This window comes from Xenopus tropicalis, chromosome 5, assembly GCF_000004195.4.
Source record: "Xenopus tropicalis strain Nigerian chromosome 5, UCB_Xtro_10.0, whole genome shotgun sequence".
NCBI classification, from domain to species: domain Eukaryota; kingdom Metazoa; phylum Chordata; class Amphibia; order Anura; family Pipidae; genus Xenopus; species Xenopus tropicalis.
This window is the reverse complement of record NC_030681.2, coordinates 121,119,602-121,191,690: the sequence shown is the minus strand read 5'-3', so window position 1 is coordinate 121,191,690 and position 72,089 is coordinate 121,119,602. Positions and strand designations below refer to the sequence as shown.

Sequence of the window (72,089 nt, the reverse complement as noted above, 5' to 3'; positions counted from 1 at the left end):
CAGGCCTGTGCTGTAATCTCTCAAAATATTCACACTATGGCACCATACTGAAAGCCGATTACCAGGAAACCAGACTGTGTGGATCACTAGCCCCTAAAATGGTGGCCAAAATATTTATACATCTGATCTTGAATACTATAAAGTGCTTAAAAATATCAGTATAATTCACCCTTTAATACACCTACTTTTATATTTTATAATTCTTTTACACATTATATCTGAATTTAATACAGCATATATATACAATACTATATTCTTGTGCAGTATATACAGGTATGGGATTTGTTACCTGGAAACCCATTATCCAGAAAGCTCTGAATTACATGATAGCCATCTCCCATAAGACTCCATTTCAAAATTATTTTTTTTAATGATTTCTGTTTTCTCTATAATAATAAAACAATGCCCAACTAAGATATAATTAACCCTTATTGAAAGCAAAACAATTCTATTGGGTCTTTTTCATGTTTTAATGATTTTTAGGAGACTTAAGATATGATCCAAATTACAGCAAGACCCCTTATCCATAAAATCCCAGGTCCTGAGTGTTCTGGATAACAGGCCCCATACCTGTATATGCTTTCATCACCATTGCCACCTCTGTGCAATTGGCAGTTGGTATCTACAGTAGTCCCTTGCCATGTTCATGCTTTTTATTAGAATATCTTACAGCTGTAGTCTAACCATTTTCTAATGGGCATAATCCCTGTTATGCCCAGCTTTGCCTAGCTCCAGTTCAGTCTGCTTGACTTGTTAATATCCAACAAATCTGTGTAAAATTAATGGTGAAGTTATCAAGGTGTGTTGATTTTACACCTTCCAAACACCAGAATTGACACCGTTATTTTACGCCCCTTCAGACTTTGGGGCACATTTACTAATCCACGAATCCGAATCCGAATGGGAAAAATTCAGATTGGAAACGAACATTTTGCGACTTCTTCGTATTTTTTGCGATTTTTTTTGTCGCCGTTACGACTTTTTCGTAAATTGTTACGACGTTTTTGTAGCCATTACGATTTGCTCGTATATTGTCGCGAGGACTCAATGGCACTCTGCAGCTCCAACCTGGCCCAAGGAAAGTCACGATACTGAAGCTTGAATGAATCCGAAACTTTCGTACTCGGCGCGACGGCTACGAAAAAGTTGTGACAATTCGTGCAAGTCGTAATGCTACGAAAAAGTTGCGACAATTTACGAAAAAGTTGTAACGGCTACGAAAAAGTCGCGGCAATTTAAGAAAAAAACGCAAAATACTGATCATTACGAAAAAATGCATTCGGACGCTTTTCAGACGTTCGTGGATTAGTAAATGTACCCCTTTGTGTAAGTAAGTTTCGGTAGAAGTTGATCTAACAAAAAATGCAGAAAAATTACATCATTTTTACATGGTGAAGCCTGGCAATGTGGGGCAAATTTTGTCTCTGTTTTTTACACTGCATAATAGATCTGCCCCCGCGTGTATGCTAATGTAGACTACTATTGATCTTTCCTGACCAGTCTGACCTTGCATTTACTGTTCCTGTTTTTTGTTTTAATCAAATGACAGTGCAGTTCTTTCTTTTCTACATTAGAACCCATATTTTGCCAGTCTTTCCCAGCACAGACGTCCTGTTTTCTCCAAACAAGAGTCACACCTGAAGGTATGTAAAAACTGACGAGCTCAGACCAAACTGTTGAAAAGTTGAAGTTATAGGTAGAAAAGTAAACCAAGAAGGTGGGTGTCAACTCATACAGGTGTCAACTGGACCACACTGCTGACAATCATTAATATTTTGTTGGCACAAATCATTAAGGCTTTGGAATGTCTGTTCCAAAAGGACTGAGTGAGGCCCATATGGGTGCACAGGACATCACAGGAAGTGACATCACAAGTGCCAAGTGCCTTGGGTGCCTATATATAGATATAGTCTAAATATAGTGTAAATAAGCCCTAATGCCTTAGGTAATGTCCTGGAGACCAAGAATGGTGACTCCTAATGTGGCTTGATGAAATGTCCCCTTGAGCCTGGTTTAAATTGAATACAACTAAATAAATAAACAAGAGTTGGAAATGTTACAGACGCGAACTCTACTTTTTGCTTCTAAAATGCCATTTTTTCTTTATAATCTTTATAATGTGCAGCTCAGACATGAGTTAATAAAGGCAACTACACACTTCCACGCTAGTAGTGAAAAACTCTTGCCTGAAGAGAAGTAGCAAATTGTTTGCTAAGAGAATGCTGTGCTGTATGTGTTGATACAATCTGACTGGTAATATGTGCTAATCTATTCTAAGGAAAAGTAAAAGCTTCTCATGGGAAAATGTGCATAGGTTTAGTTTAGATCAGAGTGCAGGTGGCTGTACAAAGCAGTTGCTGAAGGGCTTTGTGTTTGTACAGTTGCTTCTGGGGTATGGAATTGATTGGTTATATAACTATTAAAACAAACAACCAGCCTTTTATCTTTTGTGGCTATTGGTTTTTTGTTTTGGTTTTTTTTTTGAGATGTTTAAAAGTGGTTTTAATTAGCGTTGATTTATTCATTGTTTTACTCCTTTCTCACCCACAAAACATTCTCAGATGCTCTGAATGTACAGCCTGCATGTGTACTTGTGCGGAAGGGAAAAGCACATGAGCCTGCAAATGCCTCCCCCAGAATATACACTTTATAACATTCAGTTACACCAGTTCTAATTCACATATAGCCTTGGCATTCATTTGTGTTGTAAATGTTTTTCTGTTGTACAGCATTATGTTGGCAGTTACAAATGCAACAGGTAGAAAGTATTATTGTACATATAGGGAGGATAGTCACACTGGAATGTCCTCATACACTGAAATAGTGTCTGTTACTGTGCCCAGCTTTCCTCAGGCACTGGAGGGCACATTCTGTGGGGTATAATGGAATACTGGGAGACAGGGAGGGTAGAAGAGAAGCCCAGACCTAGCACCCTGGTTTCTTTTCATCAGTTAATCCTACTATACCTAGAGGGTTGTACAGCAGCTTGGTTACTCATGGTTGGAACAAGCATTAGGCACATTAATAGTTACAAAATGTGATTCATTTAGTGCTCCAGATAAAAAATCCTGATGATTGTTGTGCTGAGCCTAACACACACATCAGGCTTATGGTATGGCCCTTGGAGGCCCAAGAAATTCCTATACATAAAATCTGCAGGAGATATTACCAGCCCCTGAGCTTCTTGGTATTTGCTCCATCTTGCACCCAAGGAATAGTATGAACGTAAGTGGTGTGAAAGTAAATACCCATGTCATTCCCACTAACTGTCCTGTTCATAGCCACACAATTTGTACTTTATTCACTTCCCATCACAAATTTGTGCATGACCGGAGCCTAATGCAAACACATGTTTCATATTGAGGTGGATGCAATTTTATATACAGTATATATAATGATGGGAAAGGAAATTGAATTGTGTCCAAACCCAGGCTAATTAATAAATCAGCCACTTAACACTGTACACTGAAAAATTTGCAAAATGGTGACATATCTCCAAAATTTTGCCAAAATGGAGAAATCCTAATAATGATATTGTTGGTTGTATCCATGTTTTTCCAAGATAAAAAAAAAAACATTTTTTGGGGAGTAAAAAAAAGGTACAGTACAATTCTATTCACATGGCAAAGAAATGTAAACATGACCGGAGCTGTAGCAGGCGAAAAAAAAACTATGCTTGTCCCAACTACTCACATTTTTATCACCGTTGTTTCTTTTCAGCTTTATATCTTTGGTATTCCTTTTATTTTTCAGTTAATCTGCAACACAAATATGAACTAAATGTTTAAAGTCTTCTGGTTATGCCTTCATAAAAAAGATGCAAAATGTGCCGGATATATATATATATATAGACACTCAGACAGACATAAGGGTTTATTTATAGTTAGAAGGTGGTGCTCTGTTTGCTTTATCTGTGCAGCAGTCTGCAGGTTGCACTTACTGTGGTGTACAAGATGCAGCAGTTTAGTAGAGTAGTGACTTGTACCTAAAACTTGCCTTGACCAGGTGGTAAATACAGGACTTAGGGTTTCCACCTTTTGAGTAGGAGAAGTCTGGCCAGGGTCGGGATGGTGATGTTTCAGGGGCAGCAATCAGTGACTAGCTGATCACTGTATCACTGTATGTCAAAGTTCTGTCCAGAACCATAACAGAACTTATTTTCCTTATTGCACCCAGAGGTGCTTGCTGTGGTGCCAGCTGAATCACACACAATTGATAGGCATGTAAAAGTTGTGCCCTCAACCCTTTCACCTAGTTGCACACAACTTACTAGTTACTGCAAATTTGAACCTCTGATTTGCAGTTAGAATTCTGGGAAGGATAGTTGCATTGTGGGTAAAAAAAAAACCCCATGGTAAATGACCCCAGATTTTTTTAACACTTTAATAAAGGAACTCTAAAGAGTATAGTCATGAACGAATATTTTAAAAAAAAATCTGAGATAGCAAGTTATTTTTTTTTTCAATTTTTCAAACAATAAGAAACCATGATCAGATTTAGGGAGAGTGGTAATTGCAAAGTTCCTTTTAGCGTGGGTATGAGTAATTTTATATTTGCTTCCTACACTGCTAGATATACAGTATAACAAAATGCTGAGACTGAATCAAAGCAAAATAACACAGCTGCGAAAGACAGAATCACATAATGTGAATGCAGCTTTCAGCCGAGACATTTTTGAAAAGGTTATTTTCTTAGCACAGCTTGGAGACAATAGCATGCTTTAAATAGTCAAGCCTTATAATGTGCTATAATAGTTATTTAACAAAGATGATTGGTGCCAGTGGCTTTTAGCGTGTGCCTATATGTTATTCATGCAAAGGCATTTAACCTGTCATTAAGGAAACTTTGTCACATAGAAGTCCATTTTTCAGAACCAATTACTAAAGTAATTCTAACTGTGCCATCAGTGGAACTAGAAGCAAAAGTGGCCAAAAAGTGATAAATGCTCCCCGCCATTCATAACTGGTAAAAGAAACATTTATGTGTACTCTTAGGTGGATTTAATGGCAATTCCGGGCAGAAATAGCAAAAAAGCAAAAAAATAATGTCCATTAATTCCTCCCTTTCTGCTGTAGGGTCACCATCAAATAAAGTATCGTTAAGCCATGCAGAAATTGCTCTGACAATGTCATCAAACCATTAAAGAGAGCGTACAGAGAAGCATTTACCTGAGGACTTTAATGTTGCATGAGCTGAGACAGCTATGGCACTAGTTTTCAGGCAGTTGTATGTAGAGAAAAACCTTGGATAGTTAAACAGATATTCACACGTATGTCATGGAAAGGATTTAGCATCCTATTCAGGATGAGCATCAAACACAGAGGGGACAAGAATAGTTGCATCAATAAAGAAATCAGGGGACATTTACAAAGTTCAGTGCAAAACGGGACACAAATCACCATATTCTTTAAATATTTGTGCCCTGCTGTGAACTTTTCTGTATTGCCTATGTGTGCCGATTAATACAGTGGTGCTTTACATTTGCCAGTTCTGTATTCATGAGATCCTGAAGGGGGCAGCAGTTGTGCAGACCTTTCTCTTGTCCCCCAAGTACTGTGGTTTACACTAGAATTGGCAATAGATACAGTGTGCCATTAGACTGGGCACAAAAGCACTTTTTAAATTGGCACAAAGGGGGGGATTTTTGCACCCCTTAGTGCTCTAATACCTGTGTCCGTGGTCATAGTAAATTACTCTTAATGCGCCCTGGGAATGAAACTGGCACAATGGCAGGCAGTAAGTACAGGGACAAATGCAGACTGTACCCTAAATGACATGGGAGGGGTTGGGAGAGGTAGGGGCACCTACAAAAAATACAAATTGTTGGTGAACTTTGTATAGAATACTTGTGAAATAAGCTTTAGCTCTTAGTTGTTGCTCTGTGCTGCAACCAAATACAATTATAGAAATACAAAAAATAAGAAAAGCTTCAGCAGGTTTGCTGCAAAACATGTGTTGTGGGTAGTGGTAACATGACATGGATTGGGTCAATACCCTTTAGCAAGTGTACATAACCTACATTCCACCCCCATCCCCTCATCAATATAACACTGCTAGACATAGACAGTGTTGTATTTATGAGGCACTCGCAGGTCTCTGCACTCGATTTTGGGGAAATTCAGAAAAGGTTGGGATACACATGTACTTAAAAACATGGCAGTTTGTGTCCAATTTTTGTAATTTACACCAGTACAACCCTAATTTGTCCAGGCTTGTTATTATGTTGTGAAATAAATGTTCCTTCTCCCTGTTTTATTACAAACCTATTTTACATTCATTGGTGTCTAACTTGGACCTTCTTTTTCACCTTGAGCTACACCAGAGATAATTATGCTGGCTATAAGCATATTGCCAAAATCAGAGCCTATAACCGCTATTGTAGCTCAAGAAAAACACCATCGTAATGATTGCCTGTAGGGAAAGTACAATGATCAAAAGAGCTGCAGGCTAATATGTCCCAAAATATGCTGCTTACAAAGGCATAGCAACAGCTGACTCATACAGTACATGTGACCAATCTTTTAGTGATGACAAATAAACTATATTCTGTTAGTAAACTCACTGGGGGATCTTTCCTGCATCTCCATGGCAAGCAAACTGATATACTGCAGTGTTTTAAAGCTCAGACTTAATGTTGTGTTTACATGCTGGCATGGTGCATACCATAGCCATGGATATATTTATCTCAGAAATAAAATAGGAAATGTAGGAAAATGCAAACTCATACAGGAGATAGATAGTACAGAAGAAAACATAACCCCTTCTTAAAACTGGATATACACATCCACCTCTTTTGGTGCAGTTGCCAAACGTGTAGCTCTTTGGACACCCAAGTGGTGAGGAGAATCAGGACAATCTAATTTTTGACCCACTCTCCAATGAATGGATCACATGGGTGTGTGCAGGAACTGACAGGATATGAGGGCACATTTTGGGCCCATACAAATGCCCATGCATAGCTTGCCAGTTTGTTAGCTTCAAGGTTGCCAGATTACCTTGAAAATTGTAGTTTCAATGGACAAATAAATAGTTGATCTGGAATACTCTGGAACAAGGTTGTTCAAGTGCAATTCAGACTGGAAATCGATTTTGCAGAAAAAAATTGTGCATTTTCACACTGAGTCTCAGGACTCATCAATGCTTCAATTAAAAGAACTAGTTGTATGTACCATGAGTGGCAAAAACTTTGTAAAAAGAACACAGTGACAATATAGGGATGATTTATTAATGTTCAAGTTCTTGCCACAATTAATATTTTTGTTGCACTAAAACTCTTGTTTTTTTTTTAATTAGGTTTTCCAAAACCCGAATGCTCAATAATTATTAAACACTTAAATTTAAAACTTCACCATCTAAAAGCTTGTGGGCTCATGTAGAAGTCAATGGAAGTTGGAAGCAATTTTTTCAATTTGAGTTTTTTCATTTTTTAAAACATTTTACCCACTAAAAGTGATGAGTGGAATACAAATTTGCTTCTTATTTCACAGCTTAATTCAATCAAATGTTTCATATGAGTTTTTTTTTAATAAATAACCACACATTCGAGTTTCGAAAGTTTTAGAGTTTATTGAACTGGAAAAAAAATCGGAAAAATTCACAAATTGGAATTTTGATTAATAGGCCTCCCCTTGTTACTTCAAACCTGTGATTTATTTACAGCAGGGTTTTCCACAAACGGGCATGTTTAATTTTACACAATATAGGAAAATAATCAAAGTAAAGTTCATTCTTTTGTTACCAGAATTGACTAGTCTACTGGCAACCTAAATACCTCAGGAATGCTTCAACCACTTTTATGGCAACTTAATTTCATATATTTTACTTCCAGTCTTTAGGAGGTTTAGGAGTTTGTTCTTTACTTTGTTCTCCCAAAGCTGCATGCATTCAACCCCTCACACCCTGGTTCCTACTTCCTGTACAGAGAGTTTGCTTAAAGCCCCTTCCCCTATCCACAGGCGGATAGCATCTGTACTGACTTTTTCATCCTGAGTGAACACAGCCTGTACCTATTTTCCTATCTGCTGTGTCTCATAGAGCATTCTGGGAGAGACATACTTAGGGTTTTTCCAGCAACTGTGTCACACATGGTTATGTACCGTGAAACAGACATAATGGAAATATTTGCAGTTGCACACCTCTACATAATCCTGTGATGTGCAGATGTACAGGTATGGGAAACCCGATTCCCGACAGCTCCGAATTATGGAAAGCCCGTCTCCCATAGACTCCATTTTAATCAAATAATTCAGAATTTTAAAACTGATTTCCTTTTTCTCTGTAATAATAAAACAGTACCTTGTAACTGATCCCAACTAAGATATAAATCATCCTTATTGGAGGCAAAACAATCCTATTGGGTTTAATTAATGTTTTTTTGATTTTTTAGTAGACTTAGGGGCACATTTACTAACCCACGAACGGGCCGAATGCGTCCGATTGCGTTTTTTTCGTAATGATCGGTAATTTTGCGATTTTTTTCGGCGTCTTTACGATTTTTGCGTAAAAACGCGAGTTTTTCGGCGTCTTTACGATTTTTGCGTAAAAACGCGAGTTTTTCGGCGTCTTTACGATTTTTGCGTAAAAACGCAAGTTTTTCATAGCCATTACGAAAGTTGCGCAAAGTCGCGATTTTTCCGTAGCATTAAAACTTGCGCGAAACGTCGCGCCATTTAAGTTTTAACGCTACGAAAAAGGAGCGACTTTTCGCGCAAGTGTTAACGCTAAGAAAAAATCGTGACTTTGCGCAACTTTCGTAATGGCTACGAAAAACTCGTGTTTTTACGCAAAAATCGTAAAGACGCCGAAAAACTCGCGTTTTTACGCAAAAATCGTAAAGACGCCCAAAAAATCGCAAAAAATACGAAAAAGTCGCAAAATTTTCATTTCCAATCGGAATTTTTCCAATTCGGATTCGAAATCGTGTCTTAGTAAATCAGCCCCTTAAGGTATGGAGATCCAAATAACGGAAAGACACCTTATCCGGAATACCCTTGGTCCCAAGCACCTATACCTGTATAAGAAACACATACTGATATGTAATTTCACTACTAATCATGGTTGTTTTTTCTTCTTAGTTTAACTTACTAAACATCCCCATAACAGTACAACAGACAGCTATAATATTCCCCACTTACAAAATAGCATAATCATAGTCAAATACCTTATGAAAAATCCAAACCCATAAAAAGTAGAATGCAAAATCTTAATGGACATTTTTACAAGAACTAGGTTTGTGCTTTTTTCATTTGTTCCCTCTCTATTTCCTCTTTATCGATTGCTAAGAGTGAATAATTATGGGCTGGCTGCCACGGTGCATACACTGATATAAAAATGTTCAGCTCCTTTTCTTACACTTACAAGTTCATTGTAATTACACAGAACATTTGCATTGCGTGTCTGCTCTATAATCAGAATGGAAATGTTCTCAAGGTTACATAAATAGGGAATTTTTTAGAATGTTCTAGTAACCTGTGCTCTCCAACATAGTGTAACCTGTGCCCTCCATCAACAAGACAAGTGATCGACTGGTATAGTTTGTTCCCATGCCAGGTGGGGTGTGTTTAAAATTATTTTCCACTATTAGATAAATAGAGGAAACTATGTATGGGCAAAATAGGCATGCCCTTATTCTGCCAAGGAGGGGTTAGCAGACACAAAATGGTATACACTGAAGCTGCCATGATCAAATTAGTAAATAAATAAAATGGTCAATGTCAGCATAGTAAAATGCACTAAATATGGTGGGCAATGAAGGGGTTCTTCACCTAGAAATTACAGGGAACACAAGTTCCATAAATTGTCAGGAGAACATAATATGGATGGGGAGGAATGGCTTTGACAGTCTAAGGAGTTGGGGAAAGTGGTAGTGGGCCAAATCAGGTTGATCCAAATATTCAGCTTCAACTTCCAGGTTGACAATAGGATTACATGAGGGGCCTGTGCAGACCCAGCCCGTTGGGTTCCTTTACTGACCAGACTACATAGTCAATATCTAAATGACCCCTACTTAAAGATAATTCTGGAATTGTATCATTCTGGCCCATACATGGGCAAATTATTTGCTGTCGAGAATCACCAATATCTGCCCATGTAGACCAGCCAAGGATTACCCTAGAATTTTCCTTTAAGCTTAGATTTTTTGTAGTAGCCTAGACCTACGGTAAACCTATGGCAGTGACTCTTAGCCCCTAATCCCAGCAATACTCAACATCCTAATTGTGCTCTGCATAAACATTTAAAGTTGGAGTGATGCTGATTGGCTAAATTTATGAGCTACCATATAATATTATTACACATGCCTTTAAAACATTTCATTGTAAATGCTTGCAATAGAGTAATAAAATTACTTTTTAGTTATACCATAGAGTCACAGAGTATTTAATCTTAACAACCTCATAAAGGCAAATCTCTCAACATTTCTCCAGAATTTATATGGAGTTATATAACTCTCTGCTTCTGTTGTCATGTGGAAATTAAACTTTGGTGTAATTTAGAAGCAGCCGAAATAAATAAATCAAGTTTGAGTGAGGTGCTAGAAGCCACAGAAAGCAGTAGTCAGCCTTTTAAACCCTAGCAACCATGCACGGACATTTACATAAATAATTCTATGAGTGTACATTACATATATATTTTGTCTTCTAATTATATCTGTATTGCATCTTTAACTTACTTAATAAAATGTAACAAGATCCATTTAAACAGAAGATTCTTTATATTTCCAGTGTGATTCTGCAAATGATTTAATAGACAATTTCAGTAGAAGTAACTTTCTGTTCTTAAAAAGGAAAAAAAGGCAAAAAGAAAAAGTGCCAGTCAACTTATTTCAAGCCAAGAGGCAGGAATATATTTACCCCGTACTGAATAAACATGAACAACTCTCAGTTTCTGACAAGTCAGTTGCAAGTTACTCTATGAAATCCTGGCACCTGTTCAAGCTGCTGTTCTAACTTTTCCATGTAGTAAAGGAACACGATCCCTACATTGTTATATTGCTCTTTCCAATGGAGTCCCAATGGAGTGACTGGGCATATATTTGCAGATAGTCCACTTTTTAAACCTTATTTATTGCAATAGGAGGATGCATTGTGAATTTCCCCAATTGGGACCTTGATCATGCTCTTTCAAGGGCATTTTAAGAGCACATGGGGGGTTCTAGTTGCCACTACTTGTAGATGCTATTAAAAGTTGCTACCAGCACCCCTATGGATCTCCGAGTACCTCTGATACTCATTCAAAAATGTACCAGTGCTAGGGAATCTCATAAAATGTGTTATAGACCCCAAAGGCAGGCTGCAGGTCCTTAGACTTAGACACTCTTTCCCCTGTAATGAGTACTACAGGACTGCTACAGGCTAAAGAACTGTGCAGACGCAGATAGACACACTAACTCTGTGACAGGCAGAGCTAAAATGTTAGGGGAGACAGTGGGGGAAATGTTAATCAGGACACACAACACAGCAGTTCGGAAGGTCTAGCCGGGTCATACACAGAGATCAGAGACACACAGCACCAAGGGATTACACTAAGCGGATGGCCAGGAAACGAGTCAAACCATACATGGGAGTCAACAACAACTCGGTACTAAAGGATTAGGAATTTGCAAGGTCAGTCAGGCAGATTTCACAACAATACTTTCTAACTAAGCAGAAATGCTCAACTCTATCTCTCAACAGACCCTGCTTGCTCAGACAACTAGATAAGCAGGATCTATAGAAAGGTTTCTCCTGTTAATGATTGGGGGAAAGACGCAGGTAGCTTTAGCCCCTAATACTGCTGGAACCACACCTGGCAGGCAGTTTGTTTTTGAGTGGTGAGCGCCTCCCCAGGGAAAATCTCTATGCCTTCTTTTTTAATCGATGAGGAGTGTTGGCAATAGGTAAGGATTCCTGGACTCCAGCTATCTACCCCTATCAAAAAAGACGTTTGCAGGTGCTATAAGGGCTATGACATCTTTGTCAATTTGATCCCTGCTACTATTCAAGTGAGTAGCATTCCTTACACTAGGATTGTTCTCACATTATGATTAACTACACTCAGGAAGAACTTTTATACTGTCTGGTCAATACACCAATGGGTTTTCTAATACTTCCCAAAACTAGAAATGCATTAAAGAAATGCTCTGTGTATACTGATGTAGATATAATCCCCAGGTTCTGATTTGGGCATGGAATCGAGTGCTGTCCTGGACCCACAGAAAGGGGTTTGCCCTTTTGGGGTAAACTATAGACTGATATCAGTATCAGCTAAAAAATGAAATGCTGAATTTTGGGCCCTTACACAGAGGCATACGGTTCGATGACACCAACTGTATTCAGTTGTTTTCCTATATCGTGGTACGCACATAAAAGTCACAATGGGGGATCACAGGTACGAACGCCTATGTGTAAAGGGGATGTACATAAAAGCAACACAGTTGATGTTGTGAGCTTGTTAAATGTAATATTGTTCATCATTATATTTGGTTTCTGTGCTTACTGCAAAGCTCATGCCAGAAACAACTGTTTCTATAAGGTCAAACCCAGCTGAGTGCTGGTTTGCATTTTTCTACAGAACATTCTTTTGTTGTTGGTTACTAAGTTATGAACAAGTTGCCACCTTGTGGCAAAGAGGCACAAAGGCATATTATCTTCTTCCCAATGAATGTTATGTTGAGTGGATAATTGGAACAAATGTATACTTATCTCATTTACCAACAGGAAAAATGTTTACAGAAAAGCTGTAGCTCTGCTGCACTGGGGCCCTTGGGTTCAACTCCAGCCCGGGAACTATCTGCCAGTATGTACTCCCTCTGTCTGTGTGGGTTTTCTGCCTGAATCCAAATACATACAGGAAGATTAATTGACTCATGATAAAAATGGTCCTGAAGGATGTGATAGGGACTTTAGATTATAAGATGGCTCAGTGAATGACTGAGGTATAGTCTCTGTAAAGTGCTGCAAAAATGTGTCAGCCCTATATAAATACTGGAAATAAAAAAAATATATAAAATGGTACTTTTCAGTAGCAGTGCTATGCACTATCACCCATTGGAATTCCTCCTCCTCCCTGATCGTGAGAAGGAAATGATTTGTGGAATTATTTTCCAGATACAATTTGTTCCAGTGCGGAACACAGATTGTTAAATGCTTTCGGTAATGTTTTATGGAGCTATCATTGCTATCATTACTACTTGATAGTGTAAACTTGAAAAATCAGCCCAATAAATTGGTTTCTGATAAAATTGTCTGTGTCTGTGTGCATGGGAGGGAACTTCATTGTAAGCATCACTGGGAAAGAGATGGATCCGAATGAGGAGAAATATCTGTAAAGGGCTGTACAATCAGTTCTACATAAAAATATAGGAATACATAGGCATAACTTCTGGTTCAGTACTCAAATGAAGCATAGATAGGGCAGGCACACTAGGGTGACTACATTATATTACTATGTGCAACATTACACACTGTTGTTAGGCAGCAGTATCCCTTTAAATGAAATGAATCCTCAAAACATTATTTAATCCCTGTATGCTTTGATAATCTGAGTATTCCCATTAATTTGACTCCAGTGTAGCCAAGTATTTGCAGCCCCTAGTTCCCCAGATACTTAGTTAGGGCCCTTACACAGGGCTGTTATATCTTGTGCCCCCGTGGGGTTGGTTTTTAATGTGTTCCCATACGGAGCCCCTACATTTGTGCCACCATAGGCCTTTGTGGCCTCTCCACAAATCTGGGCCTGTATCCAAGTCTTTTGCATATTTTTATGGCAAATGCTGTGAGATATACATGATGCAAGCTTGATCTCTTGGTGGGCATTTTCCTCTGTAAGGTACTCCTTGCAACGCTTTAGGGTATTTACATGTGAAGTACACTAAGGGGGCATGTACTAATGTTCATATTTTATTTTTTCCACGATTCATGTTTTTTCCATGGAAAACACGATTATTTAGCCATTTATTATGCATCAAAACTGCGACAAACCCAAATGAAAAATAGGAAAAAAATGGCAGATGTTCTGTTTCCAGTGGTATTAGAGAGTTTCTTAATTTTTTCGACGCTCCATTCACTGAAAAACATGAAAAATTTGCAGTTTTTTAATTTTTTTAGTTCATGCTTTTCCAAATCGGATCTTTTAATAAATGACTAAACATTCGTGGTTGTAGTGGAAATGAATTTAGTTGTGGTTTCAAAATACTCTAAAACCACAAAAATGAGTATGTTGGGGCCTCCCTGACTTGCCGGAATTGCCATACTATGCATGCGTGCAACCCAAACCTACACAAGGACTAGATATATAAAGACTATATATATATATGGAAAATATAACCATGCTCCTCAGCCAAGTACCCTGAAAAGGTGAGATTTTTATAGAATGGGCACAACAGCCCTTGGCAGGAGGGTAGATAGCATTTGGGCTCACTGGGCACAAATCGGCACTACCCTATGAGTTAACTCTTGTTATTAACAGAAAAAGAGATTTAACACACAAACAAACATACACACATATAGTTTTTATTTATGCTTTTAAACATTTAACATAGTACAGATAGAAAGTAAATAATAAAGTTACAATGTCATGTAGCGATCATCATCAATAAGTTTACACCAAAGCAAATACCTGCAGATATATAAAGCAAATAACAAAAAAAAGATGGGGTATTATAGTGCACGGTAAGGGTTGAGAATTGGGTCCTAAACGCATGCGGAGTTGCAAGTAACTACATATCCTGACATCCTGTTTTGTGTTTAATTTGAATGACTGTGGGAAATGTGTTTTGCAATAGGATTATAGAGCAGTGGAATGCAACGTGTCATGTAATAAGAAGATCTTTCCTACCTGGCAGCTGTCATATACCTTTTTTATATAAATGCTCAGCAAAATATATAAGCACAAGTTATGGTATTCAGTGAGCCTTACCTAACTCTACATATTTGTGGTTATTTATGTTAGCAGAATGTCACCTTACCAGGATTTTTTTTTTTTAAGTCACCTTGCATTAACCCCTTCCTTGCCAATCACTTGCAATAACAGGACCATCACCTGCCATCAGTAATTTGCACCTGAATCCTAACTTTGCTGCACTAGTGAAATGCATAGAATCCTAGATGCAGTGGACCAAGGGTTCAAAGGTAAAACCGGGGTGGGGCTGGCAGAGCTGAGATTCAACCTGCTCACTTCAGATTAAGGGTGGCATCGATGTGTGAATGGAACCAGTCATACTGGTTATTCTAAGAAGAACTTGCTGGTAAATGTGTAACACCCTCTTGTTCTGCCCCTGATCTGCCCCTGATCTGCCCCAATCCCTTTTAAACCTAACTCCTGATTGTTCAGAATTTGACTCATTATCTGCCCCTTTAAGTCACAGACCTGCTACTTTATGTCATAGACCCACCATATTGGTTCATTGGCCAGTCTCTTTTCATCATTGGTCCATCCCATCCCATTGGCCTGCCCTGTCCCATCATTCTCTTCTAATAGCTTTCTTTACATGCACCCTCTAGTGGCAGAATGTGCAGTCTATTAATAATATGGGTTGGGTTAACAAAAAAACAGAGTAGTAATACTTTTCCTTGAACAACATTTACAAACTCTAACCTGAAATAGTGGAAATTGAAATGACAGAATGCTAGAGTGTCTGCTTCACTTCACCTAATAGTAACGTATAAAATAAATATCTTATTGGTAAAGCATAAGGTTACCTGGCTGTTGGAAAATCTGGGGCGCTTGTAGAAAATCCAGTGAGTAGGGCTGCACTGATTGCCCTTGATTAAAATCCAATCAGCCTGCAATCAGTCCAGCCCAGCACCCTGCATTTATTATAAGTGCCCCTGATTTTTCAAGTGATCTGCCATAGTGTTGCTGTCTTTATAAGGATAATCAGCGACATTTGGTGCACACGGAACATTATTCCTATTAATAACAGTGTATACTGTGTAAAAGATACCTCTGTTTGTGACACTGTGCTTTTTTTTACTGCATTCAATTCGGCACAACTTATTCTAGAAGCAGTTCAATTTAGAATATTCTAGAATTAGAACTTATTTTTTATTGTTTATTTATAGGTGAAACCCCTCTGTAAATCCCACTTCTTTGGAGAGTTGTAAATACAGAAAGAATACAAGTTTTAGTTATTGTTTGAACTTTATTGCCACGAAGGAAAGAATGGCGGGTAGAATAATGCATTTGAGCTTTGAAAGTGAAGGTAGTTGTGCTTATCCAGACTGCAATCTGCCTGACCAACATTTTATTGCTAAAGCAACACTGCCACATGGTGGAGAAATTAGGTATTTTTTACCATCAAAACCATTTGAATAATTACAAAACAACAGAATAATAAAAAATATAAGTGAAACAAACAATAGAAAATAACCCCTTAGAGTTGATATTAGCTAAATGTTATAGGATTAGGACAAAATCCAGTTAGCTGTCACCTTCTTGCGTTTTTAGACAGACATTCCCTTTACCTGCACTGAATTCAGTGCCCCCTACAGCCATACTGATGCCCTTCCTATTCAGCTTAGGGCTTCTAGCAAGTGCACGTAAGCAGAGTGGCCCTTTCTAGCAATAGCAATGGCCAAATTGGGGCACCAAAGCATTTGACAGAGATAAAGAGAGTTGCACCAGTTTTGGGTTCAGAGTAGGTATTGTTAACATTTACTAAATACCCAAACAGAAGGAATCTTGTAGCATCCAAGTGCTGGGGGCCATAGAAGTCATTCACTATTTAAATAAAAGGAAGGCACAAAATACATGCCCCTTTGTAACACTTTGCACAATGCCATCTTTAAACGTGGCAATAGGAGTATAAACACCGGAGTACAGCAGGGGAACATCTAATAGCTAAGGATATATTGTATTTATAGTAAGGCACTATAACCACATTCTTACTCTCATTATACATGGACATGTGATGATTACACAATAATCCTAAGAACATACATATTGCTAGAGCAGAAAAACACATTTCTGGTTAAACAATTGAAAATGTAGTCTCCTAGGGACTTATTTATAAAGCCGTGCTAATAAAATGTGATTAGATACACTGCACATTGCTGAATGCAGGCATCACCATTTAAATGTGTTTATTAAGCTGTGTATTCATTTCAGGGGATCATGCAGCTCTGTATGAAATTCCGGTGTTAAAAACAGCGGGCACTTGGAAAATGCTGTATAATAATTAGGGTTCTCCATTGCCACCGTATACGCAGTTTTTTTTTTACTGTGGCCTCCTTGCCACCTGAGGCAAGGATCTCAGTTATCCTAACCTTTTGGCTAAACAGGCACTTATTAGATAATGTTGTTGGACTATGAGCAGTAAAATATTGTGTGATTTGCCCATCCAAACGCACGCTGAACTGGCTTTGTTCTGTTTGCCCCAGGGCATGTGTAGAAAGGATTTTCCTTCTGCACAGACCTAACTGATAAGATGGCAGGATAATGTGTGAGATTTGGTGCCCCAAGGTGCCATACATACCCAGATAGCATGGCCCAAACCTGAGCTGTATAACCACACTAATATTGTACCCAAGAGTTGGGAAATATCCCTTTCTTAGAAAGCTGCACTGTAATATTATATCACTGCATCACTATGATTAGTGCTTATGCCAATGTAGAGTACATGCAGTATATTAATTTTGTATAGTTCCACTGCCTTGTCCTTACCTGGTTAATGGGAGAATTTGCAAGTGAGAAAAGCTTCAGTAGCCCTGTTGCTCATTGCCAATTCAGTGTTAATAACAATTGTGGAAACCCTTTAAAACCCCTTAGTGATGGCTAATGTGGTTTCCTTTCAGACATTAGTATGTCCCCCATAGTGCAGTTTATTCAGCCCCTTATTATTAAAGGTATCAGCTGGTGCTCCATACAGAGAGATATTTCCTCTTCTTTTTTTTGCAACACCATGAAAAACTCTTCAGTCTATTGTGCACTCTCGCCGCTCCCCCCCACCCATGTAGGTGCAGACGGAAGCCATTGTCTAAATATTCCTGCTAGAACAAAGCATCTGAACACATTCATTTCCTCAACATGGTAAAGGGGCAGGGGCAATGTGTTAGCACTGCTTAGTCCTACCTGCATTTCTCCTGGCAGCACATATTTATGGTTGATCCCTTATTACATTTGTTTCTAAATAGTCTCCCTATTTATTGCACTCTGCCCCCCCCCCTCCAGTTCATTTAGTTGAACAGAAATCTCACACCTGCACTTTCAATTGCTGTCTACCAATCTTCCACATAGAATGACAAGCTTGCTCCCTATCACCATTGGTGACATGATTTCTAAATGATAATTATAGCTATAATTAATTATTAATTGGAACAAACAAGAATTATCATGGCCAAGGCAACTAAAGAATTTCAGGCAAAAATGCATTTCATCCTCATGTTGATGGCTCCTATTCAAATGGAACAAGCCCAAGATGTATACGGCTTAAGATATTGTCCTTGCCCCCACTGTCTGGTGGGTTCATTTGTCATACAGTGAGCATTTATATGCATTCAGAGAAAACAGGTTGGTCTGGTTTGTGAACCATATATACAATATTTTAGGATAATGAAAGCCCCTTTTGTAAAGATAAAACATGGTGCAGTTTAACCTTGTTTAAAATCAAAATAATTATTGATATAAAGACATGTGGAATTAGAAATTAAAAAAAGCTAAAATAGAAAAATCTACCTTCTAAATGCATTAATTACTCACTAACCAAATAATGTTTCATAGTATTTAATGTTTATTCAATGGCACTCTGCAGCTCCAACCCGGCCCAAGGAAAGTCTCCCATAGGGCTCAATGGCACTCTGCAGCTCCAACCTGGCCCAAGGAAAGTCTCCCATAGGGCTCAATGGCACTCTGCAGCTCCAACCCGGCCCAAGGAAAGTCTCCCATAGGGCTCAATGGCACTCTGCAGCTCCAACCTGGCCCAAGGAAAGTCTCCCATAGGGCTCAATGGCACTCTGCAGCTCCAACCTGGCCCAAGGAAAGTCTCCCATAGGGCTCAATGGCACTCTGCAGCTCCAACCCGGCCCAAGGAAAGTCTCCCATAGGGCTCAATGGCACTCTGCAGCTCCAACCTGGCCCAAGGAAAGTCTCCCATAGGGCTCAATGGCACTCTGCAGCTCCAACCCGGCCCAAGGAAAGTCTCCCATAGGGCTCAATGGCACTCTGCAGCTCCAACCCGGCCCAAGGAAAGTCTCCCATAGGGCTCAATGGCACTCTGCAGCTCCAACCTGGCACAAAGAAAGTCTCCCATAGGGCTCAATGGCACTCTGCAGCTCCAACCCGGCCCAAGGAAAGTCTCCCATAGGGCTCAATGGCACTCTGCAGCTCCAACCCGGCCCAAGGAAAGTCTCCCATAGGGCTCAATGGCACTCTGCAGCTCCAACCTGGCCCAAGGAAAGTCTCCCATAGGGCTCAATGGCACTCTGCAGCTCCAACCCGGCCCAAGGAAAGCCTCCCATAGGGCTCAATGGCACTCTGCAGCTCCAACCTGGCCCAAGGAAAGTCTCCCATAGGGCTCAATGGCACTCTGCAGCTCCAGCATGGCCCAAGTAAAGTCTTCCATAGGACTCAATAGCACTCTGCAGCTCCAGCCTGGCCAAAAGATAGTAACGATAAGCTTGAATGAATTCCGAAACTTTTGTTATCGCTGCGCAAAGTACAAAAAGTACAACTTTTTGGTGGAATAATGAATGTATCACAAACTGTAACAATAATGAATGTTATCGTTACTAGTACAAACTGTTCATTTTTTGTTATCGCGCCCATTGCACTTTAATGAATGGGCCCCGTAGTTGGCCAAATAATTCTCATATGGCATATTTAAATGAACATGGAAGGGAGGGCTACATCCATTCCCTCAGGCTTTCAGTTGGACAGCCCTGCTCCAGAGGATGTTTCCCAGCACTCTAGATTCTCATGGTGGTGGAGTTTACACCACTCCAGCCAATGCTTGGTGTTGCGCATGGTAATATTAGATTTGTTTGCCTTTAAACATTCATAAAAACATCATGCTCCCTCCAAAAAAAATTTCTTGTACTAATATTACTTCCAGAGGCAGCTGTTATGCCAAACCTGAGTTATGCTAGTGCTATATAGGAGTTATGTAATATATAAAACTAACTTTGCCCAGGTGCAATAATCCATAGCAACCAACCAGTATTTAGCATTTACTGGCCACCTTTTCAAAAGAAAACATCGTATTGGCTGCTATGGGTTTCTGCACCTTTTGTTACATATAGGGGTTAGAGAGTTTCTTAAGATGATGAGCGGATGAACTAAATTAGGTGCTAAGATGCACGAGTTCAGATCACAGCATAGTATAACATTCAATCACATCTTAGCTTTCATTTTCTAACTTTTAATTAGATAAAAATTTTTACTGATTGGTTACTCACAACTGTGTTAGTAAATCATCCTTTGGGTCTTAAAAACTAGATCCTGTTTATGGACACTGTATTAAGTTTAACTGGTTTATTGCTTAACAATCACAAAAAACACAGAGATTTGAACCCAACATGCCTATAATTCTTCTGAATCACGTATCTAGCTTTTGGCCACAGATGGTATTTTCCCACATAGTATACAATTTGGGCAATGATTCCTCCTTCCCAATTATAGATGCAGCATGTGTTATTTTTATTATGAATGTGGCGAGGCCTGGGTCACACAGAGTTAGAACTGAAATAGTACATTACAAACACCATCATTTCCAATCAGCCAAGATCTGGCTTGGGCCAGCAGGAAGCATGCAACTGGATCCCTTGCACTGTGTGAATTAGGAATACCTTTCTCTCCATCTGTAGGCTTCCCCTAAGCATATTTAGAACACATGAAAAAACCTACTAGACCCAAGTGACATTTGACCTGCATAGATTCAAGGACACATTTCACTATCCCTCTGTAATGAACTAGGACTGACCCTATTGATGACACAGTAGTTATACAGATTCTACACATGCTTGGAATACACAGCAATCCTCTCTCCTGGCTCCACTTCTATATTTCTAATAATTGCTAGAGGCTGGGGCAGCTGCTCATCATGTGCTGAAGTCTGTGTCTGTCTGGAAGAAGGATTTGTATTGGCACACTTTCTAGCCTGTACACGTTTTAGACTTCAGCATGACATTTATCACAGGCCTCAATGACACCTTCACTATAGAAGAAGTCAAAATTTCTCTTTCTAAAAATACAGCACTTTGATTAAAGAGTGGAAATAAAGTCTAGAGTACACGTAAATGCAGATAAGTAAGTTGGTAGAATAAGGGTTATACTAGCTCTGGGGGCTAGCAGGGTCCAGTTGGAACAACTAAAACAAGGGCCCCCAACCTATGGGTTAACCAAGGGCTGTAATTGGTTATTTGGTAGCCTCATATGGACTGGCAGCCTACAGGAGGCTCTGTTTGGCAGTACATGTGGTCTTTATGCATCCAAAACTTGCCTACATTTAGAAATTCAAAAATAAACACCTACTTTGAGTCCACTGGGAGCAACATCAAAGGGGGTGGTGAGCAACATGTTGCTCATGAGCCACTTGGGGATCAATGACCTAAAGGGTCACTGGTAATGGGTGAGCTGATGCTGAAAGAATGGAAGTAGATGGATGCATAGGCCCCCCTGGCAGTTGTAGGTAAATCATGACTTCTGTTGTTACTGTCTGTGTTCTTTTTAACAGTTTGACTGTACTTTGCAAAGGGCAGGATCTATCCATCCAGTAATGCACTATATTAATGGGTATAGGATGTAGGTGAGACATTCTGCCCCCCCATAATTCCACCTTTGGCAAACAGTAGGGACAAGACAGGGCTGTTAATTGTCTTTATCACAGTTAGTCTAAATATACATAAGGGAGAATACAATTTGTCTCTCATGAGTCCAGATTATGCTGCACATAAATGCTGAAAGGCCTCTAACTTATAGCTACCTTTAATGCAATATACAGTAGACCTTATGAACGGGTGTACTCAAAAATCATGATTACCACTGTTACATTGGCCCCTATAACAACATGGGGTGCCACTCCTACATACACTTTTCATTTGTATTGTATCATGAATACGTTTATATACAGAGAGGGCACTGTGCCCTGTTTCTAGCTATTCTTTATTTCTTCCTTATTTCACTCCACCATGAAAAACAAGAGGTAAGGGAAAATGGAAAGTAGGACTTTCAGATTTGTTTGTTTTCTGCTCTTTAATGTCACCCGTTAAACCGCTGACAAAAGGCTGATGGTCCAATGATTGATTTTACAGCCCAAGGTTATTTAGGCTCTGCGGTTCTGCATATGGCTCATAGAATAATAGCAGTTCATTTTTAAAGTACTATTTTGCTATAAGCCCCTTTGTATGAATGGGTTTAATTTACTGTGTAATTACTGTATACATTTAAACATTAAATCCTGCAAATGAAGAGTGTGAAAACACGGAATCAGTTCAGAGGGCTTGTCTCCCATATCACTATTACTGATAATACACTAGCATCAGTGCATGCAGATAGAGTCGGGACAGCTCCTCTCTTGGCACAGATCTCTGCTGATTGTCTTCTGCCCTGATTCCTGAAATCCATATGTTTATTTGATGTTCCTAGGAATATGAATAGTTTTCCGATTCCTGTTTTGGCTGCCGTCATATAACACCAGCAATATAAAACTCCCCCAGCTTAGGCAATTAGTATAAATCTCTGTAACCTTTATTGGAAAAGACTCGCCATGTTATTGTTATCTAAGAAAATGCTTGTGCTAATTAATCTTCCGATACAAGGCTTTTACATGGGCTTTCAAAACCAAATATTACTGCGCATTGAAACTCATCCATGTAATCAAGCAAATTAATCATTGTGGTCTTAAATAATTCAAAGGGAAACGAAATTCATATCCTATGGAAAAGGAAGTTATTAAATTATTTTGTGAGAAACATTGCTTTGAAAATACTTTGATGTGATACTGTAGAGCTTCAAAGCCAACATTTTTGAAAAGCTGAAATTCTTTGTATATACACTCAGAGAATTATAGCTTTAAAAGTATCTTTACACCAGCTACTAACAACGAGAGGATCCAGCAAACTGACCTCAGAGAAAATGTTTGATTTAAATGCCAGCTGTGGCTTAGATCCCGTCTTTGTATATTCTACTTTTATATTTTATTTCTTCCCAGTGTGTGGAGATACTCTTCATTGTTAACTGCCGAGTGTGCCGCTGTTCAAAAAAACAGATAAGTAACTAAAATAACGAAGCGGTTTGTGTAATATTAACAAGTGCAACTAAGTTTATATGCATAGCACTAAAAACTGTAAGGGTGGTTCTACCCCTTCAAGCTCACTCTGAACGTGTCCTTTTCCCTTCAGGCCCTGTTCATTTCGCCTCTTTTCATCCACTGTAGCTACTGTAATACAGAATGGAACAAATTGTAATTACAGGTTAAGCTGTCCCAGCTGTAGAGATGCTGGAAATTTAGTAGCCTAATATTAGAGTTATTAATAACAATATGGAGTTAATACTCCATTAATACACAAATGTCAAACTTCCAAAGGTTTTCCCATGTTTTTATAAACTGCTGCTTTCTAAATGCCAATTTAACACCAACATATACTGTATATGAACCCCTTATACACAAATTTGGAGTGAAGCCTTTTGAATCTGAATTTCTTTTTATGGCAGTTAAAAGAGAAGGAAAAGTAAAATTACTAGGGGTGTTAAAATGTTAGGCACCCCTCAGTTATTGCATTCGCTTACCTGTTAGGAGAAAACCGCACCACCCTGGGGTAGCTGCAAACGAGTGATCCTCTTCCTCCAGTCTTCTTTATTCACGATCCTGGAGTCGGCTTTTTCACTTTGCACAGTGACTGCACCCTTCCTTCTCTTTCCTTCCTTTAGTCACTTCTTTGTGGGGTATATGTTGTTTTAAGTTGTATGATTTCTCACATTGACATTTACTTTACACAGATCTGATTGTCACATTGCACAGATCAGGGTCAGACTGCGCTGGCAGGATACTGAGAAAAAACGCAGTGGGCATTGGCTGACCCAGACATGAGCACCGCCACTAACTTAGCCTTTCCCCCTCACCCCCTAGGAACGTGACGCAAGCTAAAGAATGCGGCGAGGTGTGTAATATGGCAAGGGTAGTGGAGGGGTGGAGGGTAGAGTAGGCCTGTGTGCTGGGAAGTTTCCAACTGCGGTGAGGGCCCACGAGGTGGCAGCCCCAGTGATCCGGGACATCCCAGTCCAACACTGGTACAGCTTCTAGGGAGAAGGATAGATTGTATTAAGTAAATGTTGTTTATAGTTCATTTACCAGGTGGCGCTGTTAAGCAGTGAAAGTCCTCATAATAGGCTACAAGGGAGAGAAAGCAGGGTACCACTTCCACTTTGGTCAGTAGGAGAAACAAGTGACTGATGCCAGGGAGCCTGAGATCTGACACCTCAGAAAGGTACCAAACAGAAAAGTTAGTTAGGATAAATAGTGACAGGCTAGATTTGTGGAGCTAGCTGTAGTCGCTGAAAGTTAGTGACAGGTTAGTGAGATGAGCAGCCTCCAACAAGGAGTTCAGAAAGGGACCAGTGCCCAGAAAGGGACCCAGCAGAGAGGCTAGGATAAGTAGCCTCAAACGCAAGGCTGACCTATGTGCTGAAAGTCTGTGAGAAGATACCGTGTCCCTGAAAGGAAGAAAGGAGCTGGGAAGTAGGCACCAGGCTAGGGCCTTGTGGACTGGGATACCTTATGCTGGTCATATTGTTTGTTTGGGAATTTGTGTGACAGTGTTTGCAAATAAGAGTTAATCTGTAACACTGTGTAAACATTTTCAATACTAAAGTGTACTATAAGTTCTCCTGGTGTGTGATGGTGGTGCAAGTACTAGCTGGCCATGTGATTTATGAAGTTATATGGCAGTACAGGTATCGGACCCCTTATCCGGAAACCCGTTATCCAGAAAGTTCCAAATTACGGAAATCCCATCTCCCATAGACTCCATTTTAATCAAATAATTCAGAATTTTAAAACTAATTTCCTTTTTCTCTGTAGTAATAAAACAGTACCTTGTAATTGATCCCAACTAAGATATAATTAATCCTTATTGAATGCAAAACAATCCTATTAGGGTTAATTAATGTTTTATTGATTTTTTAGAAGACTTAAGGTAAGGAGATCCAAATTACGGAAAGACCCCCTTATCCGGAATACCCTTGGTCCCGAGCATTCTGGATAACGGGTCCTATACCTGTACATTGCAAATAATAATTATGAAAATCTGTAAGATGAGGACATATTATTTCAATTAGCTACAGGTAATACATATGTGAAAAGCAGAGGCAGATTTGACCTTCCACATCTGTATTACAAAACTATTATTATATATATAGGTGCCTCCATGACACCTGCAGTTATCCAAACAGTTCCAAGGCTAAGGGTCTGTCTATCAGAGTCAACTCTGATAGACAGTAATCTGCTTTCAGTATAACCCCTATAAATGCTGAGTGACAGTCATAATCCCCTTTATTCCATCTGTGGCTTCCTGGCACTTAGAAATGAGACTTTTTTAGAGTAATATAACAAAAGGTGCTACACAACTTTGCCCCTTTATTTAAATTACCTGTAATGTTAGTTAAAAGGTAAATAACAATAAGTCAGATCCAACTTATACAGCCAGCCTTGGCTTGGAACTGCTCAGGTCACTTACTGCAGCAACCAAAAATATAATTGACCGCAATAACAACGTCATTATTTTTCTAGTCTGGCCCACTAAAAACATGCAATATATACAAATTGCAAGATGTACTTGAATAGTAACGTCTATATCATAATCATACAAAAATGTGGATTTTAAAATAAACGACCTCTTTGAAACTTGAATTCAAAAGGTTGCCCTTGGAATGAAATTCAGCAAGGGGTTCGGCTAAAGCAGCAAGGACCCAAGCATTTCCATTTAGTGATAATGGAAAGAGATAAATATTTATAACGAACCTGAGTTATAGGAATGATTTCACTCATACCCGTCGTACGATCGTGATTTGCTTGATGGGATGCACAACAAAAGCTGTTAGAATAAGAACGGAGAATAAAGCTTGCTCGCTAATAAAAACATGACAGGCAATATGAAAGCCTATGATGATCTTGAAAGATTTAATCGACTTTAGGGTGCTAGAATAGCTCAACATTTCATATCTTTTTTTCTTTGTGAATTAAAAAGAAAACTGCAGGTTCCAAACCATTAGACGGCACTGATAGAAAAGACGGTATTTAGAAAATCATTCTGACAGTTAAGACGTTTGTTAAAAGTAGCAAATCATATAGTAGCAAGCAGCACAGCTATGAGAAAGCACTTCCACTATGGGCCATGCCTGTGCCCCAGTGCAAGGAACAACAGTGAATAATGCTATAAAGTACATGGGAGATTGTAAATTTCGTTGACGTGCTATGAATCTGCGGCACGCGACTAATTAGTGTTGTACGTGCGATACAGAAAGAATACATATTATGAAGTCTGTACTATGAAGTCAGTTATATGCTGTGGGTTAACTGCCTACATAACCTATTAGGGTGATCAGGGTTGGACTGGGGGGTGAAGGGCCCACCGGGGCTCCTGTCCCAGGGGCCCTGCAGGTGCCCCCAGCCAGGCGCGTCCTCTAACCCGCCCTCGCAGGGGCCCCCCTAACCCCCCTCGCAGGGCCCCCCACCCGACGTCCTCCTCCGAGCGCGTAAATTTGATGCGTCGGCATGCCGCCCCGCCACACCAAAATATTAAAGTTTATTGCGCATACGGAGCAATGGGGACCTCTCCCCCACTGCTCCGTATGCGATTGAAAAGGGCCGCGCATGCGCAATCGCGAGTTCGCGCATGCGCGGGGAGCGTTCGCCGTTCGCGCATGCGCAGGGGGGCGCGACAGAGAGGGGGCGGCCTCGGGGCGCCCGGCCAACAAATCCGGCCCTGGTCGGGAGGGAAAGCACCGGCAAGAGTCGGGTCCTAGTCCGACCCTGAGGGTGATGGTCCATGGTGAGATTAGTCACCCGTACTTAATCTTGGCTACCGTGGGTGACTAATACCCCCCTAAATGCCTTTCCACCTGCAATACAGTGAATTGCCGGTGGAAAGGCAGACACGTCTTTCTTTTCACACAAAGTTTATTCTTGCAGGCAACTTCTTGCAACTGGAAAATGAAGCAATGTGTATGCCTTTCCACGAGTGATTCACCTTATTGCTGGTTGGAAGGCCTTTCAGGAAGATTGGTCACCTGCAGAAGACAAGATTTAACCTCGGACTGATGAAACCTATTACATTGCCACGCCAAGATTATCCTAAACCTCTGCTGTCTGAGGGAAATAATTTTTCTGGCCTATATGATGGAGGGCTAATAATGGAAGCCAGTGTTAACCCCCCCTGCTTTTAAAGCGCACTCACTTCAAACATGTTATCACAAGAATTTTAAGTCCATACCCACATTAATGGTGGTAGCACACCAAAAAAACAAATGGTTGGTGCTCACTGCAGTGATATCACCCATCACTGAGCCAGACTTTAGTGCATGCCCACAAGGTAGACCCGCAGGCCGCCAGTTGGACAGCACTGTCCAACCATGAGATTTGGAGAATACATTGCCTTGTCTATTAAGGTCATCAACAACCTACAAAATAAATAGGCAGTCACTGAAGCCTTAGTGTTGGTACCGTATATTAAAGGCTAAATGCACTTTATAACCTGTCTGCCCAACATCTTATTGCCACATGAAGGGTATTAATATGATGGTGGTCTTCCCTCTGCAGCTTTGAGTCTTTACTCAACTGGGAAGGCTTTCCGTCAGATTTTGCAATATTATTGGTGAGATTTTTTCCATTCAGCCACAATAGCAGTGATGGGGTTGGGGATCAGGCCTGGCTTGCCATGGGCATTCAGCTGAATTGGGATCATGGCTCTATGCATGTCAATCTCATTCCCCCAGTGCAAAGGCATTCTGTATGGACCTTTCTTTGGAGATTGGGGGGCATTGCCATGCTGCAATAGGAAAGAACTATTGGAATCACTGAATTGTCAAAAACATCACTGTATTCTGTAGCCTTAAAGCTTGCTTTCAATGAAACTATCGGACTTATTCCAACCCCAGACTATTATTCCACCTCCAGCATATTCTACTATTGGCATTATGCATTTAGGTAGTGTTCTCCTGGCCTCAGCCAAAACCAGAATGTTCTGTCAGACTGCTTGACGTTGAAATGCCATATGTAAGGTAGATGTGTATATGCGTGAAAGCTGCCATATTGATTTGCCCTTCTGCACAGTAAACTATGATATGTATGTATGTATGACCTCTAAGGATGAAGTTCTGCTGTGGTCTATAAACAATACCACAGTCAAGGCACAAATATGAATGCTTCAGATGAATATAGATGAACCAATTGCAAGCCAAAATGGGATCAGCACATTCAACAAAAGTGCAATTCATTGGTATGGTATTAATAAAGCTCAATTGAAATAAAGAATTCAGTACCAAGGACAGTGGCTGCGAGTTTTAATGATCAGTCAGAAAAATATGAAAGCTGATTTCTAGACATAATCCCAATTAAATTTTATTGTTGTTTATCATTCTTAATAACTATACTTCTGACATAATCAATACACAAAATCCTAGTTTACCTTTCTTTTTTTTTCCTTTTTGTGCTTTATTTTTCAGTAAACAAGTTCTCCACTCAGCACCTTCTAACAGGAAGAAAAAGAGAGAAATGTAACTCCTGCCCTTGGAAGCTGCTTCATTATTTATGAGCGAATAACAGGGTAGAGAAGAGCATAAACAAAATACTGTAGCAGAATCGCACTGTTCGGGCACAGATCTGATTTCCTTGAAGGAATTTGTTCTTGTTTAGGTACACGAAGCACGATGTATTTACCCGGGAACATTATTTTCTGTAATATTATTTTCTTTCTAATTGATTATCTTATTCTGTTATCTGTAGTCACAATACAGGCGAGTGTGCAACATGAGACAAGAGTCATTTCCAACCTGTTCCCGTGGAACCTAACACCAGGTAGTAAGCCTCTGAAGTTTCTTTGCATGCTGAGCATTGCCTTACATACTGCACAAAAAAAGAAAAGCCTTCGCTTTTAACCTGACTGGCTTTGAAGAAGTGGATCAGGCAGTTTCATGGCTTTTCAAGGTAATCCAATAAACAATGACTTTTAAATGTAGGGTTCATATTTACCACTCATTCACAGGCGCAGGATGTCTCATCATCCAATAAATTGATGAGTAGATGTGAGCACTTAGCAAGCATATGAATCCATTTGAACAGATAAACATCATACACTGTTTAGTCATAGCAGTTGCTTCATTAGCAGCCTTTCCACTTGCAAGGACTGATCTCTTACCCAAGTACTGTCGGCACACTGCGGCTTGCATAATTACAGTTCTCATGTCTGTTTAATCAGGGAATAAGGTAGATGCTGGCAATGTGATGACTTGTTTGGTTTCTTGCAAGACCATTTGGATTATTTAAAGCAATGTAATAGTTGATGCTTAATGGGTCCATAGTAAAGTTACTTTGAAGTTCTCTCACCAGGAGAGAGGAAATGCTTTAGTTGAAGCTTTTGATATCTGTATTCTTAAACAGTCTGCAGCATGCAAAGCCTTATAATTTGTGCAATAGGAACCAATGCTTTTTAAGCTAGTGATGCACATAAAGGGAAAGTACTGCTCATCATCAAACGCAGGGTTACCTTGGTTATCGAAAATGTTTGCATCTTTCCTTGAACGTCAGCAATGATGTACATTCCAATTTTGCAGTGTGAATATTCCCATTGTTTAAAAACATAGATACCAGAATGTTATACTGAAAACTGCAAGCAGCACCTTATATACTGTCTATTTAGAGATTTAAGGGTAACTAAGTATAGCACCCAACAGGTCTTAAAAAATAAATATATATAGATATAAAGCTGATCTGATCTGGTCATTTGATGGGATCATTACAGAAATGTGACCCCATGCTTTTCTGTGTTTGTGATGACATCCCTGAGCCACTACAAGATTATCTATTTCCTTGAAACATTTGTATACTATTATTATTCCTTATTAATTCATTCTACCCCCTGCAAAGTAGTTTTCTTACTCCTGTAGCATAATGATATATAACCAGTAGTTTGAAAAACTATAATTTTGGTCCCTTTCAATACAGTACAGGTATAGGAGCTGTTATCCGGAAACCCGTTATCAAGAAAGTCACGAATTACAGGAGGGTCATCTTCCACAAACATTGTTATAAGCAAATAATTCTAATATTTAAAAGTGATTTCCTTTTTCTCTGTAATAATAAAACAGTACCTTGTACTTGATCCCAGCTAAGATATAATTAATCCTTATTGGAGGCAAAACAATCCTCTTGGGTTTCCTTAATGTTTAAATGATTTTTAGCAGACTTGAGGTCTTGTGATATAAATTATGGAAAGACCCCCTATCTAGAAAACTTTCAAACAGAGCTCAGACAGAGCTGTCAAGTCAAAAGGCTGATATTAGCAGTTAAAAACTGCTAGTATATCAGAAGCAGCTAAAAATAGAAAGTGAGTGTAAAATGCTAAATTATTCAGAGAAGTACATTTACATCACTTAACTTTTTGGGGTTTAGATGTCCTTCAGTATACGCAGAAACATCATCTGACAGATACAATCTATCTGCAAAGAGAAACCACATAACCAAAGCAATGCCAGCAGATGAACATTTACAGTACAAACCCATTTATCACAGGTAGAGTTAATCATGTCCACTGACCAACATTTATTTTGTATTTTCACTAAATAAGATGCCGACCATACCCAGCAATATATGTATGTTATAGCTATTAGCTGCCAGCACAATGTAAGATAGTTGTATTTCATAGGGAAAGAGCAATAAGACACTGTGGACTGTGAAAGTGAGTGCAGATATGCACCAAATATTATTTAAAGCTTTATAAATAGTTTGATACAAGCTCAAAGGGGTCCATAAAACTTTATTCAGGGTGGTCTGGCACAGAACTAGAAAAGTGAACTGCAAGCCAAATGTTGTCATCCACATATGAGACTCTCATGATCAGTGATGAGCATAATCTGTCCTATTTTGCTTACCCGAAAAATATGCGAATCCACTGGAAAATTTGTAAAACGGTAAAAATTTGTGCAAAATGCATTGGAGGCTATTTTCCATGGTGACCTCTTCCGTGCAGCATTTAGTCTGTGGCCTTTTTTTCGTGACAAGTTATTTCATGCATAATACATTGGGTTTTAGGGGTGTTTGTTTCCTTGTTTTTCTGCAGTGACTTCTTCTGCACAGAATATATTGGGATCTATGGGTGTTTTGTCACCATGTTTTTCAAAAAGTTTACAGAGGGCAATGTTTATATTTTATAGTTTTTTGGGTGGGTCTCACAATTAAATGGTTTCAATCTGAAGAGCAATGCATATACTTGTAAGCTCTATTTCAGCTCAATAACTGCCTTCCCAGACTAGTACCAGTAGCACATGGGTTACACTGTACTCTCTCACACAGAATGGGCCTTTGCTAAGTGGAAGCAAAATAACAAGTGTTTATTGAACATCCACAGGGTTTACTTACAATTCAGCTTCTCAGAGGCCAGTGATACAGGCAATACCACATACAGAGTGTAATACAGGCTGACACTCCCCTGAGGACAGACTGGGCAGGAGTCTCAATTCACCTCGGCAATACCCCATAGTAGTGGATCCCCTCAGGGAATTCTCTATCCTGATTCCCTATCCACTGGGACCCCTACACTACAGGCAAAAACTACCAGTACCGCTCTTCCTTCTGGGCTTTTTCTGGGCCTGTGCCGAGGCTCACAGCAACATCCACCATGTTCCCCATATTTCTCCCATTCAGATGATCAGAAGCCAAACAGGAAGAAAAAACGCTGAGCTCTGTAAAGAAAGTTCCCATAATGCCTCACTCCTGCACCGAGACCCAGACCAAGTGTACATGCTCAGTTAGTTAGACTATAAGTCAACTTCCTGCTGATTGGCTCATATCCACATTCCTAAGGGGGGGTGAGTTCTTAGCATTCTTGAGGGAGGGGGGGAGCAGGAGAGGGGAGAGAGCAGAGAGCTGCATGTCTCTGGCAGAGGAAAATAGACACAACAAATCTTTTGACAGGGAACTCAGTGCAGCATTACTGTGAGTGCTTATGGCTGTATTTACATAGACCTTTCTGATAAAGCTTACTTAGTTTTTACCTTTCTTTCTCCTTTAACTCAAGAGTGGATAAACCCACAACTGGACATGTAGTAGCATATAATACAAACATATCGTACAAAACATGACATTCCAGTTCATATAAAGGTACAACAGCAGTAGAGGGAAATGCACATTTAGTGATGATCCATGTTTGTTCATACACATCAAGCATTTTTTACCCTAAACTCACAATCAGTTTGCAAAATTAAGTAAAGGTCCTACAGGAAGTACATCAAAGCCAAATTGTATGATGTATAAAACATTCCCTTTTTTATTCTCTAGCTCAAACAGATAAAGATCTTCAGAATTATCTACCTGGCACACCACAACAGACAGAGAAAGTGGAATACTCTGCAACATGTAAAGCAAATCCTTCTGAAAGCTATATGACCAAAGCTCGCTTCTTGGTTCCACCTGGCCTTGAACATTTAAGCAAGGTAAATTTCATCCATTATACTTATTTAAGAGAAGAGAACGATAGCTATTTGAAGACTGGTATTTAGTAATGGGATACAGTACTTAATATGCATTATGGAATTATTAAGAGCTGAATTATAGTTAATATGGCAGCGGGTAGCACTTCTGTCTTGCAGTGCTGGGGTCCTGATTTTAATTCCAACCCCTTGGATGTTGCTCCCAGAGCAGGTGATTATTTTTGAATTCCTGAATTGGAGGCAAGTTTTGGTTCCATGAAAACCAGTTGTACTGCCAAACCGAGCCTCCTGTAGGCTACCAGTCTACATAGGAGCTACCAAATAGCCAATCACAGCCCTTATTTGGCACCCTCATGAACATTTTTCACGCTTGTGTGACTCACAGGTAAAAAAGGTTGGAGATCCCTGGTCTACACACTGCAAACAGGACATTTTGCTATTGTTAAAATTGAATAGATTTGAATGAATAGAATTGATAAAATTGTCAAAATGTGATTTCCTGTGCTGTGAAAGAAACTGCCTAAGCATGTTTTTATTCTTATGTCTACAACAGTTTGTTCGGTATAAATGTTGTAGATTATAAGCATGAGGTTTCAGCCTGGGTGCCCCGAAGGTTCAGCACCTCCTTCTGTTTCATCTTTACCACTTGGAAATGTAATGAGCAAGTTAATTTTTGGCACCATTGCTATGCTAATGGAGTATAACTCTGCAAGCATTGAACTGGGGTGTCTGGGCCCCCTGTCCCCACTGTAAGCTGACACTGCAACCCAATAATAGTTTCTGTCAAAGAGTGGGTCTGATACAACGGGACCCACCATGATTTTTCTTGGTATCACTCCAGCCCAGTCCAACCCTGAATTCTGCACCTCTTCCCTTGAACTCACTTATTTATGCAGTGGCTTAACAGGCATAAGACTGCTGAATGTTTTTATGATTTTTACTTGCTCAGGGCCTCCAAAATTTGGCATAAACACTGAACAAAATCCCATTGTCTAAGCAGTAGATCTATGGGTTCCAAGGAAATAGAAGAGAATAAACATAACCTCAGTATGCTGCTAAAAGCAATAACCTGTGCCCCACCTCTCACAACTCTGGTCTTGCCCTCTCCCAGACCTTGTGTCTCAACCCTTTCTCTTTGTAGATTGTAAGCTCTTTTGGGCAGGGCTACCTTCACCTCTTGTATCGGTTATTGATTGCTTTATATGTTACTCTGTATGTCCAATGTATGAAAAACACTTATTGTACAGCGCTGCGGAATATGTTGGCGCTTTATAAATAAATGTTAATAATAATAAAAATAACTATTTGTTTTTGAATATGCAAGAGGAGGACAAGTTGCTAGCTTGCTTCTGTTAATTGTGCCAAAATTCTATATCACTGTACAGTGGATTTCAAGATATGTTAAGAAACCCCTTGCACTTGAAATTACATTATAGAACATGAAGAGATGTATAACTGCTGTATTGTTAGAATAATATTCCTAGTTATTATAACCATTCTACAGAAGGAACTCAGTGGCACCAGTACTTTCCAGGATTCCCCCTTGTAACCTGTTACCTTTATGTTAGATAATTCTGAAGCCAAGGTTTTGCCTAAAGCAAGGGAAAAAAACCTGACAAGTTGGCATACTGCAATAATTGTCACAAGTAATTTCAATGTAATTTCAAGTAATTTCAATGTGAAATGTTCACAAATCATGTTGTGCTGCTTTTAAAAATCTCTTGCAAAATAATCATTGTCTATTTGTCTCTTTAGATGCAGCAAATTATAATTCATCAGCAGACAGAGCTCTTGGGGGGTATGTAAAAGAAAAATATTAGACGGATTGCTAGATTTTAGATATGTAAAGAAACACTTTTGCATGTAAGGGTTATTATTGATGAGTGAAACTGCCCTGTTTCACTTCACAAAAAAATCATTCCCAAAACTGCAGAAAAATTTGGTGTGAATGGGTATTTTCTGCACCACATTTCTTTTCTCTCACCAAAAGCATTGAACTCAAAGAGCAGGTTTTTTTTTCCAGCTTAAAAAAAAATTATTTTCTTTCTTCTGACAAAACAAACTGCATGGCGAAATTTTAATCTGTATTAGGCGAAAAAGTTGCTCATCATTATGGGTTATCTATACAATTGAAACTTTTTCTAACCATTCATAGAGTTGGCTTGTATGTGTCCCTCTGCTTGACTTAAGAAACTAAAAACAAAAATGCTGACAGTATATGCTGTTTAGTTCTGTTTTGCAATTACATTCTTAAACACAGGAAAGTCCAGGACACATTCTGCTCATCAGGCCTCAAGCTATAATAAATGATTTACTCTGTTACAAACTGATGTGCCATTGTCTTTTGAAGGAGATTGTATGTGATGCCACTTTGGCTCCCCTCCCCTGTCCCCTGGTTCTCTGCTTTGTTTCTTTTTTTTTTTAGTTTAAAATGTCCTTCAAGCCCCCAGGCCTTCACTAATTGAGAGGACTCCTCCTACAAAGCCAAAACAAAATTACCTTCCTCCACAATCCACATGTGTTTCATGTTCTCCAGAGACAGATCTTATTTTTTCCCTGGCCTTTAGCAAAGGGGGGTTTCTAAGTAAGGTTCCCACATTGTTACCTTGTGAGCTCCAGGGCAGTGTGTCCTGAATATAGGAGTCTAACTTCCTATCCCATCTGCCAGTATTTGGGGTAGGCAGGGGGGTTGGTTGATGATATCATGGTAGCTCACTAGTCCAAGTGATGTGGTATGGAAAAAAAGCAACCACTGAAATGGGAATTTGGGGATGATTGACATTTTAGATGTTGTTACATACATTCCGCTGTCACTATATTCTTAAGGTGGCCATACATGGGCCGATTGTAGCTGCCGATATTGGTCCCTTGGAGGGGCAGCAATGACTGGTCTGCCCAACTGATATCTGGCCTGAAATCGGGCAGGTTAAAAAATTCAGTCGGATCGGGGACCGCATCTGCTCATTGATGCAGTTCCTGAACCGACTGTGCCCTTAACAGTCATTATAATTGGATCGTTTGGCCCCAGTGCCAAACGACCGAATTAGCCTAAATTCCCCCAATATCGCCCACCCGTAGGTGGGGATATCGGGAGAAGATCCGCTTGCTTGGATGGCCACCTTTAGTCTGATGTTGCTAGTGATGACTGCATATTACTCTCTAATACTCTCCTTTGTTATCCCCACAAAGTCTGCCTTGCGACCTGGAGTAAAGCTAGAAATACTTACCAGTAAATTGCATTTCATTCCCTTTAGATACCTTCAGTTCAGGTCAGGGGCACATTTATTCAGTTTCACAATTATTCAGGTCACAATCCGCTACTATTCACTATTTTTCAAAATCTTGTCACCTAAAATCTGTGGAGATACCATAGATGTCACTGGGATGCATATATTAGTTTCAGCAATTCACTCCAATAATATTTTATCTAATGTCTAGCTGTTCAAGAGGAGATTCATCTCCAATTTGCCCTAGAAGAAAAAAAAAACTTTACTAATATAAAAAAATCACGTGAATCAGATCTTGGATCAATGATTCACCAATCTGCGTGCTTGTGCACTGGAACACATATTTTGATATCGACGCAGAGAACAAATTGTACTATGCACTTGTGTAATTCAGCACATGTAATACAGGTATGGGACCTGTTATCCAGAATGCTTGGAACCTGTGGTTTTCTGGATAAGGGATCTATCCATAATTTGGATCATCTTATCTATTAAAAAATAGATACATAAAATAGATACAAATTGATACAAAAAATAGATAATATATAAAAAAAAACTTAATTAAAAATCTTTTATACATTACATGAACCCAATAGGATTGTTTTGCCTCCATTTAGGATTAATTTATTTTAGGATCAATAACAAAGTGCTGCTTTATTATTACAATAAAAAAAGGAAATCATTTTTAAAATCTAAATTATCTGATTAACATGGAGTCTATGGGAGATAGCGTTTCCGTAATTTGGAGCTTTCTGGATACTGGGTTTCTGGAGCAGGGATCCAATACCTGTACATAAAACTACTTTATGTATTCTGCCAGTGCCTTTGCTTCAGGCTTTCTTCTGCATGTTCAAAAATAAATAATAAAACAAAAACACAAAACAAAAAATATTCCTCTTCTTTTCCAGGTTCAAGCGTAGTCAATGGCCTTAGATATTTACTGCAATATAAAATCGAATTTCCCATTAACTATTTTTAATACCCTATACATAAGCTGTGTTTACTAGACTATTGCCTTTGATTTGCTAATACAGTATTCTTTAGACTATACAAAAATTAAGGAAATACAAAAGTGAGAGCTGAGACAAAGGGGCAGTTTGCCTTTAATTCAATTAAGATTTCTGCTTACTGGAAGGCAAGTTATTAAGCACTGTGAGTGAAAGACCCCAGTGTGGGATGAGCCCAGCTGATAACTGGCTCCATGCAGTTAGTCTTGCCTAAGGCTACATAAACTTTGATTCCTTTTTTTTTTGCAAGATCTGGGATATTTAATGGCTTGCTCTCTGTAACAACACGAAGACTAAGACCCAGGTATTGGAGAGGTGTGGTGAAAAAAACTGTTCAAGCTTGATCGATCACTGTAGGGTGCATATTTTGTATTTAATATCAAATTCGCTGATAGATTCTAGATGATACACACTGTGAATCATGCCTCGGGCTTTTTAAATGCAGCATTCAGTGCTCACTTTGCTGTTTGGTTTAGCTACCAATACAGAATGAATATAATGCTGGAAAAAGTAATCCAATGGCTAGGTTGTAAAATTATCCAGTAACTGCCAAGCAGCACATTACAGAAAGCAGAGTAAAGTGTTTACAGTCTCACAGAGTCTCATTAATCAGCAGTAAAATGAAAGTAACCCTTTCATTTCAAAGCTATGGCATTGGCCACATAGAGCACATGACAACATTCCCCTTTCTGAAAATTTGCAAGGGAAAGTTGAAATATATGCAGCCCTAAATTAGTCACATTTTTAAAGGTGTTCCTTTATCATCTTTCTCTGATTGGTGAAGATCCCTAAGTTCAGTTGCCTAGGGTTACCGACACTCTTAACAAAATCCAAGATGGGGATGCCCAGTACACAACTTGTGACATAAGCTCAGTATATAAAATACAGCATTTCTACCCACATTTGTTTTAAGGGTTCAGTTTTCCTTTAACCAAATACTGTATATATCCAGCAAGATCAAGTTATTAACAAGATCAAAAATTTTATGGAAAATCAATTTTATGTAACATGAAACTGGGAATAGTGATTTTGTGGTAAAATATACAGTAAAATGATTACACACATATCCACATTCTTAAATGAACTAACAACAAGGCTTATAACTGAGGTTATTTTGGGGTGGGGTATTGATTTATTTTGATGTCTTTCCAGTTTTTCTTGGTACCGAGAAGAGCAATAAGTATGAAATAAAGGACAACTTTGGACAAAGATTCTATTTTGCCACAGAGGAAAATGAATATTTCAATAAAAATTTCTGTGGGCCTGTGCGGCCATTCACCATGCGGATTTCTAATAGCAGAGGTCAGGAAGTAATCACCATCATCCGGCCCTTGAGGTGCATCCATTGTTGTTTTCCCTGCTACTTGCAAGAGGTTAGTCACTGTATTTGTATTCTCTCATTAATAACATTTACAATGACATTTTTTTTCAAGAAAGATAATTCAGATGAAAATTACATACATTTAGGTATAAACTGGAGATGATTTTGGGTTCAGTTTTAAAAGGAGGCACCTGCATACATTTACTTAGTGGTAACAATTGAATAAAGCTTTGATTGGCTAGAAACTGGTTCCAGACCTGCCCAATTTCAGGTTGCAAATACACAGACAAAAGGAATTACAGTTAAAGTTTCAAAAAAGTGAAATATCTTATGTGTGACGGCTTTTAGCATTAATACCTGAAATAAACTCCTAAAATCAAAAACACATGTCCTTCCAGGCTTAGCCAAAGCATTTCAAATGAGTAGCAGGTTACATGGAAATCAAAGCACAGATCCTATCACATATATCTGCTGCCAAATGATAGACTCTCTTGTACTGAAAAGACAGTCATTTATTTTTATGATTGTTTATACATTCTCACATTTACAGAGTTATCATTAATGCAAAAAAAATTAAGGAGCATGACTTTAAAATGAATGCATTTAATACAACGCAAGTTAATTGGCGGGGGGATTCAATTTGGAAAAGCTTTTAACAGCTTGTTAAATCGGAAGCTAATGGTACTTTATTTAGTGCCACTAAACGCTTTAGGCCCAAGCCTCTCTCCGCCCCTGTGCTTGTGTTTTTAAATCAATACAGAAAAGAACTGAAGTGGGATTCGAGTTCACCAGTGCATTTCAATGATCTTAAGTTTGCCTTAGCCAGAGCTCCATGTAGATCCCAGCAGATGACCTGTTTGTATCTGAGTCTAGAAGCACAGAGAGTAAACAGAGGCCCAAACAGCCCCCCACCAACCCACTAAATAGTGACTGTCTATGGCATCTTACAGCAGCCTCTCTGGCATATGCCAGAATCCACAGATTGCCAATCCGGGCCTGCTCACACAAGTGGGACATGGGTATCAACTTTCACATTCTTTACTTGTGCATTATTCCCTAGGTCTAAAGGATAGGCATTTGTACCTATCAATAGCAAATAGTAACAGTCTTCACATTTTATACATTTTGATGTTTGTATGGTTTTCCTTATTGGAGTGTACATAATGATTTTGTGTTGTTTTAGTTAGAAGTACAGGCTCCTCTTGGTACAACTGCTGGTTTCATTGTCCAGAAGTGGGATCCTCTGTTGCCAAAGTTCATTATTCAAAACGAGAGCAAAGAAGATGTACTGATAGTCATTGGTCCTTACTTGACAAGCAGCTGTTTCGGAGATGTAATTTTTGAGGTATTATTCAGACAATGAACTAAAGCACTCTTTATTGTGTGGGCACGTAATATTTACAGGTATAATGCGTTATTTGCAAATAGGCAAATTTTCAATAAGACTAGGGGAGACTTAGGGGCACATTTACTAACCCACGAACGGGCCGAATGCGTCCGATTGCGTTTCTTTCGTAATGATCGGTATTTTGCGATTTTTTCGGAAAATTTTCGCGACTTTTTCGTTACCAATACGATTTGTGCGAAAAAACGCGAGTTTTTCGTAGCCATTCCGAAAGTTGCGCAAAATCTTGCGATTTTTCGTAGCGTTAAAACTTGCGCGAAAAGTCGCGATTTTTTCGTAGTGTTAAAACTTGCGCGAAACATCGCGCCTTTTAAGTTTTAACGCTACGGAAAAGGCGCGACTTTTCGCGCAAGTTTTACCGCTACGAAAAAAATCGCAAGATTTTGCGCAACTTTCGAAATGGCTACGAAAAACTCGCGTTTTTTCGCGCAAATCGTATTGGTAACGAAAAAGTCGCGGTGATTTCCGAAAAGTCGTAAAGTCGCCGAAAAAATCGCAAAAATACGAAAAAGTCGCAAAATGTTCGTTTTCCAATCGGAATTTTTCCAATTCGGATTCGAATTCGTGTCTTAGTAAATCAGCCCCTTAGACTCCCCCAAACCTGCTTGGCACATTTAAAAAAAATAAAAACTCACTCAATACTTGACTTTCTCTGTGCTGATAGTTTAGTTAGTAGATTCTAGCATTCCTGCAAGCTCCTGTTGTAATCAGGTGCACTCTGATTTAATTTTTTTTCTTGGGGCTTCTGCAATCAGAGTGCAGCTCTCTTGACAGACAGTGAAATTGACCAATTAAGCCACAGATGTAGGCAGGGCTGGGGATATTACAAACTGAAGACACTGCAGAAATGAAGACTGATAAGAAGGTTCTGTAGGCTGTAAACTTTACCTAAGATCTTCACTAGCTCTGTACATTTGCTGCAGATTTCATCCCACTCCCACAGGTAGTATCCTGTATCATCCCACTCCCACAGGTACTATACTGTATCCTCCCACTCCCACAGGTACTATACTGTATCATCCCACTCCCACAGGTACTATACTGTATCATCCAACCACAAGTACTATACTGTATCATCCTCCCACTCCCACAGGTACTATCCTGTATCATCCTCCCACTCCCACAGGTACTATACTGTATCATCCTCCCACAGGTACTATCCTGTATCATCCTCCCACTCCCACAGGTACTATACTGTATCATCCTCCCACAGGTACTATCCTGTATCATCCTCCCACTCCCACAGGTACTATACTGTATCATCCTCCCACAGGTACTATCCTGTATCATCCTCTCACTCCCACAGGTACTATCCTGTATCATCCTCCCACTCCCACAGGTACTATCCTGTATCATCCTCCCACTCCCACAGGTACTATCCTGTATCATCCTCCCACTCCCACAGGTACTATCCTGTATCATCCTCCCACTCCCACAGGAACTATTCTGTATCATCCTCCCACTCCCACAGGTACTATCCTGTATCATCCTCCCACTCCCACAGGTACTATCCTGTATCATCCTCCCACTCCCACAGGAACTATCCTGTATCATCCTCCCACTCCCACAGGTACTATACTGTATCATCCTCCCACTCCCACAGGTACTATCCTGTATTTGTTCTAAAAGCTAACTCAATAGCTGAAATTAAATATTTTTTGTCCCCGGGCATCTATAACTTCCCTATCACCCTTTCTCTCGTCCTAAATAAACTTCCCCAACAAAAAGCTTATTGTGCTTTTTACAGTTTTTTTGCACTTTTTATTCTTTTAGCACTGTTTTGTTCATTTCTAGTTAGTTACAGTGGAGCCAATGTTGTGTATCAGTGCCAGTGTTATAGTGCTGATCTATTTTCGGTTATGTTTGATGCAATTATGGGAAGAATTGCCTATTTAAATATAAATGTAGCTGTTTTAAAATGGGTTAACCTCACTGTTACAGTAGTGTTTTATTTTTGGCTTTTAGAATACTAGAGGATTATTTATTTAATTCTGTACAAGTGAAAATTAGATTAAAAACACAAGTGAATTCTTTATCACTGGCATTTTGTTTTTTTGCTTTTTTTCATCAGTTTTTGTCAATAGCGTTTTTGCTTAAGAATCAAAAAGAAAAAACCTAAAGCAGGCTTTAAATGGTGATATTTAGATCTTTTGATGAAAAAACATCTACAAAAAAAAGAGCAAGGCAAAGAAATGCGTGCGGGGGGTGGAACTGAGGGCGGTTTGCCTACTGCGCTCTTCCATCTTGGTCTGGCACTGGTGGGACACCATCTCTTTTGCTGTTCCTTTTGCTTTCTCTCTGTTCTGCTATTCAGTATTCAATTGCCTTTGCCCCTTTTATGTTTCATACTTATCCATCTCTTGAGGGTTTCTATAAAATGACACAAATAAGTTAAATATTCATTAATGCATATTTTAAACAGAAACTTAATTTGTTGAGCAAAACAAATCTAATTTCCCTGTATAATATATATAGAGAAAGAGATAGACAGAAAGAGAGAACTTTGCAGATGTACTGATAAAAAAGCAGAATTTTTTTCAGATAAAAACGATCATTTGAAGGATGGTATCAGTAGAAAAAGGTATTGCGGAATTACTTCTATAGAAGTCCGAACACACCGGCGTACCAAGTGCCAATAAAAGTACAAGACAGTTAAAGACCCAGCTGTGCCTATTGTAAAATACATCTTTCCCAGTGACAGATTTTCTATAAAATGAGCACATAACAGCTCCAGGGGAAATCAGAAACAGGCATGTAAAACATTAGTGTCTGCTTTAGAGAAGATTACTATTGCTGCATTTAAAGGAGAACGACTTATAAGTGTAGCTATGACATTTCAAACAGCACAATTTAAGGAGCTCTTGCTCTATTCTGCTCTGCTCTGTTCTGTACAATGGATTTTAATGAATATCACTCAGCAGACCAAATGCTTGTTATTGCTAGAAAGGAAGTCCAGAATTTCAGCTTCAAGTGCCAAGTGTATGGGTGTGTGCACATAAACAAACTGAACTTTAATGCATGTAATCCTTGCAACTACAAAGTGATTTGAATGACATTTTGTAAATGCATTGTATATCATTTTTGTGGGTCACTATCATAATATTTAAAAAACAATGATTGTAAGAAGAGCACTGCTGTGCTTAAGAATGAAGAATATTCGAGTTGCCCCAGTGAGACTCTGAAAATGGACATGTGCCAGAACAGTCTGAAGCAGGCCCTACATGCAATGATGTGCTCATTTGGTGAGACTGGGCTGATCCAACTGTTTGGCCCAGGGGCAGTACAAGAAGGGTGTTGATGACCGATGCATCCTTGTCCCGATGGGATTTTAAACCTTCCCAATTTTCAGTCAGATATCAGTCAGGGAGGTGCAACAGAGCACCCCAGACACACGTCAACATGACCCGTGTATGGGTACTTGCTCTGTCCTTGCCCCAGCACCACTCCCTCTCTATTCAAACACTGAGGGTAAGTGCTGTTTACTGTTCATAAGGCATGGCAGCATTTTTCATTAAATTTATATATTTGAGATATATTATGGATATGGATTTATTACGAATTTATTATGGATATACAGTATATGGAATGAATAATTTACCTGTAACAACAAATGCCAATTGACAATATTAAGAGTGGAAGTAGAGTGTTTTCTCTTACAAACCACTGGTAAGGCCCCAGGCATCTAGTGTACAAGAGAGTTGTTACTAAAATAAAGAGAGTCCACAGAATGGAAGAAAACTAATAAAATGGTAAGGATTGTATTAGTTATAAAGCAAACTTGTCAATTGGAATTAAATGTGTATATGTATGCTATGAATTAATGTGTAAGAAGACCATAAAATTAACTCTTGAGCCTTATTTACCAAAAGATCTTACAAGAGGGCAAATAAAGTGCGATAAGTTTTACCGCATGCTTTTTTTGCGTTAAAATTGACGGGAAAAAATGTGCAATTCGCTAAAGTATTATCGCATGCGTTAAGCCGCATATTGCGTGCATTAAATAGCTCGCAACCGAATGCGTTAATTTTAACGCTTTGGGTTAATTCTTGCGCAGAAATAATACTAACACATGATTCACAAACACTTAGATGTTCTAAATATCGCATTAGTCTGTGCAAAAATTAACACCTACTTGGGCCAGGCGGTAATTATAGAAATGTACAGTTCATGAGCTTTTGGCAACACAATATGGACTTTGCAGTGGGATTTATTCAAGTCTGTGTTGGCCCTAGAGTGATGTAGCCTCCAGTTTGCAGGGAAATGGTCATTTTCAGAACATTAGTTTTCCGAAAGTAATGGCGTGTATGGCTAATATGGCGTGCGGTTTTTCGCACGTGGTGACAATTTGGCACGCTGCATAATTAGCACGCGTTGCATCAAATAAATTTAGTTCAATATTAATCCAGGGCAGGGAGGAATAATTATCCCTCTAGTAGGAGCTTGAACTATGTGTGTGTCTTTTTAAACTTGGGCTACTATTGTGACTATATGTAGTGATAATATTACCCAAACAAATTAATAATTAAAGAGCAATTAAAAAAGAAATTACTGCAGAAGAAAATTTTAAATTATATTTTTTTGTAAATATTTACATGCTTACCTTGCATCTAGATCTGGTCCAGCTATACACTGGCAGATAGTAGCAGTTATCTAACCAGGTTCAATGGATGAATACAGTACAAGCTGGCATACACAGTATGGCAGCCTTTCCATTGTTCCAGTAATTTGGGCCAACAACCCATTAGATTAAAACAGCAATAAATGAAGAGTTACTGCTCCTCTTCACTTTCTTATGTGCCGATACAGCATACACTGGCAGATATGGTGCATCAGCATTACATTTTACAGCATGCCCAATCCACACCACAAGTGATATCCATGAAACAAATAGATATTAGTCTGGATTGTCACCCCAGCATACAAGTACTGGAAATCAAGCAAAGTTTGACATATAGCCAGCTTTACATTTTATTGATAGTTATCCATAGTTGCATACATTATAGACAAGATTTAAAAAAACAGCACAAATCCACCAATTTCAACCTTTCGCCAATTGAAACCTGCCTAACTTATACCTAATCAAGAGGAAGAAGTGACTGTCTAAACAGAGAAACAAGCCCCAAGAAGTTCCGTTTTCTGTGTTACTTCCTAAAGTTTTATATACTTGCAAGTTCCCATTTTATAGCTTAATAATAATAAAAAAGCTTATATAAACAGCACAGACATTACATTGAATTACTAAACTAGCTCCTCTTTTTGTTAACTGACGAATGACAGAGAAGATATCCTATTTTTGAACTGGCTGCCATAACAATGTAAGATTTCCATTATACCTCTTACTACACACTTTCGAGATGATAAAACATTTTATTTTAGCTAGTAAATTTCCCTGGAAATAGCAATACATGTCATAAGAGGCACTAGATATTTATCTAATTTGTATAACATTTTATATCATTAACTTTTATTTCTTCATTTAGTCCTTGTAATATTATGCTGTACTGTGGCAATCACATAATGTTCTGCATAGAATAGCTAAGAACTTTTCCCTTTAAGCTATTAGCAGTTTGCACTTTGGTTTTGTGTGCTAAACAGCAGTGTAGACATATATATGTAGCCCACTTTAAACGTGCTGCTACTGGTACCATACAATTGTATACTTTTGGCGCTACAGGAGCCCTGAGTCCCCGCTTACTATAGGGGAACAGGTACAATATTACTGGCGTGCCTCCACCCAGGGTAGGTATAGATAGAACTATAACTCCCCTCCCTGGGAAACTCTGTAATGTCCTCCTTGGATAGGAACTCCCTGCAACTCCCGGTACCTTACCCCTCCCTTGGGGTAGCTGCTTACCAGGCAGTTGAGGATCCTCTTTATAGGAAGAGACAAGACACCGGCTGTGATGTGAACCAGATGAACTTGCTTTATTGAGTGCAGGCAGGACTTCCAGGATATGTTACACACACAATTTAGGGTACACTTCTCCTTTGCTTCCCTCTTAGAGAACCTCTCTCTCAGGGCTACCCACGGTGTTCCCGACAAGTGATCCTATCTAGGAGCTCCCCCCGGTACTCTCGCCAGGAGACCCTCTCTTAGGGCTCTCCCCGGTACTCCCGCCAGGCTGACCCTCCACAAGGACTCACCCCGGTACGCACGCTTGAGCCCCCCTTGATTAGGAATCTCCCTGGTGGCTACTTGCTCCACCTAACTAGACACTACATGCCCTGAACTCCAGCGATGGATTGCTGGGGGGTCTTAACCCCTCTCACTCTTGGCGGGGCTATCTCTGCCCGTTCTTGCTATCCTGCCTGTCACTCCTAGAGCGATCTATTAACAGTACTACTGACTAAGACACCAGCCTGTTGTACACCTCTTCACAGAGGGAGGTCCCAGGACTAAAACCTGCTGAACATGGGAGTCCTCCCCTTTTATATTCCAACACACCACCCAGTGGCTGCTGTTGGGAACTGTAGGGAATTCCCTCTAACACATAAACCCACAGGACCACCTTAGGTGTCCAATTCCCACAGGGCCATCCTCTGTGCCTGTCTAAATGGGAAAGCACTGATGGGGCCCAATTTGGGGATCCCTACATATATGTTTTCTATAAGTTTTTATTTGCTTGGATTCTTCCACATTTTGTTATATTACAGCTTGGATATAATCTGGATTTCAAGTCACTGATTAACAGAAAATAGTCCATAAAAAAATAGACTTTTTAAAACATTTAAAAAATAAAAATAAAAAAGTCTTGCTTGCATAAGTATCAATTCTGAACCCATAAGAAGGCTCTGACACAAACAACTATCTTTGCAAGTCACATCCAGCCTACAATAGCTGGAACATTTTTGCCCAGAAGAATGAGCAAAAACTGCAATATTCACCAAAGTTGGCAGAGACTTCTCACAGCTTTATTATTATTGTCTAAAGTCAGGATTTAGGGTAGAAAGACCAAGTTAGGGGAATCCAAAACGTAAACAAGGAGGCTCACAGAAGTCTCCATTGTAACTGAATGGAGTGAAATAATGCCACATCAATCCATTGCCATAGGAGGAATTAAAATAGCCTTTGTTAATTAATGTAAGGAGCTTATTTGAACAAATTCAGCAATCTCCTGTTTGTTTGCAGAGAGCAGACTTACTTTGTGTGTTTGGGTGAATAACCCCAATAAAGTAAAGATTAGTAACTATTTTAAACACATAGGCAATTAGATTTGTGTTCTGAACACATTTACTGTATTTAACATGCAATAATCCGACTCCTGACTTTCCTAGCATTTCTAATGTGCTTTTATATCTTTAATTAGCTTGATATTCTCACTTTCGTCTTTGTTTCTCAAATTCTTTCTGAAAGCACCGACACCAGCAGGCATTACCATTGTAGTGCACTATATCTAAGGCAAAAAACAACCTATGAGGCAAAGACTGCCACTTTGAAGATTTTACTAAAAAAAGACATTAAAAATTCTCTTTCTCTCAGTTTACAGTATGATGAACCCAGACTTCCAGAAATGTGTTACTTTTGTACAGGTGCAGGAAAATATCTTTGGGGAAAGACAAAGACTACAGCATCTGTATTGTACCTTTTATAGCTTTCATTATCTTATTACCAAAAAGCAGTTATTTTTCTTTTTTAATTTTGATGTTAGCTGCACAGCATATTGAATACTTAAACGTACAATAAAACAAATGCTATCTTGGGTTTAAAGGAGATACATAAACATGTAAACTTTTGAAGAAGGTATATACACTTATGTGAGAGCTAGATATATGAAATCCTACACATAAGCATTACAGGCTGCACAATTGTTTGTATATATGCACTAATAATATACATGTAAAATGATGTTCCTCTGTGTAGTGCCCTTAAAGCCATGAAATAATTAGTCCCTATGGCAATGAATTACTAGCATTGAGAGGGATCTCTCTGTTCAATAGTGGGAAGGTGGTGGATGATTGAAACATTAAACCTGGGGATCACAGACTCCCTAAAAGGAAACTATACCCCCAGAATGACTGCTTAACCAACAGATAGTTTATATTATGTTAACTGACCTATTACGCAATCTTGCCAAACTGGAATATATATATCAGTAAATATTGCCCTTTTACATCCTTTCCCTTGATCCGCCATTTAGTGATGGGCTGTGTGCTCCCTCAGAGATCACATGACAGGAAATAATGCAGCTCTAACTGTAACAGGAAGTAGTGTGGGAGCGAAAGGCAGAACTCTGTCCATTAATTGGCTGATGGGGCCTAGCATGTATGTGTGCCTTGGCTTGTTTGTGTGCACTGTGAACCCTATGATCCCAGGAGGCGGCCCTTAATTCTTAAAATGGAAATTTTCGATTCACATACGGCCAATAGTAAATACTATTAAAAAAGTATCTGTTTATTAAAATGGTTTATTTAGATGAAGCAGGGTTTTACTTATGAGCTTGTTTATGCAAAATATTTTTCTAGAGACCTACATTGTTTGGGGGTACAGTTTTCCTTTAAATAGGACCAAGCCCATTATAGGACTAATGAATGAGAGGTACCCAAGGAGCATGGGAAACAGAGGGTGGCAATAAAGAACAGAATGAGCCCCCATGAGAAGTAGAGTTGGCTTAATGAAAGTGTATAAAAGTAAATACAATATAATGTACTGCTGCCCTGCATTGCTACAACCGGTGTGTTTGCCTCAGAAAGACTGCTATAGTTTATATAAGTTAGCTGCTGTGGAGCCATGGGGGCAGCCATTCAGTTGAGAAAAGGCACAGGTTACTTAGCAGATAACAGATAAACCCCCATTATATGGGGCTTATCTACTAGTTATCTGCTATGTAACCTGTGCCTTTTCTCCTTTTTTCCAGCTTGAATGGCTGCCCCCACGGCTACACAGCAGCTTATTTATATAGTAGCTTTTCTGTAGCAAAAACACCAGTTTTTTGCAGAGCAACAGCACATTATATTTTAATTACTTTAAAACACTTTAATTTTTTGATGTTACTGTTCCTTTAATTTGATCCTTAATTTCATACACAGAAAATAAAAAGGTTTTATGCAGGATTATCTCACAATTAGCCACTTTCTTCCCATTTTCTGTAGGTGAAGACCCTTAATGAAGAATCCACCATTGGAAAGATTTGTAAATACTGGTCTGGATTTGTCAATGACGTTTTCACCAATGCAGATAATTTTGGGATTGAGTTTCCAGTAGACCTGGATGTAAAACTGAAAGCGGCATTGATCGGCACTTGTTTCCTTATTGTGAGTATGGGGAATGCTGCAGTCGAAGCAAAGGTATATACAGTGTCAAGATATACAGTCATAAATGGGATTTGTTAAAATTCCTATTTGTGTTATTGTATAGAACTTTTCAACCTCAGCGAAACTCACATTTTTAAAAAGCGCGACTGTTTCCTTATTTGAAAAAAAATGTGTAAAAAAATACATGAATGCCTCATCTCGTGAGCTCTACATCACTTTAATTGCTTGATTAGCTGCCCAAAAAGATCAAATACCACAAAGTAGTAGCGCCCATTGAATTCTAAAAAGCTTTCAGACAATGTATTTTTACATTTACATGGTTTTTATGCGTTGCTTACAAATTATGAATGATTCAAATACATTTACAATATACATAATATCATTATTATTAGTTTCCATTTGATTTACCTGTAATTGTTTACCCCATTGTTTAATGATTTCCCGTAGCTCACCCTTCCTGTGATGCCTATTAGTTGATGTCCCTCTCCATCCTCCAATCTGCCCGTGTAGTCATATTTTTCTCACTTTTATTTTCTGTTAGTCTTTGAATAAACTCATTCACACGAATGTCCGACATTTATCAAAATCCGGACTTTCTGTGCCTGTCTCCTTGCAGAGAAAGGACTGTGGCTTTCTAAATGCTCATTTAGGCATTCTCTAAACAGTTCTGCCTGCAATCAGGAACATAATGGTGGCTACCATATAACCTATCATTGCTACTTGCAGTAATTATTACTGCTATTTACAAAGCCAGTAGAGTACCCAAATCACTGTGCATTCAGGCAGGTCAGCAGCATTTCAACCCCTGCACACATCATCAAAAAAAAGCTGCTTTGCTGGGGTAATGTAATAATAATTCCAGCAATAGCCTCCAATCACCAGGCATCACTTTAGTGATGTTGTTTAAAGCAACATTTATTGCTTGCTACTTCTTTGTTAACTTCAATGTGATTTTATCTAATTCGTCCACAAGGTGGCAAAATACAACTGAAAGAAATCCATGTTCAAGCAGCCGAGACAAGGCCAATGCTGCCTCTCTGCCTAGATTTAGTTAACAGCTATGTCAAGCAAGGACTGACATTCAGATAAAGGACATTAATTTATGTTGTGTCCCACATATACCCCACTAGACTCTCACCATATTATCCCTGTCTTCTACCTGCCCTTATAATCATTTACTCTATCTCTCCCAACTTATAGGGGAAAAAAACTTCCATTTTTGACATGAGCATATTTAGATGAGCTTATCAAGGAAAAGTGCATAAACACCCAAGCTCAGGCAATCATAAATGAAACCCCCCATGAGTTTACTAATCACATGGGGTTTCAGAAAAAAGCACCGCTATGTTTGGACGTATAAGGGATTTTGTAATAAAGAAAAACTTTGGCAGCTAAAAGATTACAAAGAATTTACAAGACTGCCAAGATTTTCTTGGCACGAAAGCCCGGGTGATTAGTAAAATCCTTGCCTGAGCATGAAAGTGCGGGCAATCATAAACGGACCCCTAGCTCTCATTATATCCTATTGTGAAGTGATAGACTCTGGGACTTGAAGACCCTCTGCTTCCCACAGTGGGTGGTTCACAGGCCCGGACTGGCAAATTGTGGATTCTGGCAAATGGCATAGGCAGGGCCACCATCGGGGGTGGGGGTACAGCTGTGCCGCGTGCCATGAAATCTTCTTTTGTAAGTGGGCCTGGTGGTGTTGCGAAGTTACATAAATTGTGTAAGTTACGTAACTTCTGCAAAAACTGCCTAAAAAACTGTAACTTGCCTAGAAACTTACAGAACTTGTGTATCAAGCAAAAGACAATGCAGAGAAGCTTTGCAGGGACAAACTCCGTTAATCACCAATTAATTAAATAACTTAAGGTAAATTCCACTGCCCTGAACTGACTTATTAGCACATTATTTATTCATTGTAGCTATATATATGAACTGCATATTATAGAGTAGCTGTTTATATTGGGAGAAATTTTACTGAATTATATCAGTGTCTTCTACATTAACTTTCCAGCAGGGGAATGGGCCCCACAGCAACATCATTGGGCCCCAACGCGTATGCAATTTATGTAACTTATGCAAAAATTTACGTTACTTTCCAAGAAACTTACATTTAAACTCCACTGACCTCCCAATTAAAATACAAAATTATTGACACATTAATTATTTTTGCTATTTTTATGAACTACTACTGACTAGCTATATATATTGTGACCCCAAGCATTTCATGACACACTATGGCCCCTAAACATTTAATGACAGACACAGTAATATCAGCACCCACTCTTAGCACTGCACACATGTAAACATCAGTTTTTAGGCCTCTCATCTCCAGCAAGATGCACTATACATAATGTGATTCATGAGACTGATACTCAGAGGGGGGCAGCAGAAGATTAGGACATTTAAAAGTATTTGGGGACCTCTGTGCAGTTACAATCAGGATTGTCTTGAAAAAAGCAGAATCGTTAGTAGGTGTGTTAACATAACAAAATGAGTGCTCCTTAATATGTTACTTTCTCAATTGCCCCTCAGGTCAAAGAGCCACCACTTGTCATTTGACCAGGGAAGGAAGCAGTATAGGATACAGTGAAAGGGCAGTAAATGGAAGAAGGCAATTTCCCTTTTATTCTGCTGAGCTCTTGTACTACCTGCCTATTACCACTAAGTGGCACTGATCCTCTGTGACATTCGTTTAATTCACAGCTTAAGCAAAGTAAAAAAAAAATACTTAATGATGGATTCCATGCCTAAACTATGTTCTTTCTGTTTATGAGACTGTATGGATAATTGTCCCGCATTAGCAACCTTTACATTCATTTATCCTGTTCTTTATCTGTTTTCAGGATTTAATGTACTTTGAACAATCTTCAGATGGAATTTGATGGCAACTAAACCAAAGCACGGCTGACCAAGGAAATAAATTTATTGCTTTAGCTCCATTTATTTGTATTAAATTGGCTCCTGTAAGAAATGTGTCCAGTTTTTCTCATGCAAGACTAAGGCCCGATGCACTTGAATATGGCATAGCTAAGCACATTTAGGGGCTAGTTTATCAAATATCTAAGAATCTCTCCCAGCAGTTTGATATTTTCTCTTTTTCTCAAAACAGCTGTAAGAAAAACATTACCTGATAACAAATGTATAAGTTACTACTCTTCTTTTGAGATTCATTCAGTGTTTTAACGGTATAAACAATGGAACTTCTGAGGTACAGGATGTGTGAAATACATATTATTAAAAAATATGTTCAACTTAAGATATTAGGGCTCATTTGCTAATGGCAGCGCAAGGTGGAAAATGCAAAGAACAGGTGCAAGTGGCCTCTATGGGAGTAGGAAGAACCTGTGGTGCCCCATAATAAAGCCCTGCCTGCATTCACCATATTCATAAGGAGAGGTGGGGGGGCACAAAAGCATCCCCACTCCTGTCTCTACCTGTCAGGTAAATTAGGGAGCACTGGCAGATGCTCTGCACCACACATCTGATATTTAATCCAGTGTTTTATAGACACAAATTTAGTAATTTGTACTTTGCTAATCATAACATAGGTACATTACTGTATAATGCTAACAGGACAAGAGGGATCTGCAGTATATAATCCTAGATTAATTGTAGATATCCCCTTTTATTTTGTACAAGAATCTAATCCACTGGAAGGTAGTTCTTTTATCTGGCACATTTCCCCTGCTGAGAAAAAGTTTGTTAATGTCTCCCGTTAATATTGCGAAACTCCAAAATTAATCAGTGAGTTGTGTAAAATGGCATATGTGTAAATGTTTATCCATGGCGGTATCAAAACTTTCAGCCATTATCTGCAGACTTCCCAGGCACACACAAGCTTTACAAATGTTAAACATTTTATTGCTGTTGTTTCAGAGCTGCCAATTATTCTTTTATGCAAAATGTTTACTTTTTCTGTATTAGTCACGTCCTGGGTTGTTGTTGCCAGAAGTTAATATGTTCCTGTTGCGAAAGCAATGAAATGATCATTATACAGGTATAATAAATTAACCCAACAATATGTAGAGAAAAGTGTATTATTATTAATAATGTACATATAAAGCACAAAGACAAATTCAGATTGTATCTTAGATTGTAAGCTCTTTGAAGCAGGGATTTCTATCCTCATGTCTCATTCACACTTAGCATTTAATCTTGAGTGTAACTGTATTTTGCATTTATTTGCATTTTATTTTTGGACTGAACCCAATTTGCCCTATGATTGTATTGTTCTACTGTACAGTACTGCATACACAAGCTTACATTGACACAGTTGCTAACACTGTTGAGATCCAGACACTGCCTACACATACTAAATATTCCCAGCAATCCTAATGCTCTTGAAGTATACTGTGCACTCCACCTCCATGCTCCTGTCATACTATCCACAGTACTTGGTATCAGTCACAGTATACATTTTTGTTTATATTATATGAATGCAAAAGGCATGGACTACTGACTACTTTATGTTTTATAAAGTACAACTCACTAGGAGGAGGTAATTAAATGCACTAAGTTTGCCCAGGAGCAGTAACCCATAGCAACCTATCAGAAGGTAGCATTGACTGATTACCTGTTTAAAACCAAACATTGTATTGGTTGCAGTAGAGTACTACTCCTTAGTGCCTTTTATTTCAGGGGAAACTGTCTTTCTCTGCAACAAAGGCTGAGCTTGCTGTATGTATGTTTCTGCATGTTACCATGTGCTGTTGCCATAGAGTGTTTTAAAGCCCTGGAACAAATGAATAACAGCTAAGCATGCATCCCAATTACTTCTGTACCAAGACAGCATGCCAGTAACAGAGCAATGTTCTAAGAATGAATTACATGCAAACGGGGACTGTTTCATCATCTGATGATAGGAAATTACACCATACCAAAGCTCCCACAAAGCTCTTTTTAAACATATTTTTAACTATTGTAAACATAAATGTACCCATATTGAGTAAAATATCAAATTCAATTCAATACCAATATTACTGTGCTAAAAAAACATATATACAAGTCATGGCCAAAATTGTTGGCACCCCAGAAATTTTTCCAGAAAATCAAGTATTTCTCACAGAAAAGTATTGCAGTAACATGTTTTGCTATACACATGTTTATTCCCTTTGTGTGTATTGGAACCGAACAAAAAAGGGAGGAAAAAAAGCAAATTGGACATAATGTCAAACAAAACTCCAAAAACGGGCTGGACAAAATTATTGGCACAATAATACACAAAATAATACACAAAATACACGAAATACACAAAATACACACATATATATATACACTATATTTAGAAAAACAAAAAGGTCCAGACTGTAAGTGATGATGGAAAGTTCTTTACTTCACCAAGCAGGATAGTTACAACATTTTGAGGCTCCCGCCTTAAAGAAAATAATTCTTACTCAGTTCCATAGAGAGCAACTTAAAAAAGGAACACGTTACAAACTATACTTCAAGTGTTCCAGAATAGCTGTACCACCATAATTTGGGGATGGAGGTATACAGGCTGTTCACATCCAAGGCTACCAAAACAACCTCACCCTCCCCTAATTCCAGATGCTGTATATTACATAAAAAGGGGAGGTGTCCCTAATATATGATTCCCCAGAAGACACAAAAGGTGCCAACACCTTATCCAAAAAAGTTGCTATGGGGCAAAAAATAGAATTTACCCCAGCCACAATGGGGCACCCTGGAGTAGAATTCACATTTTTATGAAACTTTGGTAAGGTCTAAAACATGGGTATACTAGAAAAATCCTGAATGCAATAGTTTTTCAGATCCTCACTCACAACCCCTTGTGTTCTGGGGTTGGCTCTGGAGACTTTGAAAGAGAAGGAAAATAATTTGGCATTTTACTGCCAATAGATTAACCACATTAGTGCCACATAGAAAGTTATATTTATTCTGCAGAAAGCTTTACTATACCTGAGTAAAGAGCCCTAGAAGCTCCCTCCCAGCCATTTTAGCTTGGTCTTCCTAGATTCCTGCTGCAGCTCTTGAGGCTGGTAGCTCAGATTACACATTCCTAAGGGAGGGGGAGTGAGTTTTATAAATTCTTAAGGGAGGGGGGAGAAGGAGAGAGGAGAGAGCTGTGCAGACTCCACGGGAATGAAGGATTTTTCAGAGAGAGGAAGTCTGATACATGTAAACATGTCTACAAAAAATGAGACAAGAAATCATGTGTTTCTTTTGATAGAGGACTTTCTGTTAGTGCTTATGGTTGTATTTACATAGACCTTTCTGATAAAGCTTACTTAGTTTTTACCTTTCCTTCTCCTTTAATGCAGGAAACATCAAGTCTAAAAGCCAGTAGATTAGGGGTGCACCGATTTTAGATAAGAAATATTATGTACAATAAATCTTTGGTGTGATGACCACACATATACATGGTGAATCTACCACAGAGTATGCGGAATGTATTTTAGAAATGTTATCCCATTGTGAGTTTATCCTAGGATATGTAAGATTCATCAGATAATATACAAACATTGGCTCCTTTTACATAGGACATATCCTGATGTTCCTGAATTTAAGGCACAACCTTTGCTGTCTTATAAATGTTCCCATAACTTATGTAATAGACTGATCAGAGGTTACTTATGAAGAATGGTATGTATCCCCAGGCCCGGATTTGTGGAGAGGCCACAAAGGCCCGGGCCTAGGGCGGCAGAAGTTAAGGGGCGGCATGCCGCCCCGCCGCAAGAAAATTTTTACATTTGGCTCCCATACGGAGCAGTCGGGACCTCTCCCCACTGCTCCATATGGGAGTTTAAAGGAGCGTTCGCGCATGCGCACTGGGGAGAGGGCGCGTTTGCGCATGCGCATGAGGGGGACACCCACAGGGGTGGCCTCGGGGCGCCTCAGAGAGAAATCCAGCCCTGTGTATCTCTGTGGTAGACGCAATCTGTGTTCCAGCATAATACCAACAGATTCATTTACCCATCCCTACTCCGGAGGCAGGTTTAAAATAAAGGGTCATTATACATGTGATTCAGAATATGTGGTCTATTTGCTTAAGTGTCTGTGTGGATTTGCATTTGTAGGGGAAACGATTAGGAAAGGAACACAAATCCACTATTAGGAAGGAGGTAGTGAAATTACCAGTTCCAGCACATTCTTGCAAACTCGCCACATTGAAGCTGCGTTGAGATTTAGAGTCTGTTGCCCCCCCCCCCCCCCCCCACGTCGGGGGGCCCAGCAGACATAAGGGATATATTTATCATGCTGTGTAAAAAGTGGAGTAAAGCATTACTGGTGATCTTACCCAGAACAACCAATCAGCAATTAGATTTTTACAGTTAGAAAATCAAATCAAAGCATCTGATTGGCTGTTTTATACAACATCACCGGTGATGTTTTACTCCACTTTTTACACAGCATGATAAATATATCCCTTGTGTCTGCTGTATATTGTATATTTATCACAATGTGTAAAAAGTGGAGTAAGACATTACCGGTGATGTTGCTCATAGCAGCCAATCAGATGCTTTGCTACTGTTTAAATCTAATTACTGATTGGATGCCTTGGGCAACATTACTGGTAATGCTTCACTCCACTTTTTACACAGCATGATAATGTAACCCTTTCTTGGCTGTAACAAGCCAATAGCACGACTATATAGGTCTAGAGCATGGGGTACACGTGACTCAGTCCTTCAGGATGGGCCTTCGCTATGTGGAAGTAACCAAACGGAGCTAGGGTGTAGTGCAACTACAACTCACTGTAGCTGTGTGCAGTGCAGAATAACAAATGGGCGCCAGAAGGTTCTTGCAGTTTAACAGTAGAACTGGTTTATTTTCAGCAACAAGCAACTTGCAGGGTTATGCAATATACTCACACATCAGTTAGCATAGCAGTCTCTGAGGACAGCACAGAGAGGGGGTACACCCGCTCCTCCCAACTCCCCTTGAGCCAGGCAGGATCAGTGCCACCGGTTCAGTTTCTCACTCTGTGGAACAGCTAGCTGGATACCACACTCCTCAGGCCCCACGGCAACTTTGGATCAGGGTTCAATCTACCTGCCTCCTAGGTCTAAACCGTGGCCCTACACTAAGGCAACAGTGCCTGTCTGGAAGGGTACTCCCACAGCTACTTTCCTCTGAGCCAAACTGCTCGTGCTCTCTTCCCTCACTATCTCACTTTCCTAGAAAGTGCTCCACAAAACTTGCTATCTAACTGGTCCTCATTCACGGGGTCCCTGTCCCCGACTTCACCAGAGTGGCTTTACTGGGGGCCTAGTTCCTTTGCCTCCAGCACAGTGCTCCTTCCCCTGTGAACACAGGCAGCCAAAGAGACAGACCCACCCCCTGCTAAACACTATATCAGAGTGCCAAGGGAGTGGTCTCCCTGTGAACCAATAATCACACATCTGAACTCAAAACTGATACAGGGGTCTTTGCCCAGTAACAGCACAAAACCAGGAAGCTGCAGGGTTTAAAGCCATAGGGACTAGTTAACCCTATGGATCCCTACATTCACCCGGGGGAAAACCCATTCTGTCCCGGCAATGGTTCAAACATACACATTTCAAATCAGTGCAAAAATCATGTACAACACACAGTACCAAACATCCTCTTCAGGTACCCTCTCCTGAGGCATACCAGGTACAATGGTTCCTGTGGAAAAACATGTTACAATTTCTCAATCACTTACAACCCCATCGTTTGCTTGGCTGTAAAGGAGAAAAAGTCAGTGGGTGCATGCAATTGTTAAAAACACACCCCACCCAACATCAACTTTATTTAGTCCACTTCTGTCCCACCTTTATGGGCAACAGACATGGTCATCCCCCTAAGTGTCTCTGTCCTTGGAAGTCCATAGGGGTGACCAACCAGTGGGAAATCCGGGCATAACCTCGCACCTTAGATTTCTCCCAACTTCCCGGCCTTTATCCTCCATCTCTCCAGACGATAAAGCAGGGTCTATGGAAAGTCACTATAGTTGGGGTGTTCCGCCGCCGCAGTAACACCCGGGGGAAATGGCTTGCTTACCCCCCTCTCACAGCAATCCAGTCCGCAGCCGCGGTCATCTGGAACTTATCCGGTTGCAGTCCTCAGTGGTAGCAGCCGCTTACCAACTCCCAATCAGGCAGCATGTTGCGCTTGCATCTGGGTCTGAGGTCAGTCACAAAATGGCCGACGCTCCGCGAAGTCTCGTCAACAAGCGTGACTTCCCGCGGGATCTCACAGAAGAGCGCCAAACTCCACAGCGATTGATTGACGGCTTCAACAGCCAATGGGTACTATCGGGGTAACCTTCAAGCCCGAACCCACGGCCAAATACAACATAGAATTCACGATCAGCATCCACAGGCGCCTTTTCCTATAGAGTCCGGCAGCCTGTCAGCAAAATTTAAAGTTACATGCACACCAGCTCAGCACCCTCAGGATAATGCTCCGCCCTGTTCAAGGATGGCTCCGCCCCACGTTGGGCGCCATAAATGTAACCCTTTCTTGGCTGTAACAAGCCAATAGCACGACTAGATAGGTCTAGAGCATGGGGTACACGTGACTCAGTCCTTCAGGATGGGCCTTCGCTATGTGGAAGTAACCAAACGGAGCTAGGGTGTAGTGCAACTACAACTCACTGTAGCTGTGTGCAGTGCAGAATAACAAATGGGCGCCAGAAGGTTCTTGCAGTTTAACAGTAGAACTGGTTTATTTTCAGCAACAAGCAACTTGCAGGGTTATGCAATATACTCACACATCAGTTAGCATAGCTTTCTCTGAGGACAGCACAGAGAGGGGGCACACCCGCTCCTCCCAACTCCCCTTGAGCCAGGCAGGATCAGTGCCACCGGTTCAGTTGCTCACTCTGTGGAACAGCTAGCTGGATACCACTCTCCTCAGGCCCCACGGCAACTTTGGATCAGGGTTCAATCTACCTGCCTCCTAGGTCTAAACCGTGGCCCTACACTAAGGCAACAGTGCCTGTCTGGAAGGGTACTCCCACAGCTACTTTCCTCTGAGCCAAACTGCTCGTGCTCTCTTCCCTCACTATCTCACTTTCCTAGAAAGTGCTCCACAAAACTTGCTATCTAACTGGTCCTCATTCACGGGGTCCCTGTCCCCGACTTCACCAGAGTAGCTGACACACTCTGGGGCACATGGCTTTACTGGGGGCCTAGTTCCTTTGCCTCCAGCACAGTGCTCCTTCCCCTGTGAACACAGGCAGCCAAAGAGACAGACCCACCCCCTGCTAAACACTATATCAGAGTGCCAAGGGAGTGGTCTCCCTGTGAACCAATAATCACACATCTGAACTCAAAACTGATACAGGGGTCTTTGCCCAGTAACAGCACAAAACCAGGAAGCTGCAGGGTTTAAAGCCATAGGGACTAGTTAACCCTATGGATCCCTACAATAAATATACCCCTAACAGTTCCAGAGCAGGGAGAAATTTTGGATTCACACTTTGCAAACATTGCATCCTCAGGGGCTCACTAAAGAATATGATTTCTTTAGTTTTGTTTGTTTTTCTGAGAGAAAGTATATATATATATATATATATATATACACACACACAGGTTACTTTTTGTATATCTAAGGATTTTTGGTGTGTATTTAGGATATGATGGGGAGGAAACCTGTGAACATGTATAAATTATAATGTGAAATGTTCCTTTTTGCACCCTGTACTGTTTCAGAGGTGTGACTGGCAAACTTTTTTTACCCAACCCTGACTTTTTTTACATGACCCCGGCTTTTTGCCGTGACCACAAAAGTTTTGCAAAACAATTTGCCAATGGCGAAATGCAGAATTTTACCGCGAATCCATGTCTGGCAAAAAAAATTGCTTATCACTACTCATTATCTTGTTACTTAAAGGAGAAGGAAAGGCTAAGTCACTTGGGGGTGCCAAGATGTTAGGCATCCCCAAGTGACTTAGATCGCTTACCTATTACCCCGGGCTGGTGCCCCTGTACTGAGAGAACAGCACCAGCCCAGGGTAGCAGCGATCGCTTCCTCCTTCCTTTTCGCTTGCGCGCACATACGCAGTAGAGTGAACAGCCGAACTTAAACAAGAAAGTCGGCTTTTCACTCTACTGCGCATGCGCCGGCCGACGGATTTTGCCGGCAGAAGAGAAAGGAAGGAGGAAGCGCTTCCTACAGGTACCCCAGGCTGGTGCTTTTTTCTCCTAACAGGGGCACCAGCCCAGGGTACAAGGTAAGCGATCTAAGTCTTTTGGGGGTGCCTAACATTTTGGCACCCCCAAGTGACTTAGCCTTTCCTTCCCCTTTAATAAAGAGGTGGGAGCCTCAAAATGTTATAACTGTCCTGCATGGTGAAGTAAAGATATTTCCTTTTTCATTATTATATATAGTCTGAACCCTTTTGTTTTTCAATATAAATTAATAAATTTAAAAAAATAATCTGTGTTTTTATATATATATATATATATATATATATATATATATATATATATATATATAAATACATTTAAAAGTAAATAACATAAAGTAAAAACATACTCAGCAAAGTAGAATAATTATGATTTCAAGTAACTAAATTATAATGAAAATGGTAGGATGTTGCTTGGCCATATCACCCAATATTTCTTTAATCTAATTATTTCGGTAATCATAGAGTAAATTAGTAAAAAAGGAAGAAAAGTCATAAAAAAATGTTTTTGAAATCTGTACATGTTCAGCATAAAGTCCCATTAACAGGAAAAGAACACTTCATTTTGATACTTTGTTTATAACAATCTATTACACACCAAAGGAGAAAGTACTTCTGCATGCTTAGTTTTATAAACAATGAGAGAGTTCTTGGAAAAACAAATGGCTAGCTTCCCCACCCAACAATCTAACAGAATATTGCTTTGGTAAGAAACTGCTATTGAAGAAAGCAGTTTTTGGCTCCTTCAGTTAGGGCGTATTCACAAGATCCTGCTGTTAGAGCTTTGTTAGAGCACCTTGTTCCACAACACTTTGTAAAAGAAATCATGACAAAGATTAAATTGTTTGTTTAACTTTAATTTTGTGATGCATGGGTTAAAACAGATTAAATACTGAATATCTTAAACATTGACTTGTTTATAATGGACACAATATAAGTACAAGTACAGAGCCTACATGATATAAGTTAAGACATTTATATCATTTAAAAAGGTAAAGGTTTTTGTATTCCTTTTGTATGCCTATACAGTTACCAAAAGGGAACCCCTTTTGGGGTTAAAGGTGAAGAAAAGGTAAAAACTAAGCAAGCTTTATCAGAAAGGTCTATGTAAATAAAGTCATAAGCACTCACAGAAACGCTGCACTCTATCAAAAGAAACACAGGATTTCTTGACTCCTTTTTTGTAAACATGTTGTTTGGGTATCAGACTTCCTCTCTTAGAAAAAATCTTCATTCCTGGGTCCAGAGTCTGCACAATTCTCTCCTGCTCCCCCTCCCTCAAGAATGCTAAGAAAGCCTTAGGAATGTGTAATCTCAGCTATAAGGGCTAGACTGTAAGCAGGAAGCAACAGAGACCAAGCTAAAATGGCAGCTGCAATCTTAAGCAAACAGAGAAAGCTTCTAGGGTTCTTTTCTCAGGTATGATAAAGCTTTCTGCAGAATAAATATAGTGTTCTAGGTGGCACTAATGTGGCAAATCTATTGGCAGTAAAATGCCAAAATGACTTTCCTTCTCCTTTAAGCCAGCTGGCTTGGGTTGCCACCTTTTTCACTTTTATACAGACAATGGACAGAGTGGGTGGGGAAATGGGGAGAGTCCATTCGTAGGGTATTACAAATTTATTGGCAATTACTTTGCCGGTAAATTTGTAATTTAAGCCCTAGCTCTAGCTGGGTGGTAACCCTACAGCAAGCCCTGTAGTTGGGAGGGGGAGCCATTTCCTTTGCCAGGTTAAAGTGTAGCCTGTCCATTTCCTTTACTGGCAAGAAGTTGTCTGGCTTCCTAATACTTTATAAGGCACCATATGCTAGGTCTTTTTGGATTCCACTTGAAGGAGGATTTGAATGGTACTCAGAGCCTGAGGTAAAGTTAGGCCTCAGTAGGTGTAGCTAGTTAAAGAATAGACTGCAGCAGCACAGGAAAGGCTGGCATGGTGGGGGGGGGGGGCCCGTTCAATCGGTGGAGTATTATGGGCAAGCATTCCAGTTGAATATTTGTTTTGTAATGGTTCTTGCATTGTTGATTAACATTGTTAATAAAAGCTGCAGTCTTTTCAATCCACCCAGGTGCCTGAGTATTGTTATTTATAACCAGAAAAAGAGGGTCAAATAAATAGTAACCAGTGGCCTTGACGATGCCCAGGTCAAGGGCCTTGTATATGGGGAATGGGGAATAAGTGAGTGATAATCTGCAGACTGTCATTAATGTCTGAACTAGCTAATTGCTGATCACCTGCACTGTTTCATCTTTAATTATCCCCAAAGAGACTGCTACCAGGTCCAGCAATAAGTTATTGTTTAGGAACCACTGGCGCACAAGTGATTTTTTCATCTAAGGAGTTATAGTAATACCTCCACTAAAAGAGCTGACTGTGATGCCTGCTTTACTGAGAGTTGAGGAAGTTATCCCTCAGGTAAAGGTAAAATTACAGTGTCCCCTGTCTGAAGGTGACAGAACAGCATTGCATTTAACTCAAGCCATTATCTGTTGTAGTTGGTGGCAATTTGCAGTGGGCTGGGATTGATTTCAGCCAGGATACTATCTGCAAAACGTTTTATATTCTCTCCGTACTTGTGTGGATTTACATACAAATAAAGGGTCATTTACAATGTACCACACAGTGTGCAAAGTGCAAAAAAAAAAGCAGCAATCTACCCTTTTGTGATTTGCACACTGTGTTGTGGGCTTCTGTGGTCCTTTTCGGATTTCAGAGACTTGCAGAATGCACACTGAATCTATTTCTACCTGTATCGATCCAGAAGGTAGATGTAACCCACCCTCAGATGCACATCTGTCCTTAACGGACCCATGTAGTGTGAGTGTGTGAAAGTGATAGTAAACTTAAGGCAGGGACTGAATGAATTAATATTCATTATTATGCATTATAATGAATAAGCGACCTAGCATCTTGGTCAGCTATCCCCATTTTAGCTGATGGCCTGTTGTACTAACAGTGCTACCAAGGTAGGTATTAGTACATTGTAACACATATAACAATGAAAGAGATTAAAATCACCAGTGGAATGAATAACATTTTAGCACCCCCACGGTAACTTTCCTTCTCCTTTAATGCTGGTGGCCCACAGAGCAAGTTAGTCACCCGCGATAGATCTCTGCTATGCTGCCTGCAGGAGGAACTTTGTGTGACAATCAATGCTTAGGCCTTTCCATCGGTGACTCCTATTGTTGCCAGTGAAAAGGCATTTTGGAGCAGTCGCCCATTGTAGCAGAGATCTATCGCTGACGACTAACTCGCTGCACGGGCCATCAGCCTAATGTGCTTATTATATTGATAATGGGTGCATGGGAACCCTTGTCTCGGTTTGCTAGCTGATCACCGTCCTTAACTCCCATCTTTTCTCCCCTGTGAACCCCTGTGCTGTACTCTCTTGATATGAGTGTTTGCTCTGTGCAGAACTGTCAACCAGCTCCATGTCATGAGGGAGATAATGATCCAGTTTCTTTTAGACCTGAATTCCTCTTACACTAAATGATAACATGAAATCAGACCTGGAGTGGATCATTATCTTCCTCATGACATGGGGTTAGTTGACAGCTCTGTCTGTGGGTTGTGGGACTAAATATTTCTTTCTCCTCCCATAGTAAGATGATAGCCCAGAATGTGTACATCTAATCACCTGCAGAACTGGCCCTAGCATTCTGCCGCCCTGATGCACATGAAGCACTTTAGTGATCTTCTTAGTAACACAACAGCAATAGAGGTAGTGAAGAGCAGGGGTTCATCTCTAGTGTCATATGTCTGGGAAGCCTCACATTAAAGGTAACTGGATGCTTATTAGTAAACTGTACAGGCTGCAGCCTGTTAAAAGCAGATAATGAGTTTAGCACTCTCCTGGGAGCTGCATATTCACAAGTCCATGAGTGAACAGTCCCTAAACTGTTTAATTCTTAAATTATTTAGGGGATCAGCTGACACAGGGCATAGCCCCCGACCTTGTAGCCAAATAACTGCTGTGGTTTACTTATGCCAGACTTGTAACAGTTTCTGTTGTGGTTCCGTTTGTTTTTCCTGTTTGGTTCAAAGCTGAATAAAACCAGCTAAAGGCAGTTAACCCTATGACTACTGTAAAAACTGTTGCCAAGACAATCTCCCCCAAAACACAAATATTACTCCTAGCAGATTATTACACAATTCTAAGTATAAGCGAATACTCCACATCCAATTACAAAAGAAAGTTACATGGTTATACAGACACTTGTTTCCCAATTTGAAACACCAGCTATGGTGTGCCAGGCCCTTTAGCTGACACCAATTCACCGGTATTAGATTATCTACCAACAAATGTGAAGTACATTAAAATATTTGCCTTCACGAGATATTTATTATTTATAAAAATGAACACTATTGTATTAATAAAATACAGTGCAAAGGATATATTGACACTTCCCAATAGAATATAAATACTGTATATCTAAATAGGGAAAAGAACAAGCAATGGTCCAACCAGTTTTGAATAAGCAAATAGCATATTTAGAAGTGTACAGGTCATAAAAAGATCATTTCCTGTGTGAATGAACTTCAGCACAAAGAAGCAGCAAAGAGTAACTACCAATATAAGTACAGTGCTGGATAAAAAATATTTTTGAGAAATCAGTATCACAGGGCACCAAATGTGCAAACCGCTTGCAGGATGTGAGGGTGGTCTCTGTTCTAAAGTAGAGGAAATGAGATTGCGTTATTGAAAGCAGAATTGACAACATTACACATTGAAAGCTCGAATTGTACTATTTTGGACCTTTGTAAAGAGACACACAGGTAACTTTCGACACATTGCAAAAAGGACAGAAAAGAACCAACTGACATTGTAACCTATCCCATAAAGGTATACACTTAATTTGCAGGTTATTCTTAATGATAACTATACATTTGTGTGTACTTCTCTATATCATCCATGTAAGGATCTGGTGGGAGCCAGGAATCTTCAGGTTTTTTGGTTTTTTTTTTACCATTCACCTGGGTTTTCCAATCTCACATTAGCAGCCTTATTAGTCAGATATGTTCAGCCAATCAGAGTTGACTCTCCCCTATATAAACCCTTCTGTTACCTCACTTCCTCATCTGAGCATTAGCTTCTTTTTGAGCACGGAGGTAGTCGCTAGCACTCACCCCTGTGTCCTCACCCTTCCAGTCCTGGTCCTTCTTCAGTCTCTATTCCCGCTGCAGTCTCTATGCCTTCTCCAATCCCGTCCCTGTCCAATCTCTACACCTGCTCCAGTCCTGACACTGCTCCAGTCTCTATGCCCACTTCAGTCCTGTACCTGCTCCAGTCTCTATGCCCATTCCAGTCCTGACACTGCTCCAGTTTCTATGCCCACTCCAGTCCTGTCCTTGCTCCGGTCTCTACACCTGCTCCAGTCCAGTCCCTGCTCCAGTCTCTATGCCCACTTCAGTCCTGTCCCTGCTGCAGTCTCTAGGCCCACGCCAATCCCATCCCTGTCCAGTCTCTACACCTGCTCCAGTCTTGTCCCTGCTTCAGTCTCTATGCCCACTCCAGTCCTGTCCCTGCTCCAGTTCTGTTTCTGCTCTAGTCTCTATGCCCGCTGCAGCCTCTGCAACCACTCCAGTCTTTTCCCTCCAGTCTCTATGCCACTGCAGTATATTTGCCACTCTAGTCCTGTCCCTGCTCCAGTCTCTACACCTGCTCCAGTCCTGTTTCTGCTCCAGTCTCTATGTCCGCTGCAGCCTCTACACCTGCTCCAATCTTGTCCCTGCTCCAGTCTCTATGCCGCTGCCGTCTCTATGTCTGCTGCAGCCTCTTCACCCGCTCCAATCTTGTCCCTACTCCAGTCTTTAGCCGCTACAGCCTCTACACCTGCTCCAATCTTGTCCCTGCTCCAGTCTCTATGCTGCTGCAGTATCTATGCCGCTCTAGTCCTGTCCCTGCTCCAGTCTCTATGCCGCTGCAGTCTCTATGTCCACTGCAGCCTCTACACCCGCTCCAATCTTGTCCCTACTCCAGTCTCTATGCCGCTGCAGTCTCTATGTCTGCTGCAGCCTCTACACCTGCTCCAATCTTATCCCTGCTCCAGTCTCTATGCTGCTGCAGTCTCTATGTCCGCTGCACCCTCTACACCTGCTCCAATCTTGTCCCTGCTCCAGTCTCTATGCCACTGCAGTCTCTATGTCCGCTGCAGCCTCTACACCCGCTCTAATCTTGTCCCTGCTCCAGTCTCTATGCCGCTGCAGTCTCTATGTCCGCTGCAGCCTCTACACCCACTCCAGTCTTGTCCCTACTCCAGTCTCTATGCCGCTGCAGTATCTATGCCGCTCTAGTCCTGTCCCTGCTCCAGTCTCTATGCCGCTGCAGTCTCTATGTCCGCTGCAGCCTCTACACCCGCTCTAGTCCGGTCCCTACTCCAGTCTCTATGCCCGCTGCAGCCTCTACAACCCCTTTATCTGTCAGAATTGCCCCTTGCCTCAAGGATACATTCCCATTCAAAATCCCTTACACTCCACAAATAAGAATCTTGCTTTTCAAGACTAACTATTCAGGACTTCATGTACCAACTTTTCCTGTAAATGTATTCTATTAGTTGTTTTCTACTGTATATTTTTTAGAAGCCACACTGATATTGAACATTTGTTAGTAGTGCTATGGGACCACTTTAAAAGCCAATAGTATTGTTTAATCATGTTACAGATGTTTTCAGTATTGCTCTCTTTATTTGTTTTTCAGTTTCTGTTCTACTCAAGAGATCTCACAATTCTGCCCTTTTATTTTGGCAAAGTGCAGCTGTAAAGTCTATTCAAGATATACCCCATGTGATAACCAGGTACGCGGGTGTACTAGAAAACCCACATGAGGATCTTAGCAGGGTTGAACTCCGCTTTATTCATGGCTGGTCTCTCCACACACTGTGTCCCCTCCCCTTCATATTCACGTCCTGTGTCACAACCTTTTTCATTACTCCACCCGGTGCTAAGCTGCTAATGCATATTAAAAAGAACAGTTAACATTTATGCAGGGATGGATGGAACAACATTACACCCTACTTCATTAGTTCCCCTAAGCACATTACTACTTTATATCAGGCATGCATGTGTTGGACCCACAATTGGTGCTTGGCCTTCCTCAACCTTATAAGCAGGGGTATAGTGACCCTTTGTAACCTACCCCTGTGATCAGCCTACACCCATACCTGGTGGGGGTATAAGGAAACAAGGATGGATGTTGGCACAATACATACTTAACATAGACACAAGCATATTTAAATACATTTGATGTATTTTGGCTGTGTAATCAGTGATTGAATTTCCACAAGAATATATAATTCTAGTAAGATCAATGGAACTGATGCAAGTTGCTGCTTAACCACTGTTGCACTTCTACTATTTAGTATTGTTCTTATAATTGTCTAAGTGTGTTTTAGTTTCCACGAAGACATTGAGTTTGTGGTTATACAGTATATACAGTAACAATCAGTCAGAATGTGAATACGTAAAACATCTACTACATCTAAGAAGGAAAATAATATGCATTCTTTGTCCTGGTCACATGTTTCCTTTTGTAAACTAATCTTGTTGTGGAAGGAATGAGTCATAACTAAATTCTTTACTGGAGTCATTTGCTGGAAATCAACTATAAATGCACATGCTTTAATAACACTAAAAGGGAATTAGTCCTTTTGCAGAATTATAACCTAATTTATGAACACAGTGAATGGTGTACCATGGTGCACTTAACCATATCAAGCAAGTTGTAGGTAAAACATGTGGAAAATGTATAATGACAAAGGTAGAAATCTTATTGAAATGGTAACACCAAACAATGAAAGTGTATCAAAGTAATTAAAATACCATGTACTACAGGTACAGGACCCATTATACAGAATGCTCAGGACCAAGGGTATTCCGGATAAGAGGTCTTTCCGTAATTTGAATCTCCATACCTTAAAACATTAATTAACCCCAATAGGATTGTTTTGCATCCATTAAGGATGATTTATATCTTAGTTGGGATCAATTACAAGGTACTGTTTTATTACTACAGAGAAAAAGGAAATCAGTTTTAAAATTCTGAATTATTTGATTAAAATGGAGTCTATGGGAGACAGGCTTTCCCTAATTTGGAGCTTTCTGGATAACAGGTTTCAGGATAAAGGGTCCGATACCGGTACTACCCTGCACTGTTACAAGCTGTATTCTTGCTTCAGAAAGACTACTATAGTTTATATAAACAAAGCTGGTGTGTAGCTGTAGGGGCAGCCAAAAAGGAGAAATGGCACAGGTTACATAGCAGATAACAAAAAAACTGAGTAGAATCCCATTGCATTCTACAGAGTTTATCTGTTATCTGCTATGTAACCTGTGCCATTTCTCCTTTTTGACAGATTAAGTGGCTACCCCCATGGTTACACAGCACCTTATTTCTCTCAAGTATAGTAGTCTTTTTCAGTTAAACATATAATCTGTACCAGTGCAGGTCAACTGTACATATGTTTATTACTCTAAAACATTTTCATTTTTTGGTGTTATTGTTCCTTTAATGAATCAGATGAAAATGAATGTAGGCCAGACCAAAGGATGACTTTGACGTATTTGGCCAACTTAAATATATTGGAACATATGGACACAAACAACCCATATTTTGTTTAAAGGTGAAGGTGCTTTAGTAGCTTTCTGCACAGAAGTCTAGTTATAGTGATATGGGTGTACGCAGAAAAGGTCTTGTCTTTGCTCAGGTGCAGTAACCTATAGCAACAAAAAAAATGTCTACTTTTGACAAAATGTTTCCCCTTAACATAATTCCTATATTATTGATATTGGGGATGTTTAATTATTACAACACTTTATAAATATGTCTGAATTGCTATTAGCTGGACAGAGTGGCCAAAGTGCCATTTGATCCTTGCCATTTATAAGTAGTAGTCAGATCAGAGGGATCAGATAAGGGGTGGCTTGCCTGATCATAAGTCACAGGAAGGAACAAGATTAAGGAGACTGGCATTCCAATAAAAACATAGTGAAAGGGTAAGTGTGTGGGGGGGATATACACAGTAAAGGGCCTAGATGGTGCAGGATAGAAATTGTAATCAGCAAAAAAATCGCATTCTGCTAGGGCTTCCTCACCATAAAAGCTGACTGAACTGAGAATAGACAATCTCAGTAAATGTACAGTGCATGGGAGCCTCTGTGCCTAATGCCACATTGGAAACTCCAATGTCTATGTATGTTACTATAAGAGTTTTCATATATTTTTGTTTTTTGCTGTGTGAGCTACACCAGTCAAAGTAGCATAAATACGTAATTAAATGCTTATGCCTCTAACTTTGCCTGGATGTTAAGAATGCCCAATGCAGCTGCAGCTCAACATGAATACCAGGAAATGCCAGGAATAAAAATGGAAGAGATTTTTTGCATATTTATAGCAGAGAAAGGGTAAGTTGTGACTATTTTAAGGAAACACAATTTATTAGACCCCTCCTGAAAAGAGAAAACCTGGTTTATTGTATATTCGGCACCTATTTATTGCCAGCAACCCCTGTTTCTATAGCTGATACAGAAACAGAACACGCAACAATAAACAACATTATGACTAAGGGCTTTAAAATTATGGTAATCTTATTTGCTGTCACTGCTACAAAACAACACATTTTGCTTCAAACATGGTCAAGATACAATCATACCAATCATATCACAGTAATCTAATTAAGGCAAATTCTAACCTCTAATTGCATGAAACGTAGTGCTGAATTCTGCATGCTTAATTATGTAACTGACATAAGGGCAGTGGCACATCGGGAGATTAGTCGCCCCACAACAAATCTTCGTAACGGCGGACGACTAATCTGCCCAAAATGCGTTCCCACCGGCAACAACATAAATTGCCGGTGGGATGGCATACGCATCGATACGATTTCCCAAAGTCGCCAAAGTTTCCTTGAGAATTGTAGTGACACGTATGCCATCCCACTGGCGATTTACATTACTGCCATTGGGATGGCATTACGGGGAGATTAGTCGCCCGCCATAAGGAAGATTTCTCGTGCCCCAAGTCATTACTACTGTGAAAAACCTAAAACTGAAATCCCCTGCTCTGGTGAATTATAATAAAGTTCTGCAAAGGTTATGAAGATTTCCTGTTCATACTGAAACTATTAGTTTTACTGTTAGGTCTCAGTGTCACTAGATTGTAATGTGTGGGCAAAGCTAGCCTCTTCACCTCAGTGTTGTGAAGGAAACATGCTCTTATCACAAAACATTCTTCAGTATATACACCAGTGATTCCCAACCAGTGGCTCAGGAGCAACATGTTGCCCACCAACCCCTTGCATGTTTCTCCCAGTGGCCTCAAAGCAGGGGCTTATTTTTGAATTTCTGGTTAGGAGGCTAGTTTTGATTGAATAAAAACCCAGTGTAATTGCCAAACAGAGCATTCTGTAGGCTTCCAGTCAACAAAGGGGCTATCAAATAGCCAATTATAGCTCTTTCTGGCACCTCCAGGAACCTTTTTCATGCTTGTGTTGCTTTCCAAAGCTTTATCCATTTAAATGTGGCTGACGGGTATAAAAGGTTGGGGATCCCTACTATACACGGTTATAGCAGGGTCCCTTAATGACCTTCCTGACCTATATCTGATTAAACATTGACCCAGTTATCTATAGGTCCGGTTAGAAAATTCCACCGGACTACACTGGCACAATGATGTGATATGGTTGGCTGAGCAAAATGTGTGCTTGTGCCTGAATTTATGAAGTCAAAATACAATACAGGACAGACTACAAAATCAATCATAAATCTCAATTGTTATAATAACAATGGCATGCTTTAAAACATTTTTGCATTATTAAAGAATCCCCATACTTTAATATGTATGGGAAAAAAGTCTCTAGATGGTTCATTTTTTCATATAATAATCTAGTTTTACTACAAAGTATGCCCCACAAACAGTATCTGCCATTAAAGGAACCGTAACACTAAAAAATGAAAGAGCTTTAAAGTAATAAAAATATAATGCACTGTTGCCCTGCACTGGTAAAACTGGTGTGTTTGCTACAGTAACCCTACTATAATTTATATAATAAGCTGCTGTGTAGCCATGGGGGCAGCCATTCAAGCTGGAAAAAAGGAGAAAAGGCACAGGTTACATAGCAGATAACAGATAAGTTCTGCAGAATACAATAGTGTTTTATCTGTTATCTGCTATGTGCCTGTGCCTTTTCTCCTTTGAATGGCTGCCTCCATGGCTACATAGCAGCTTATTTATATAAATTATAGTTGACTTTCTGAAGTAAACACACAACTTTTACCAGTGCAGGGCAGCGGCACATTATGTTTTAGTTACTTTTATACACTTTAATTTTTTGGTGTTACTGTTCCTTTAAGCTGTATAAGAGTCAAAGAAACACTCTGTCCTGCTTGGCATAGGATGTCGGTGTCAATACAGAGCAAATATTGGTTTATTGAAAGAACCTAGAGGGAAAATCACGAATCCACACCCTTCGCTACTACATGTATTTACTTAGCCATTTGTCTACATAATACCAAGGGCACCAAATACCATATTTTCAAGGAAAACTACTCCAATTTTCGAAAAAACAAGAAGTATGCATAGTTCTCCATAAAGCAGGCATGTTTTCATATGGCTAGTGTGCGATGCATATCCTTTCATGTTCACATTCTCTAGCACTGAATTGGTAATCCTACAGCATAACATGTATCATATTATAGATGGTAGTAGGTGAATTCCTGATTCCTGTTGCTGAAATATGATTCTCCAAAATAGTATTTTCTCTTGTAGAACAATATTCCTATATAAAATATACATCTCACTCCAGATTTATCCGTATGCAATATGTTTGTATTATTTATTAATTTTCTACATACCTGCATATAGTCCTACCTCAGTGACACTGTCTAATTATTTATTCATGCAGTGTCAGCAAAACCTGATCCCAGAGAGCTCCTCATGCAGTCAGTGCAGACCAGGATGTCAGGGCCTTTCCAATTCAGAATGACTGTAACAGGGAAGCTTTAAACATTCTTCGATTACCCCTTAATATATGTTAGTATTAAAATGAAAATGACAGTACAAGTATTGACATATGACTTAGTGCTGTAAAAAGTATGAAAGAAGTGTACACTAATAAAACAAAATACTAACAAGCGTAATCCAACAC

The 72,089-nt window shown here is 39.7% G+C and overlaps 1 protein-coding gene across 1 annotated transcript; it reads left to right on the top strand.

Annotated features, from left to right (window-relative positions):
• Positions 1–32,466: 32,466 nt before the first annotated feature.
• Positions 32,467–52,845, top strand: plscr5 (phospholipid scramblase family member 5). Its single transcript, XM_018094083.2, has 6 exons — positions 32,467–32,616; positions 34,369–34,411; positions 38,000–38,220; positions 39,352–39,513; positions 48,664–48,825; positions 51,675–52,845. Exons 1-6 carry the CDS (start codon positions 32,566–32,568, stop codon positions 51,711–51,713), a joined length of 678 nt encoding a protein of 225 aa, XP_017949572.1. The 5' UTR covers positions 32,467–32,565; the 3' UTR covers positions 51,714–52,845.
• Positions 52,846–72,089: the final 19,244 nt, after the last annotated feature.

Bases quoted from the DNA above. Each gene is read 5' to 3' on its own strand.
- plscr5 (XM_018094083.2), top strand. From the start codon at position 32,566: ATGACCAAAGCTCGCTTCTTGGTTCCACCTGGCCTTGAACATTTAAGC. The intron at 32,617-34,368 runs GTAAATTTCATC...TTGTCTCTTTAG, and splicing joins GCCTTGAACATTTAAGCAAG to ATGCAGCAAATTATAATTCA. The intron at 34,412-37,999 runs GTATGTAAAAGA...ATGTCTTTCCAG, and splicing joins GCAGACAGAGCTCTTGGGGG to TTTTTCTTGGTACCGAGAAG.